Source organism: Schistocerca gregaria, unplaced genomic scaffold (genome assembly GCF_023897955.1).
Source record: "Schistocerca gregaria isolate iqSchGreg1 unplaced genomic scaffold, iqSchGreg1.2 ptg000066l, whole genome shotgun sequence".
In the NCBI taxonomy this organism is placed as follows: domain Eukaryota; kingdom Metazoa; phylum Arthropoda; class Insecta; order Orthoptera; family Acrididae; genus Schistocerca; species Schistocerca gregaria.
In genome coordinates this window covers 18,226,752-18,298,840 of record NW_026061707.1, presented here as the reverse complement: position 1 = coordinate 18,298,840, position 72,089 = coordinate 18,226,752, and positions in this window count along the sequence as shown.

Below are 72,089 nucleotides of genomic sequence, written 5' to 3'. Positions count from 1 at the left end.
CGCTTTGATAGTTCCCTGGAAGACCAGTAGTAGTTTCCGATGCACATCTGGTGGCATTCTGTAATCTGTGGACTATCAGAGTGTTGATGAAACACAGAAATTACATCGGGATTGAATACGACAGTCACCATGCTCACTTTCCTCCATGGGAGGTATGTCTCAAACAGTCCACGCTTTGATCGTTCCCTGGAAGACCAGTAGTAGTTTCCGATGCACATCTCGTGGCATTCTGTAATCTGTGGACTATCAAGAGTGTTAATGAAACACAGAAAATGCATGGATTGAATACAACAGTCACCATGCGCACTTTCCTCCATGGGAGTAATGTCTCAAGGAGTTTACGATTTGATCGTTCCCTGGAAGAACAGTAGTAGTTTCTGATGCACTTCTGGAGGCATTCTGTAATTTGTGGACTATCAGAGTGTTGATGAAACACAGAAATTGCACCGGGATTGAATACAACAGTCACCATGCGCACTTTCCTCCATGGGAGTAATATCTCAAACAGTCTACGCTTTGATCGTTCCCTCTAAGACCAGTAGTAGTTTCCGATGCACATCTGGAGGCATTCTGTAATCTGTGAAGTATCAGAGTGTTGATGAAACACAGAAATTGCATCGGGATTGAATACAACAGTCACCATGCGCACTTTCCTTCATGGGAGTAATTCTCAAACCGGGTACGCTTTGATCGTTCCCTGGAAGACCAGTAGTAGTTTCCGATGCACATCTGGAGGCATTCTGTAATTTGTGGACTATCAGAGTGTTGATGAAACACAGTAATTGCATCGGGATTGAATACAACAGTCACCATGCGCACTTTCCTCCATGGGAGTAATGTCTCAAACAGTCTACGCTTTGATCGTTCCCTGGAAGACCAGTAGTAGTTTCCGATGCACATCTGGAGGCTTTCTGTACTCTGTGGACTGTCAGAGTGTTGATGAAACACAGAAATTGCATCGGGATTGTATACAACAGTCTCCATGCGCAGTTTCCTCCATGGGAGTTATGTCTCAAAAAGTCTACGCTTTGATCTTTCCCTGGAAGACCAGTAGTAGCTTCCGATGCACATCTGGAGGCATTCTGTAGTCTGTGGACTATCAGAGTGTTGATGGAACACAGAAATTGCATCGGGATCGAATACGACAATCACGATACGCACTTTACTCCATGGGAGTAATGTCTCAGAGAGTTTACGTTTTGATCGTTCCCTGGAAGACCAGTAGTAGTTTCCCATGCACATCTGGAGGCATTAGGTAATCTGTGGACTATCAGAGTGTTGATGAAACACAGAAATTCAATCGGGATTGAATACAACAATCACCATGTGCACTTTCCTCCATGGGAGTAATGTCCCAAATAGTCTACGCTTTGATTGTACCCTGGATGACGAGTAGTAGTTTCCGATGCACATCTGGAGGCATTCTGTAATCTGAGGACTATCAGAGTGTTGATGAAACACAGAAATTGCATCGGGATTGAATACAACAGTCACCATGCGCACTTTCCTCCATCAGAGTAATGTCTCTAAAAGTCTACGCTTTGATCGTTCCCTGGAAGACCACTAGTAGTTTCCGATGCACATCTAGAGGCTTTCTGTACTCTGTGGACTGTCAGAGGGTTGATGAAACACAGAAATTGCATCGGGATTGAATACAACAGTCTCCATGCGCACTTTCCTCCATGGGACTAATATCTCAAACAGTCTACGCTTTGAACGTTTCCTCTAAGACCAGTAGTAGTTTCCGATGCACATCTGGAGGAATTCTGTAATCTGTGGAGTATCAGAGTGTTGATGAAACACAGAAATTGCATCGGGATTGAATACAACAGTCACCATTGCGTACTTTCCTTCATGGGAGTAATTCTCAAACCGGCTACGCTTTGATCGTTCCCTGGAAGACCAGTAGTAGTTTCCGATGCACATCTGGAGGCATTCTGTAATTTGTGGACTATCAGAGTGTTGATGAAACACAGTAATTGCATCGGGATTGAATACAACAGTCACCATGCGCACTTTCTTCCACGGGAGTAATGTCTGAAAGAGTCTACGCCTTGATCGTTCCCTGGAAGACCAGTAGTAGTTTCCGATGCACATCTGGAGGCATTCTGTAATCTGTGGACTATCAGAGTGTTGATGAAACACAGAAATTGCATCGGGATTGATTACAACAGTCACCATGCGCACTTTCCTCCATGGGAGTAATTCTCAAACAGTCTACGCTTTGATCGTTCCCTGGAAGACCAGTAGTAGTTTCCGATGCCCATCTGGAGGCTTTCTGTACGCTGTGGACTGTCAGAGTGTTGATGAAACACAGAAATTGCATCGGGATTGAATACAACAGTCTCCATGCGCACTTTCTTCCACGGGAGGTATGTCTCAAAAAATCTACCCTTTGATCGTTCCCTGGAAGACCAGTAGTGGTTTCCGATGCACACCTGGAGGCATTCTGTAATCTGTGGACTATCAGAGTGTTGATGAAACACAGAAATTGCCTCGGGATTGAATACAACAGTCACCATGCGCACTTTCCTCCATGGAAGTAATTCTCAAACAGTCTATTCTTTGATCGTTCCCTGTAAGACCAGTAGCAGTTTCCGATGCACATCTGGTGGCCTTCTGTAATCTGTGGACTATCAGAGTGTTAAAGAAACACAGAAATTTCTTAAGGATTGAATACAACAGTCACCATGCGCACTTTTCTCCACGGGAGGTATGTCTCGAACAGTCTACGCTTTGATCGTTCCCTGGAAGACCAGTAGTAGTTTCCGATGCACATCTGGAGGCTTTCTGTACTCTGTGGACTGTCAGAGTGTTGATGAAACACAGAAATTGCATCGGGATTGTATACAACAGTCTCCATGCGCAGTTTCCTCCATGGGAGTTATGTCTCAAAGAGTCTACGCTTTGATCTTTCCCTGGAAGACCAGTAGTAGGTTCCGATGCACATATGGAGTCATTTTGTAGTCTGTGTACTATCAGAGTGTTGATGAAACACAGAAATTGCATCGGGATTGAATACAACAGTCACCAACCGCACTTTCCTCCATTGGAGTAATGTCTGAAAGAGTCTACGCTTTGATAGTTCCCTGGAAGACCAGTAGTAGTTTCCGATGCACATCTGGTGGCATTCTGTAATCTGTGGACTATCAGAGTGTTGATGAAACACAGAAATTGCATCGGGATTGAATACGACAGTCACCATGCTCACTTTCCTCCATGGGAGGTATGTCTCAAACAGTCCACGCTTTTATCGTTCCCTGGAAGACCAGTAGTAGTTTCCGGTGCACATCTCGTGGCATTCTGTAATCTGTTTACTATCAAGAGTGTTAATGAAGCACAGAAAATGCATGGATTGAATACAACAGTCACCATGCGCACTTTCCTCCATGGGAGTAAAGTCTCAAGGAGTTTACGTTTTGATCGTTCCCTGGAAGAACAGTAGTAGTTTCCGATGCACATCTGGAGGCATTCTGTAATTTGTGGACTATCAGAGTGTTGATGAAACACAGTAATTGCATCGGGATTGAATACAACAGTCACCATGCGCACTTTCCTCCATGGGAGTAATGTCTCAAACAGTCTACGCTTTGATCGTTCCCTGGAAGACCAGTAGTAGTTTCCGATGCACATCTGGAGGCTTTCTGTACTCTGTGGACTGTCAGGGTGTTGATGAAACACAGAAATTGCATCGGGATTGTATACAACAGTCTCCATGCGCAGTTTCCTCCATGGGAGTTATGTCTCAAAAAGTCTACGCTTTGATCTTTCCCTGGAAGACCAGTAGTAGCTTCCGATGCACATCTGGAGGCATTCTGTAGTCTGTGGACTATCAGAGTGTTGATGGAACACAGAAATTGCATCGGGATCGAATACGACAGTCACGATACGCACTTTACTCCATGGGAGTAATGTCTCAGAGAGTTTACGTTTTGATCGTTCCCTGGAAGACCAGTAGTAGTTTCCCATGCACATCTGGAGGCATTAGGTAATCTGTGGACTATCAGAGTGTTGATGAAACACAGAAATTCAATCGGGATTGAATACAACAATCACCATGTGCACTTTCCTCCATGGGAGTAATGTCCCAAATAGTCTACGCTTTGATTGTTCCCTGGATGACGAGTAGTAGTTTCCGATGCACATCTGGAGGCATTCTGTAATCTGAGGACTATCAGAGTGTTGATGAAACACAGAAATTGCATCGGGATTGAATACAACAGTCACCATGCGCACTTTCCTCCATCAGAGTAATGTCTCTAAAAGTCTACGCTTTGATCGTTCCCTGGAAGACCACTAGTAGTTTCCGATGCACATCTAGAGGCTTTCTTTACTCTGTGGACTGTCAGAGGGTTGATGAAACACAGAAATTGCATCGGGATTGAATACAACAGTCTCCATGCGCAGTTTCCTCCATGGGAGTTATGTCTCAAACAGTCTACGCTTTGATCGTTCCCTGGAAGACCAGTAGTAGTTTCCGATGCACATCTGGAGGCATTCTGTAATCTGTGGAGTATCAGAGTGTTCATGAAACACAGAAATTGAATCGGGATTGAATACAACAGTCACCATTGCGCACTCTCCTCCATGGGAGTAATTCTCAAACAGTCTACGTTTTGATCGTTCCCTGGAAGACCAGTAGTAGTTTCCGATGCACATCTGGTGGCATTCTGTAATTTGTGGACTATCAGAGTGTTGATGAAACACAGAAATTGCATCGGGATTGAATACGACAGTCACCATCCGCACTTTCCTCCATGGGAGTAATGTCTGAAAGAGTCTACGCTTTGATCGTTCCCTGGAAGACCTGTAGTAGTTTCCGATGCACATCTCGTTGCATTCTGTAATCTGTGGACTATCAAGAGTGTTAATGAAACACAGAAAATGCATGGATTGAATACAACAGTCACCATGCGCACTTTCCTCCATGGGAGTAATGTCTCAAGGAGTTTACGTTTTGATCGTTCCCTGGAAGAACAGTAGTAGTTTCCGATGCACTTCTGGAGGCATTCTGTAATCTGTGGACTATCAGAGTGTTGATGAAACACAGAAATTGCACCGGTATTGAATACAACAGTCACCATGCGCACTTTCCTCCATGGGACTAATATCTCAAACAGTCTACGCTTTGAACGTTTCCTCTAAGACCAGTAGTAGTTTCCGATGCACATCTGGAGGAATTCTGTAATCTGTGGAGTATCAGAGTGTTGATGAAACACAGAAATTGCATCGGGATTGAATACAACAGTCACCATTGCGTACTTTCCTTCATGGGAGTAATTCTCAAACCGGCTACGCTTTGATCGTTCCCTGGAAGACCAGTAGTAGTTTCCGATGCACATCTGGAGGCATTCTGTAATTTGTGGACTATCAGAGTGTTGATGAAACACAGTAATTGCATCGGGATTGAATACAACAGTCACCATGCGCACTTTCTTCCACGGGAGTAATGTCTGAAAGAGTCTACGCCTTGATCGTTCCCTGGAAGACCAGTAGTAGTTTCCGATGCACATCTGGAGGCATTCTGTAATCTGTGGACTATCAGAGTGTTGATGAAACACAGAAATTGCATCGGGATTGATTACAACAGTCACCATGCGCACTTTCCTCCATGGGAGTAATTCTCAAACAGTCTACGCTTTGATCGTTCCCTGGAAGACCAGTAGTAGTTTCCGATGCCCATCTGGAGGCTTTCTGTACGCTGTGGACTGTCAGAGTGTTGATGAAACACAGAAATTGCATCGGGATTGAATACAACAGTCTCCATGCGCACTTTCTTCCACGGGAGGTATGTCTCAAAAAATCTACCCTTTGATCGTTCCCTGGAAGACCAGTAGTGGTTTCCGATGCACACCTGGAGGCATTCTGTAATCTGTGGACTATCAGAGTGTTGATGAAACACAGAAATTGCCTCGGGATTGAATACAACAGTCACCATGCGCACTTTCCTCCATGGAAGTAATTCTCAAACAGTCTATTCTTTGATCGTTCCCTGTAAGACCAGTAGCAGTTTCCGATGCACATCTGGTGGCCTTCTGTAATCTGTGGACTATCAGAGTGTTAAAGAAACACAGAAATTTCTTAAGGATTGAATACAACAGTCACCATGCGCACTTTTCTCCACGGGAGGTATGTCTCGAACAGTCTACGCTTTGATCGTTCCCTGGAAGACCAGTAGTAGTTTCCGATGCACATCTGGAGGCTTTCTGTACTCTGTGGACTGTCAGAGTGTTGATGAAACACAGAAATTGCATCGGGATTGTATACAACAGTCTCCATGCGCAGTTTCCTCCATGGGAGTTATGTCTCAAAGAGTCTACGCTTTGATCTTTCCCTGGAAGACCAGTAGTAGGTTCCGATGCACATATGGAGTCATTTTGTAGTCTGTGTACTATCAGAGTGTTGATGAAACACAGAAATTGCATCGGGATTGAATACAACAGTCACCAACCGCACTTTCCTCCATTGGAGTAATGTCTGAAAGAGTCTACGCTTTGATAGTTCCCTGGAAGACCAGTAGTAGTTTCCGATGCACATCTGGTGGCATTCTGTAATCTGTGGACTATCAGAGTGTTGATGAAACACAGAAATTGCATCGGGATTGAATACGACAGTCACCATGCTCACTTTCCTCCATGGGAGGTATGTCTCAAACAGTCCACGCTTTTATCGTTCCCTGGAAGACCAGTAGTAGTTTCCGGTGCACATCTCGTGGCATTCTGTAATCTGTTTACTATCAAGAGTGTTAATGAAGCACAGAAAATGCATGGATTGAATACAACAGTCACCATGCGCACTTTCCTCCATGGGAGTAAAGTCTCAAGGAGTTTACGTTTTGATCGTTCCCTGGAAGAACAGTAGTAGTTTCTGATGCACTTCTGGAGGCATTCTGTAATCTGTGGACTATCAGAGTGTTGATGAAACACAGAAATTGCACCGGGATTGAATACAACAGTCACCATGCGCACTTTCCTCCATGGGAGTAATATCTCAAACAGTCTACGCTTTGATCGTTCCCTCTAAGACCAGTAGTAGTTTCCGATGCACATCTGGAGGCATTCTGTAATCTGTGGAGTATCAGAGTGTTGATGAAACACAGAAATTGCATCGGGATTGAATACAACAGTCACCATGCGCACTTTCCTTCATGGGAGTAATTCTCAAACTGGGTACGCTTTGATCGTTCCCTGGAAGACCAGTAGTAGTTTCCGATGCACATCTGGAGGCATTCTGTAATTTGTGGACTATCAGAGTGTTGATGAAACACAGTAATTGCATCGGGATTGAATACAACAGTCACCATGCGCTCTTTCCTCCATGGGAGTAATGTCTCAAACAGTCTACGCTTTGATCGTTCCCTGGAAGACCAGTAGTAGTTTCCGATGCACATCTGGAGGCTTTCTGTACTCTGTGGACTGTCAGAGTGTTGATGAAACACAGAAATTGCATCGGGATTGTATACAACAGTCTCCATGCGCAGTTTCCTCCATGGGAGTTATGTCTCAAAAAGTCTACGCTTTGATCTTTCCCTGGAAGACCAGTAGTAGCTTCCGATGCACATCTGGAGGCATTCTGTAGTCTGTGGACTATCAGAGTGTTGATGGAACACAGAAATTGCATCGGTATCGAATACAACAGTCACGATGCGCACTTTCCTCCATGGGAGTAATGTCTCAAAGAGTTTACGTTTTGATCGTTCCCTGGAAGACCAGTAGTAGTTTCCCATGCACATCTGGAGGCATTAGGTAATCTGTGGACTATCAGAGTGTTGATGAAACACAGAAATTGAATCGGGATTGAATACAACAATCACCATGTGCACTTTCCTCCATGGGAGTAATGTCCCAAACAGTCTACGCTTTGATCGTTCCCTGAAAGACCAGTAGTAGTTTACGATGCACATCTGGAGGCATTCTGTAGTCTGTGGAGTATCGGAGTGTTGATGAAACACATAAATTACATCGGGATTGAATACAACATTCACCATCCGCACTTTCCTCCATGGGAGTAATGTCTGAAAGAGTCTACGCTTTGATCGTTCGCTGGAAGACCAGTAGTAGTTTCCGATGCACATATGGAGGCATTCTGTAATCTGTGGACTATCAGAGTGTTGATGAAACACAGAAATTGCATCGGGATTGAATACAACAGTCAGCATGCGCACTCTCCTACATGGGAGTAATTCTCAAACAGTCTACGCTTTGATCGTTCCCTGGAAGACCAGTAGTAGTTTCCGATGCACATCTGGAGGCTTTCTGTACGCTGTGGACTGTCAGAGTGTTGATGAAACACAGAAATTGCATCGGGATTGAATACAACAGTCTCCATGCGCAGTTTCCTCCATGGGAGTTATGTCTCAAAGAGTCTACGCTTTGACCTTTCTCTGGAAGACCATTAGTAGTTTCCAATGCACATCTGGAGGCATTCTGTAGTCTGTGGACTATCAGAGTGTTGATGAAACACAGAAATTGCATCGGGATTGAATACAACAGTCACCATCCGCACTTTCCTCCATGGGAGTAATGTCTGAAAGAGTCAACGGTTTGATCGCTCCCTGGAAGACCAGTAGTAGTTTCCGATGCACATCTGGAGGCAATCTGTAATCTGTGGACTATCAGAGTGTTGATGAAACACAGAAATTGCATCGGGATTGAATACAACAGTCACCATGCGCACTTTCCTCCATGGGAGTAATTCTCAAACAGTCTACGCTTTGATCGTTCCCTGGAAGACCAGTAGTAGTTTCCGATGCACATCTGGTGACATTCTGTAATCTGTGGACTATCAGAGTGTTGATGAAACACAGAAAATGCATCGGGAATGAATACAACAGTCACCATGCGCACTTTCCTCCATGGGAGTAATGTCTCAAGGAGTTTACGTTTTGATCGTTCCCTGTAAGAACAGTAGTAGTTTCTGATGCACTTCTGGAGGCATTCTGTAATCTGTGGACTATCAGAGTGTTGATGAAACACAGAAATTGCACCGGGATTGAATACAACAGTCACCATGCGCACTTTCATCCATGGGAGTAATATCTCAAACAGTCTACGCTTTGATCGTTCCCTCTAAGACCAGTAGTAGTTTCCCATCCACATCTGGAGGCATTAGGTAATCTGTGGACTATCAGAGTGTTGATGAAACACAGAAATTGAATCGGGATTGAATACAACAATCACCATGTGCACTTTCCTTCATGGGAGTAATGTCTCAAGGAGTATATGTTTTGATCGTTCCCTGGAAGACCAGTAGTAGTTTCCCATCCACATCTGGAGGCATTAGGTAATCTGTGGACTATCAGAGTGTTGATGAAACACAGAAATTGAATCGGGATTGAATACAACAATCACCATGTGCACTTTCCTTCATGGGAGTTATGTCTCAAATAGTCTACGCTTTGATCTTTCTCTGGAAGACCATTAGTAGTTTCCAATGCACATCTGGAGGCATTCTGTAATTTGTGGACTATCAGAGTGTTGATGAAACACAGTAATTGCATCGGGATTGAATACAACAGTCACCATACGCACATTCCTCCATGGGAGTAATGTCTCAAGGAGTATATGTTTTGATCGTTCCCTGGAAGACCAGTAGTAGTTTCCCATCCACATCTGGAGGCATTAGGTAATCTGTGGACTATCAGAGTGTTGATGAAACACAGAAATTGAATCGGGATTGAATACAACAATCACCATGTGCACTTTCCTTCATGGGAGTAATGTCCCAAACAGTCTACGCTTTGATCGTTCCCTGGAAGACCAGTAGTAGTTTACGATGCACATCTGGAGGCATTCTGTAGTCTGTGGAGTATCAGAGTGTTGATGAAACACAGAAATTACATCGGGAATGAATACTACAGTCTCCATCCGCACTTTCTCCATGGGAGTAATGTCTGAAAGAGTCTACGCTTTGATCGTTCCCTGGAAGACCAGTAGTAGTTTCCGATGCACATCTGGAGGCATTCTGTAATCTGTGGACTATCAGAGTGTTGATGAAACACAGAAATTGCATCGGGATTGAATACAACAGTCACCATGTGCACTTTCCTCCAAGGGAGTAATTCTCAAACAGTCTACGCTTTGATCGTTCCCTGGAAGACCAGTAGTAGTTTCCGATGCACATCTGGAGGCTTTCTGTACGCTGTGGACTGTCAGAGTGTTGATGAAACACAGAAATTGCATCGTGATTGAATACAACAGTCTCCATGCGCAGTTTCCTCCATGGGAGTTATGTCTCAAATAGTCTACGCTTTGATCTTTCTCTGGAAGACCATTAGTAGTTTCCAATGCACATCTGGAGGCATTCTGTAGTCTGTGGACTATCAGAGTGTTGATGAAACACAGAAATTGCATCAGGATTGAATACAACAGTCACCATCCGCACTTTCCCCCATGGGAGTAATGTCTGAAAGAGTCTACGCTTTGATCGCTCCCTGGAAGACCAGTAGTAGTTTCCGATGCACATCTGGAGGCATTCTGTAATCTGTGGACTATCAGAGTGTTGATGAAACACAGAAATTGCATCGGGATTGAATACAACAGTCACCATGCGCACTTTCTTCCACGGGAGGTATGTCTCAAACAATCTACGCTTTGATCGTTCCCTGGAAGACCAGTAGTAGTTTCCGATGCACATCTGGTGGCATTATGTAATCTGTGGACTATCAGAGTGTTGATGAAACACAGAAATTGCATCGGGATTGAATACGCCAGTCACCATGCGCACTTTCCTCCATGGGAGTAATGTCTGAAAGAGTCTACGCTTTGATCGTTCCCTGGAAGACCAGTAGTAGTTTCCAATGCACAACTGGAGGCATTCATTAATCTGTGGGGTATCAGAGTGTTGATGAAACACAGAAATTGCATCGGGATTGAATACAACAGTCACCATGCGCACTTTCCTCCATGGGAGTAATGTCCCAAACAGTCTACGCTTTGATCGTTCCCTGGAAGACCAGTAGTAGTTTCCGATGCACACCTGGAGGCATTCTGTAATCTGTGGACTATTAGAGTGTTGATGAAACACAGAAATTGCATTGGGATTGAATACAACACTCACCATGCGCACATACCTCCATGGGAGTAATGTCTCAAACAGTCTACGCTTTGATCGTTCCTTGGAAGACCAGTAGTAGTTTCCGATGAACATCTGGAGGCATTCTGTAATTTGTGGACTATCAGAGTGTTGATGAAACACAAAAATTGCATCGGGATTGAAGACAACAGTCACCATGCGCACTTTCATCCAAGGGAGTAATGTCGCTAACAGTCTACGCTTTCAATGTTCCCTGGAAGACCAGTAGTAGTTTCCGATGCACATCTGTAGGCTTTCTGTACTCTGTGGACGATCAGAGTGTTGATGAAACACAGAAATTGCATCGGGATTGAATAGAACAGTCACCATGTGCACTTTCCTCCATGGGAGTAATGTCTCAAATACTCTACGTTTTGATCGTTCCCTGGAAGACCAGTAGTAGTTTCCGATGAACATCTGGAGGCATTCTGTAATTTGTGGACTATGAGAGTGTTGATGAAACACAGTAACTGCATCGGGATTGAATACAACAATCACCATGCGCACTTTCCTCCATGGGAGTAATGTCTCAAACAGTCTACGCTTTGATCGTTTCCTGGAAGACCAGTAGTAGTTTCCGATGCACATCTGGAGGCTTTCTGTACTCTGTGGACTGTCAGAGTGTTGCTGAAACACAGAAATTGCATCGGGATTGAATACAACAGTCTCCATGCGCAGTTTCCTCCATGGGAGTTATGTCTCAAAGAGTCTACAATTTGATCTTTCCCTGGAAGACCAGTAGTAGCTTCCGATTCACATCTGGAGGCACTCTGTAGTCTGTGAACTATCAGAGTGTTGATGAAACACAGAAATTGCATCGGGATTGAATACAACATTCACGATGCGCACTTTCCTCCATGGGAGTAATGTCACAAAGAGTTTACGTTTTGATCGTTCCCTGGAAGACCAGTAGAAGTTTGCGATGCATATCTGGAGGCATTAGGTAATCTGCGGACTATCAGCGTGTTGATGAAACACAGAAATTGAATCGGGATTGAATACACAATCACCATGTGCACTTTCCTCCATGGGAGTAATGTCCCAAACAGTCTACGCTTTGATTGTTCCCTGGATGACCAGTAGTAGTTTCCGATGCACATCTGGAGGCATTCTGTAATCTGAGGACTATCAGAGTGTTGATGAAACACAGAAATTGCATCGGGATTGAATACAACAGTCACCATGCTCACTTTCCTCCACCAGAGTAATGTCTCTAACAGTCTACGCTTTGATCGTTCCCTGGAAGACAAGTAGTAGTTTCCGATGCACATCTAGAGGCTTTCTGTACTCTGTGGACTGTCAGAGTGTTGATGAAACACAGAAATTGCATCGGGATTGAATACAACAGTCTCCATGCGCAGTTTCCTCCATGGGAGTTATGTCTCAAAGAGTCTACGCTTTGATCGTTCCCTGGAAGACCAGTAGTAGTTTCAGATGCACATCTGGAGGCATTCTGTAATCTGTGGAGTATCAGAGTGCTGATGAAACACAGAAATTGCATCGGGATTGAATACATCAGTCACCATGCGCACTTTCCTCCATGGGAGTAATTCTCAAACAGTCTACGCTTTGATCGTTCCCTGGAAGACCAGTAGTAGTTTCCGATGCACATCTGGTGGCATTCTGTAATCTGTGGACTATCAGAGTGTTGATGAAACACATAAATTGCATCGGGATTGAATACGACAGTCACCATCCGCACTTTCCTCCATGGGAGTAATGTCTGAAAGAGTCTACGCTTTGATCGTTCCCTGGAAGACCAGTAGTAGTTTCCGATGCACATCTCGTTGCATTCTGTAATCTGTGGACTATCAAGAGTGTTAATGAAACACAGAAAATGCATGGATTGAATACAACAGTCATCATGCGCACTTTCCTCCATGGGAGTAATGCCTCTATGAGTTTACGTTTTGATTGTTCCCTGGAAGAACAGTAGTAGTTTCCGATGAACTTCTGGAGGCATTCTGTAATCTGTGGACTATCAGAGTGTTGATGAAACACAGAAATTGCACCGGGATTGAATACAACAGTCACCATGCGCACTTTCCTCCATGGGAGTAATATCTCAAACAGTCTACGCTTTGAACGTTCCCTGTAAGACCAGTAGTAGTTTCCGATGCACATCTGGAGGAATTCTGTAATCAGTGGAGTATCAGAGTGTTGATGAAACACAGAAATTACATCGGGATTGAATACAACAGTCACCATCCGCACTTTCCTCCATGGGAGTTATGTCTCAAAAAGTCTACGCTTTGATCTTTCTCTGGAAGACCAGTGGTAGTTTCCAATGCACATCTGGAGGCATTCTGTAGTCTGTGGACTATCTGAGTGTTGATGAAACACAGAAATTGCATCGGGATTGAATACAACAGTCACCATCCGCACTTTCCTCCATGGGAGTAATGTCTGAAAGAGTCTACGCTTTGATCGTTCCCTGGAAGACCAGTAGTAGTTTCCGATGCACATCTGGAGGCATTCTGTAATCTGTGGACTATCAGAGTGTTGATGAAACACAGAAATTGCATCGGGATTGAATACAACAGTCACCATGCGCACTTTCCTCCATGGGAGTAATGTCTCTAACAGTCTACGCTTTGATCGTTCCCTGGAAGACAAGTAGTAGTTTCCGATGCACATCTAGAGGCTTTCTGTAATCTGTGGACTGTCAGAGTGATGATGAAACACAGAAATTGCATCGGGATTGAATACAACAGTCTCCATGCGCAGTTTCCTCCATGGGAGTTATGTCTCAAAGAGTCTACGCTTTGATCGTTCCCTGGAAGACCAGTAGTAGTTTCCGATGCACATCTGGAGGCATTCTGTAATCTGTGGAGTATCAGAGTGTTGATGAAACACAGAAATTGCATCGGGATTGAATACAACAGTCACCATGCGCACTTTCCTCCATGGGAGTAATTCTCAAACAGTCTACGCTTTGATCGTTCCCTGGAAGACCAGTAGTAGTTTCCGATGCACATCTGGTGGCATTCTGTAATCTGTGGACTATCAGAGTGTTGATGAAACACAGAAATTGCATCGGGATTGAATACGACAGTCACCATCCGCACTTTCCTCCATGGGAGTAATGTCTGAAAGAGTCTACGCTTTGATCGTTCCCTGGAAGACCAGTAGTAGTTTCCGATGCACATCTCGTTGCATTCTGTAATCTGTGGACTATCAAGAGTGTTAATGAAACACAGAAAATGCATGGATTGAATACAACAGTCACCATGCGCACTTTCCTCCATGGGAGTAATGTCTCAAGGAGTTTACGTTTTGATCGTTCCCTGGAAGAACAGTAGTAGTTTCCGATGCACTTCTGGAGGCATTCTGTAATCTGTGGACTATCAGAGTGTTGATGAAACACAGAAATTGCACCGGGATTGAATACAACAGTCACCATGCGCACTTTCCTCCATGGGACTAATATCTCAAACAGTCTACGTTTTGAACGTTTCCTCTAAGACCAGTAGTAGTTTCCGATGCACATCTGGAGGAATTCTGTAATCTGTGGAGTATCAGAGTGTTGATGAAACACAGAAATTGCATCGGGATTGAATACAACAGTCACCATGCGCTCTTTCCTCCATGGGAGTAATGTCTCAAACAGTCTACGCTTTGTTCGTTCCCTGGAAGACCAGTAGTAGTTTCCGATGCACATCTGGAGGCTTTCTGTAATCTGTGGACTGTCAGAGTGTTGATGAAACACAGAAATTGCATCGGGATTGTATACAACAGTCTCCATGCGCAGTTTCCTCCATGGGAGTTATGTCTCAAAAAGTCTACGCTTTGATCTTTCCCTGGAAGACCAGTAGTAGTTTCCGATGCACATCTGGTGACATTCTGTAATCTGTGGACTATCAGAGTGTTGATGAAACACAGAAATTGCATCGGGATTGAATACAACAGTCACCATGCGCACTTTCTTCCACGGGAGTAATGTCTGAAAGAGTCTACGCCTTGATCGTTCCCTGGAAGACCAGTAGTAGTTTCCGATGCACATCTGGAGGCATTCTGTAATCTGTGGACTATCAGAGTGTTGATGAAACACAGAAATTGCATCGGGATTGAATACAACAGTCACCATGCGCACTTTCCCCCATGGGAGTAATTCTCAAACAGTCTACGCTTTGATCGTTCCCTGGAAGACCAGTAGTAGTTTCCGATGCCCATCTGGAGGCTTTCTGTACGCTGTGGACTGTCAGAGTGTTGATGAAACACAGAAATTGCATCGGGATTGAATACAACAGTCTCCATGCGCACTTTCTTCCACGGGAGGTATGTCTCAAAAAATCTACCCTTTGATCGTTCCCTGGAAGACCAGTAGTGGTTTCCGATGCACACCTGGAGGCATTCTGTAATCTGTGGACTATCAGAGGGTTGATGAAACACAGAAATTGCATCGGGATTGAATACGACAGTCACCATGCTCACTTTCCTCCATGGGAGGTATGTCTCAAACAGTCCACGCTTTTATCGTTCCCTGGAAGACCAGTAGTAGTTTCCGGTGCACATCTCGTGGCATTCTGTAATCTGTTTACTATCAAGAGTGTTAATGAAGCACAGAAAATGCATGGATTGAATACAACAGTCACCATGCGCACTTTCCTCCATGGGAGTAATGTCTCAAGGAGTTTACGTTTTGATCGTTCTCTGGAAGAACAGTAGTAGCTTCTGATGCACTTCTGGAGGCATTCTGTAATCTGTGGACTATCAGAGTGTTGATGAAACACAGAAATTGCACCGGGATTGAATACAACAGTCACCATGCGCACTTTCCTCCATGGGAGTAATATCTCAAACAGTCTACGCTTTGATCGTTCCCTCTAAGACCAGTAGTAGTTTCCGATGCACATCTGGAGGCATTCTGTAATCTGTGGAGTATCAGAGTGTTGATGAAACACAGAAATTGCATCGGGATTGAATACAACAGTCACCATGCGCACTTTCCTTCATGGGAGTAATTCTCAAACTGGGTACGCTTTGATCGTTCCCTAGAAGACCAGTAGTAGTTTCCGATGCACATCTGGAGGCATTCTGTAATTTGTGGACTATCAGAGTGTTGATGAAACACAGTAATTGCATCGGGATTGAATACAACAGTCACCATGCGCACTTTCCTCCATGGGAGTTATGTCTCAAAAAGTCTACGCTTTGATCTTTCCCTGGAAGACCAGTAGTAGCTTCCGATGCACATCTGGAGGCATTCTGTAGTCTGTGGACTATCAGAGTGTTGATGGAACACAGAAATTGCATCGGTATCGAATACAACAGTCACAATGCGCACTTTCCTCCATGGGAGTAATGTCTCAAAGAGTTTACGTTTTGATCGTTCCCTGGAAGACCAGTAGTAGTTTCCCATGCACATCTGGAGGCATTAGGTAATCTGTGGACTATCAGAGTGTTGATGAAACACAGAAATTGAATCGGGATTGAATACAACAATCACCATGTGCACTTTCCTCCAAGGGAGTAATGTCCCAAACAGTCTACGCTTTGATCGTTCCCTGAAAGACCAGTAGTAGTTTACGATGCACATCTGGAGGCATTCTGTAGTCTGTGGAGTATCAGAGTGTTGATGAAACACAGAAATTACATCGGGATTGAATACAACAGTCACCATCCGCACTTTCCTCCATGGGAGTAATGTCTGAAAGAGTCTACGCTTTGATCGTTCCCTGGAAGACCAGTAGTAGTTTCCGATGCACATATGGAGGCATTCTGTAATTTGTGGACTATCAGAGTGTTGATGAAACACAGATATTGCATCGGGATTGAATACAACAGTCAGCATGCGCACTCTCCTACATGGGAGTAATTCTCAAACAGTCTACGCTTTGATCGTTCCCTGGAAGACCAGTAGTAGTTTCCGATGCACATCTGGAGGCTTTCTGTACGCTGTGGACTGTCAGAGTGTTGATGAAACACAGAAATTGCATCGGGATTGAATACAACAGTCTCCATGCGCAGTTTCCTCCATGGGAGTTATGTCTCAAAGAGTCTACGCTTTGACCTTTCTCTGGAAGACCATTAGTAGTTTCCAATGCACATCTGGAGGCATTCTGTAGTCTGTGGACTATCAGAGTGTTGATGAAACACAGAAATTGCATCGGGATTGAATACAACAGTCTCCATGCGCAGTTTCCTCCATGGGAGTTATGTCTCAAAGAGTCTACGCTTTGATCGTTACCTGGAAGACCAGTAGTAGTTTCTGATGCACATCTGGAGGCATTCTGTAATCTGTGGAGTATCAGAGTGCTGATGAAACACAGAAATTGCATCGGGATTGAATACATCAGTCACCATGCGCACTTTCCTCCATGGGAGTAATTCTCAAACAGTCTACGCTTTGATCGTTCCCTGGAAGACCAGTAGTAGTTTCCGATGCACATCTGGTGGCATTCTGTAATCTGTGGACTATCAGAGTGTTGATGAAACACAGAAATTGCATCGGGATTGAATACGACAGTCACCATCCGCACTTTCCTCCATGGGAGTAATGTCTGAAAGAGTCTACGCTTTGATCGTTCCCTGGAAGACCAGTAGTAGTTTCCGATGCACATCTCGTTGCGTTCTGTAATCTGTGGACTATCAAGAGTGTTAATGAAACACAGAAAATGCATGGATTGAATACAACAGTCATCATGCGCACTTTCCTCCATGGGAGTAATGCCTCTATGAGTTTACGTTTTGATTGTTCCCTGGAAGAACAGTAGTAGTTTCCGATGAACTTCTGGAGGCATTCTGTAATCTGTGGACTATCAGAGTGTTGATGAAACACAGAAATTGCACCGGGATTGAATACAACAGTCACCATGCGCACTTTCCTCCATGGGAGTAATATCTCAAACAGTCTACGCTTTGAACGTTCCCTGTAAGACCAGTAGTAGTTTCCGATGCACATCTGGAGGAATTCTGTAATCAGTGGAGTATCAGAGTGTTGATGAAACACAGAAATTACATCGGGATTGAATACAACAGTCACCATCCGCACTTTCCTCCATGGGAGTTATGTCTCAAAAAGTCTACGCTTTGATCTTTCTCTGGAAGACCAGTGGTAGTTTCCAATGCACATCTGGAGGCATTCTGTAGTCTGTGGACTATCAGAGTGTTGATGAAACACAGAAATTGCATCGGGATTGAATACAACAGTCACCATCCGCACTTTCCTCCATGGGAGTAATGCATGAAAGAGTCTACGCTTTGATCGTTCCCTGGAAGACCAGTAGTAGTTTCCGATGCACATCTGGAGGCATTCTGTAATCTGTGGACTATCAGAGTGTTGATGAAACACAGAAATTGCATCGGGATTGAATACAACAGTCACCATGCGCACTTTCCTCCATGGGAGTAATGTCTTTAACAGTCTACGCTTTGATCGTTCCCTGGAAGACAAGTAGTAGTTTCCGATGCACATCTAGAGGCTTTCTGTACTCTGTGGACTGTCAGAGTGTTGATGAAACACAGAAATTGCATCGGGATTGAATACAACAGTCTCCATGCGCAGTTTCCTCCATGGGAGTTATGTCTCAAAGAGTCTACGCTTTGATCGTTCCCTGGAAGACCAGTAGTAGTTTCCGATGCACATCTGGAGGCATTCTGTAATCTGTGGAGTATCAGAGTGTTGATGAAACACAGAAATTGCATCGGGATTGAATACAACAGTCACCATGCGCACTTTCCTCCATGGGAGTAATTCTCAAACAGTCTACGCTTTGATCGTTCCCTGGAAGACCAGTAGTAGTTTCCGATGCACATCTGGTGGCATTCTGTAATCTGTGGACTATCAGAGTGTTGATGAAACACAGAAATTGCATCGGGATTGAATACGACAGTCACCATCCGCACTTTCCTCCATGGGAGTAATGTCTGAAAGAGTCTACGCTTTGATCGTTCCCTGGAAGACCAGTAGTAGTTTCCGATGCACATCTCGTTGCATTCTGTAATCTGTGGACTATCAAGAGTGTTAATGAAACACAGAAAATGCATGGATTGAATACAACAGTCACCATGCGCACTTTCCTCCATGGGAGTAATGTCTCAAGGAGTTTACGTTTTGATCGTTCCCTGGAAGAACAGTAGCAGTTTCCGATGCACTTCTGGAGGCATTCTGTAATCTGTGGACTATCAGAGTGTTGATGAAACACAGAAATTGCACCGGGATTGAATACAACAGTCACCATGCGCACTTTCCTCCATGGGACTAATATTTCAAACAGTCTACGATTTGAACGTTTCCTCTAAGACCAGTAGTAGTTTCCGATGCACATCTGGAGGAGTTCTGTAATCTGTGGAGTATCAGAGTGTTGATGAAACACAGAAATTGCATCGGGATTGAATACAACAGTCACCATGCGCACTTTCCTCCATGGGAGTAATGTCTCAAACAGTCTACGCTTTGTTCGTTCCCTGGAAGACCAGTAGTAGTTTCCGATGCACATCTGGAGGCTTTCTGTAATCTGTGGACTGTCAGAGTGTTGATGAAACACAGAAATTGCATCGGGATTGTATACAACAGTCTCCATGCGCAGTTTCCTCCATGGGAGTTATGTCTCAAAAAGTCTACGCTTTGATCTTTCCCTGGAAGACCAGTAGTAGTTTCCGATGCACATCTGGTGACATTCTGTAATCTGTGGACTATCAGAGTGTTGATGAAACACAGAAATTGCATCGGGATTGAATACAACAGTCACCATGCGCACTTTCTTCCACGGGAGTAATGTCTGAAAGAGTCTACGCCTTGATCGTTCCCTGGAAGACCAGTAGTAGTTTCCGATGCACATCTGGAGGCATTCTGTAATCTGTGGACTATCAGAGTGTTGATGAAACACAGAAATTGCATCGGGATTGAATACAACAGTCACCATGCGCACTTTCCTCCATGGGAGTAATTCTCAAACAGTCTACGCTTTGATCGTTCCCTGGAAGACCAGTAGTAGTTTCCGATGCCCATCTGGAGGCTTTCTGTACGCTGTGGACTGTCAGAGTGTTGATGAATAACAGAAATTGCATCGGGATTGAATACAACAGTCTCCATGCGCACTTTCTTCCACGGGAGGTATGTCTCAAAAAATCTACCCTTTGATCGTTCCCTGGAAGACCAGTAGTGGTTTCCGATGCACACCTGGAGGCATTCTGTAATCTGTGGACTATCAGAGTGTTGATGAAACACAGAAATTGCATCGGGATTGAATACGACAGTCACCATGCTCACTTTCCTCCATGGGAGGTATGTCTCAAACAGTCCACGCTTTTATCGTTCCCTGGAAGACCAGTAGTAGTTTCCGGTGCACATCTCGTGGCATTCTGTAATCTGTTTACTATCAAGAGTGTTAATGAAGCACAGAAAATGCATGGATTGAATACAACAGTCACCATGCGCACTTTCCTCCATGGGAGTAATGTCTCAAGGAGTTTACGTTTTGATCGTTCTCTGGAAGAACAGTAGTAGCTTCTGATGCACTTCTGGAGGCATTCTGTAATCTGTGGACTATCAGAGTGTTGATGAAACACAGAAATTGCACCGGGATTGAATACAACAGTCACCATGCGCACTTGCCTCCATGGGAGTAATATCTCAAACAGTCTACGCTTTGATCGTTCCCTCTAAGACCAGTAGTAGTTTCCGATGCACATCTGGAGGCATTCTGTAATCTGTGGAGTATCAGAGTGTTGATGAAACACAGAAATTGCATCGGGATTGAATACAACAGTCACCATGCGCACTTTCCTTCATGGGAGTAATTCTCAAACTGGGTACGCTTTGATCGTTCCCTAGAAGACCAGTAGTAGTTTCCGATGCACATCTGGAGGCATTCTGTAATTTGTGGACTATCAGAGTGTTGATGAAACACAGTAATTGCATCGGGATTGAATACAACAGTCACCATGCGCACTTTCCTCCATGGGAGTAATGTCTCAAACAGTCTACGCTTTGATCGTTCCCTGGAAGACCAGTAGTAGTTTCCGATGCACATCTGGAGGCTTTCTGTACTCTGTGGACTGTCAGAGTGTTGATGAAACACAGAAATTGCATCGGGATTGTATACAACAGTCTCCATGCGCAGTTTCCTCCATGGGAGTTATGTCTCAAAAAGTCTACGCTTTGATCTTTCCCTGGAAGACCAGTAGTAGCTTCCGATGCACATCTGGAGGCATTCTGTAGTCTGTGGACTATCAGAGTGTTGATGGAACACAGAAATTGCATCGGTATCGAATACAACAGTCACGATGCGCACTTTCCTCCATGGGAGTAATGTCTCAAAGAGTTTACGTTTTGATCGTTCCCTGGAAGACCAGTAGTAGTTTCCCATGCACATCTGGAGGCATTAGGTAATCTGTGGACTATCAGAGTGTTGATGAAACACAGAAATTGAATCGGGATTGAATACAACAATCACCATGTGCACTTTCCTCCATGGGAGTAATGTCCCAAACAGTCTACGCTTTGATCGTTCCCTGAAAGACCAGTAGTAGTTTACGATGCACATCTGGAGGCATTCTGTAGTCTGTGGAGTATCAGAGTGTTGATGAAACACAGAAATTACATCGGGATTGAATACAACAGTCACCATCCGCACTTTCCTCCATGGGAGTAATGTCTGAAAGAGTCTACGCTTTGATCGTTCCCTGGAAGACCAGTAGTAGTTTCCGATGCACATATGGAGGCATTCTGTAATCTGTGGACTGTCAGAGTGTTGATGAAACACAGATATTGCATCGGGATTGAATACAACAGTCAGCATGCGCACTCTCCTACATGGGAGTAATTCTCAAACAGTCTACGCTTTGATCGTTCCCTGGAAGACCAGTAGTAGTTTCCGATGCACATCTGGAGGCTTTCTGTACGCTGTGGACTGTCAGAGTGTTGATGAAACACAGAAATTGCATCGGGATTGAATACAACAGTCTCCATGCGCAGTTTCCTCCATGGGAGTTATGTCTCAAAGAGTCTACGCTTTGACCTTTCTCTGGAAGACCATTAGTAGTTTCCAATGCACATCTGGAGGCATTCTGTAGTCTGTGGACTATCAGAGTGTTGATGAAACACAGAAATTGCATCGGGATTGAATACAACAGTCACCATCCGCACTTTCCTCCATGGGAGTAATGTCTGAAAGAGTCTACGGTTTGATCGCTCCCTGGAAGACCAGTAGTAGTTTCCGATGCACATCTGGAGGCATTCTGTAATCTGTGGACTATCAGAGTGTTGATGAAACACAGAAATTGCATCGGGATTGAATACAACAGTCACCATGCGCACTTTCCTCCATGGGAGTAATTCTCAAACAGTCTACGCTTTGATCGTTCCCTGGAAGACCAGTAGTAGTTTCCGATGCACATCTGGTGACATTCTGTAATCTGTGGACTATCAGAGTGTTGATGAAACACAGAAATTGCATCGGGATTGAATACAACAGTCACCATGCGCACTTTCTTCCACGGGAGGTATGTCTCAAACAATCTACGCTTTGATCGTTCCCTGGAAGACCAGTAGTAGTTTCCGATGCACATCTGGTGGCATTATGTAATCTGTGGACTATCAGAGTGTTGATGAAACACAGAAATTGCATCGGGATTGAATACGCCAGTCACCATGCGCTCTTTCCTCCATGGGAGTAATGTCTGAAAGAGTCTACGCTTTGATCGTTCCGTGGAAGACCAGTAGTAGTTTCCGATGCACATCTGGAGGCATTCTGTAATCTGTGGGGTATCAGAGTGTTGATGAATCACAGAAATTGCATCGGGATTGAATACAACAGTCACCATGCGCACTTTCCTCCATGGGAGTAATGTCTCAAACAGTCTACGCTTTGATCGTTACCTGGAAGACCAGTAGTAGTTTCCGATGCACACCTGGAGGCATTCTGTAATCTGTTTACTATCAAGAGTGTTAATGAAACACAGAAAATGCATGGATTGAATACAACAGTCACCATGCGCACTTTCCTCCATGGGAGTAATGTCTCAAGGAGTTTACGTTTTGATCGTTCCCTGGAAGAACAGTAGTAGTTTCTGATGCACTTCTGGAGGCATTCTGTAATCTGTGGACTATCAGAGTGTTGATGAAACACAGAAATTGCACCGGGATTGAATACAACAGTCACCATGCGCACTTTCATCCATGGGAGTAATATCTCAAACAGTCTACGCTTTGATCGTTCCCTCTAAGACCAGTAGTAGTTTCCGATGCACATCTGAGGGCATTCTGTAATCTGTGGAGTATCAGAGTGTTGATGAAACACAGAAATTGCATCGGGATTGAATACAACAGTCACCATGCGCACTTTCCTTCATGGGAGTAATTCTCAAACCGGGTACGCTTTGATCGTTCCCTGGAAGACCAGTAGTAGTTTCCGATGCACATCTGGAGGCATTCTGTAATTTGTGGACTATCAGAGTGTTGATGAAACACAGTAATTGCATCGGGATTGAATACAACAGTCACCATACGCACTTTCCTCCATGGGAGTAATGTCTCAAGGAGTATACGTTTTGATCGTTCCCTGGAAGACCAGTAGTAGTTTCCCATCCACATCTGGAGGCATTAGGTAATCTGTGGACTATCAGAGTGTTGATGAAACACAGAAATTGAATCGGGATTGAATACAACAATCACCATGTGCAGTTTCCTTCATGGGAGTAATGTCCCAAACAGTCTACGCTTTGATCGTTCCCTGGAAGACCAGTAGTAGTTTACGATGCACATCTGGAGGCATTCTGTAGTCTGTGGAGTATCAGAGTGTTGATGAAACACAGAAATTACATCGGGATTGAATACAACAGTCTCCATCCGCACTTTCCTCCATGGGAGTAATGTCTGAAAGAGTCTACGCTTTGATCGTTCCCTGGAAGACCAGTAGTAGTTTCCGATGCACATCTGGAGGCATTCTGTAATCTGTGGACTATCAGAGTGTTGATGAAACACAGAAATTGCATCGGGATTGAATACAACAGTCACCATGTGCACTTTCCTCCAAGGGAGTAATTCTCAAACAGTCTACGCTTTGATCGTTCCCTGGAAGACCAGTAGTAGTTTCCGATGCACATCTGGAGGCTTTCTGTACGCTGTGGACTGTCAGAGTGTTGATGAAACACAGAAATTGCATCGTGATTGAATACAACAGCCTCCATGCGCAGTTTCCTCCATGGGAGTTATGTCTCAAAGAGTCTACGCTTTGATCTTTCTCTGGAAGACCATTAGTAGTTTCCAATGCACATCTGGAGGCATTCTGTAGTCTGTGGACTATCAGAGTGTTGATGAAACACAGAAATTGCATCGGGATTGAATACAACAGTCACCATCCGCACTTTCCTCCATGGGAGTAATGTCTGAAAGAGTCTACGCTTTGATCGCTCCCTGGTAGACCAGTAGTAGTTTCCGATGCACATCTGGAGGCATTCTGTAATCTGTGGACTATCAGAGTGTTGATGAAACACAGAAATTGCATCGGGATTGAATACAACAGTCACCATGCGCACTTTCTTCCACGGGAGGTATGTCTCAAACAATCTACGCTTTGATCGTTCCCTGGAAGACCAGTAGTAGTTTCCGATGCACATCTGGTGGCATTATGTAATCTGTGGACTATCAGAGTGTTGATGAAACACAGAAGTTGCATCGGGATTGAATACGCCAGTCACCATCCGCACTTTCCTCCATGGGAGTAATGTCTGAAAGAGTCTACGCTTTGATCGTTCCCTGGAAGACCAGTAGTAGTTTCCAATGCACATCTGGAGGCATTCATTAATCTGTGGGGTATCAGAGTGTTGATGAAACACAGAAATTGCATCGGGATTGAATACAACAGTCACCATGCGCACTTTCCTCCATGGGAGTAATGTCCCAAACAGTCTACGCTTTGATCGTTCCCTCTAAGACCAGTAGTAGTTTCCGATGCACATCTGGAGGCATTGTGTAATCTGTGGAGTATCAGAGTGTTGATGAAACACAGAAATTGCATCGGGATTGAATACAACAGTCACCATGCGCACTTTCCTTCATGGGAGTAATTCTCAAACTGGGTACGCTTTGATCGTTCCCTGGAAGACCAGTAGTAGTTTCCGATGCACATCTGGAGGCATTCTGTAATTTGTGGACTATCAGAGTGTTGATGAAACACAGTAATTGCATCGGGATTGAATACAACAGTCACCATGCGCACTTTCCTCCATGGGAGTAATGTCTCAAACAGTCTACGCTTTGATCGTTCCCTGGAAGACCAGTAGTAGTTTCCGATTAACATCTGAAGGCTTTCTGTACTCTGTGGACTGTCAGAGTGTTGATGAAACACAGAAATTGCATCGGGATTGTATACAACAGTCTCCATGCGCAGTTTCCTCCATGGGAGTTATGTCTCAAAAAGTCTACGCTTTGATCTTTCCCTGGAAGACCAGTAGTAGCTTCCGATGCACATCTGGAGGCATTCTGTAGTCTGTGGACTATCAGAGTGTTGATGGAACACAGAAATTGCATCGGTATCGAATACAACAGTCACGATGCGCACTTTCCTCCATGGGAGTAATGTCTCAAAGAGTTTACGTTTTGATCGTTCCCTGGAAGACCAGTAGTAGTTTCCCATGCACATCTGGAGGCATTAGGTAATCTGTGGACTATCAGAGTGTTGATGAAACACAGAAATTGAATCGGGATTGAATACAACAATCACCATGTGCACTTTCCTCCATGGGAGTAATGTCCCAAACAGTCTACGCTTTGATCGTTCCCTGAAAGACCAGTAGTAGTTTACGATGCACATCTGGAGGCATTCTGTAGTCTGTGGAGTATCAGAGTGTTGATGAAACACAGAAATTACATCGGGATTGAATACAACAGTCACCATCCGCACTTTCCTCCATGGGAGTAATGTCTGAAAGAGTCTACGCTTTGATCGTTCCCTGGAAGACCAGTAGTAGTTTCCGATGCACATATGGAGGCATTCTGTAATCTGTGGACTATCAGAGTGTTGATGAAACACAGAAATTGCATCGGGATTGAATACAACAGTCAGCATGCGCACTCTCCTACATGGGAGTAATTCTCAAACAGTCTACGCTTTGATCGTTCCCTGGAAGACCAGTAGTAGTTTCCGATGCACATCTGGAGGCTTTCTGTACGCTGTGGACTGTCAGAGTGTTGATGAAACACAGAAATTGCATCGGGATTGAATACAACAGTCTCCATGCGCAGTTTCCTCCATGGGAGTTATGTCTCAAAGAGTCTACGCTTTGACCTTTCTCTGGAAGACCATTAGTAGTTTCCAATGCACATCTGGAGGCATTCTGTAGTCTGTGGACTATCAGAGTGTTGATGAAACACAGAAATTGCATCGGGATTGAATACAACAGTCACCATCCGCACTTTCCTCCATGGGAGTAATGTCTGAAAGAGTCTACGGTTTGATCGCTCCCTGGAAGACCAGTAGTAGTTTCCGATGCACATCTGGAGGCATTCTGTAATCTGTGGACTATCAGAGTGTTGATGAAACACAGAAATTGCATCGGGATTGACTACAACAGTCACCATGCGCACTTTCCTCCATGGGAGTAATTCTCAAACAGTCTACGCTTTGATCGTTCCCTGGAAGACCAGTAGTAGTTTCCGATGCACATCTGGTGACATTCTGTAATCTGTGGACTATCAGAGTGTTGATGAAACACAGAAATTGCATCGGGATTGAATACAACAGTCACCATGCGCACTTTCTTCCACGGGAGGTATGTCTCAAACAATCTACGCTTTCATCGTTCCCTGGAACCAGTAGTAGTTTCCGATGCACATCTGGTGGCATTATGTAATCTGTGGACTATCAGAGTGTTGATGAAACACAGAAATTGCATCGGGATTGAATACGCCAGTCACCATGCGCACTTTCCTCCATGGGAGTAATGTCTGAAAGAGTCTACGCTTTGATCGTTCCGTGGAAGACCAGTAGTAGTTTCCGATGCACATCTGGAGGCATTCTGTAATCTGTGGGGTATCAGAGTGTTGATGAAACACAGATATTGCATCGGGATTGAATACAACAGTCACCATGCGCACTTTCCTCCATGGGAGTAATGTCTCAAACAGTCTACGCTTTGATCGTTACCTGGAAGACCAGTAGTAGTTTCCGATGCACACCTGGAGGCATTCTGTAATCTGTTTACTATCAAGAGTGTTAATGAAACACAGAAAATGCATGGATTGAATACAACAGTCACCATGCGCACTTTCCTCCATGGGAGTAATGTCTCAAGGAGTTTACGTTTTGATCGTTCCCTGGAAGAACAGTAGTAGTTTCTGATGCACTTCTGGAGGCATTCTGTAATCTGTGGACTATCAGAGTGTTGATGAAACACTGAAATTGCACCGGGATTGAATACAACAGTCACCATGCGCACTTTCATCCATGGGAGTAATATCTCAAACAGTCTACGCTTTGATCGTTCCCTCTAAGACCAGTAGTAGTTTCCGATGCACATCTGAGGGCATTCTGTAATCTGTGGAGTATCAGAGTGTTGATGAAACACAGAAATTGCATCGGGATTGAATACAACAGTCACCATGCGCACTTTCCTTCATGGGAGTAATTCTCAAACCGGGTACGCTTTGATCGTTCCCTGGAAGACCAGTAGTAGTTTCCGATGCACATCTGGAGGCATTCTGTAATTTGTGGACTATCAGAGTGTTGATGAAACACAGTAATTGCATCGGGATTGAATACAACAGTCACCATACGCACTTTCCTCCATAGGAGTAATGTCTCAAGGAGTATACGTTTTGATCGTTCCCTGGAAGACCAGTAGTAGTTTCCCATCCACATCTGGAGGCATTAGGTAATCTGTGGACTATCAGAGTGTTGATGAAACACAGAAATTGAATCGGGATTGAATACAACAATCACCATGTGCAGTTTCCTTCATGGGAGTAATGTCCCAAACAGTCTACGCTTTGATCGTTCCCTGGAAGACCAGTAGTAGTTTCCGATGCACATCTGGAGGCATTCTGTAGTCTGTGGAGTATCAGAGTGTTGATGAAACACAGAAATTACATCGGGATTGAATACAACAGTCTCCATCCGCACTTTCCTCCATGGGAGTAATGTCTGAAAGAGTCTACGCTTTGATCGTTCCCTGGAAGACCAGTAGTAGTTTCCGATGCACATCTGGAGGCATTCTGTAATCTGTGGACTATCAGAGTGTTGATGAAACACAGAAATTGCATCGGGATTGAATACAACAGTCACCATGTGCACTTTCCTCCAAGGGAGTAATTCTCAAACAGTCTACGCTTTGATCGTTCCCTGGAAGACCAGTAGTAGTTTCCGATGCACATCTGGAGGCTTTCTGTACGCTGTGGACTGTCAGAGTGTTGATGAAACACAGAAATTGAATCGTGATTGAATACAAAAGCCTCCATGCGCAGTTTCCTCCATGGGAGTTATGTCTCAAAGAGTCTACGCTTTGATCTTTCTCTGGAAGACCATTAGTAGTTTCCAATGCACCTCTGGAGGCATTCTGTAGTCTGTGGACTATCAGAGTGTTGATGAAACACAGAAATTGCATCGGGATTGAATACAACAGTCACCATCCGCACTTTCCTCCATGGGAGTAATGTCTGAAAGAGTCTACGCTTTGATCGTTCCCTGGAAGACCAGTAGTAGTTTCCAATGCACATCTGGAGGCATTCATTAATCTGTGGGGTATCAGAGTGTTGATGAAACACAGAAATTGCATCGGGATTGAATACAACAGTCACCATGCGCACTTTCCTCCATGGGAGTAATGTCCCAAACAGTCTACGCTTTGATCGTTCCCTGGAAGACCAGTAGTAGTTTCCGATGCACACATGGAGGCATTCTGTAATCTGTGGACTATTAGAGTGTTGATGAAACACAGAAATTGCATTGGGATTGAATACAACACTCACCATGCGCACATTCCTCCATGGGAGTAATGTCTCAAACAGTCTACGCTTTGATCGTTCCCTGGAAGACCAGTAGTAGTTTCCGATGAACATCTGGAGGCATTCTGTAATTTGTGGACTATCAGAGTGTTGATGAAACACAAAAATTGCATCGGGATAGAAGACAACAGTCACCATGCGCACTTTCATCCAAGGGAGTAATGTCGCTAACAGTCTACGCTTTCAATGTTCCCTGGAAGACCAGTAGTAGTTTCCGATGCACATCTGTAGGCTTTCTGTACTCTGTGGACGATCAGAGTGTTGATGAAACACAGAAATTGCATCGGGATTGAATAGAACAGTCACCATGTGCACTTTCCTCCATGGGAGTAATGTCTCAAATACTCTACGTTTTGATCGTTCCCTGGAAGACCAGTAGTAGTTTCCGATGAACATCTGGAGGCATTCTGTAATTTGTGGACTATGAGAGTGTTGATGAAACACAGTAACTGCATCGTTATTGAATACAACAATCACCATGCGCACTTTCCTCCATGGGAGTAATGTCTCAAACAGTCTACGCTTTGATCGTTTCCTGGAAGACCAGTAGTAGTTTCCGATGCACATCTGGAGGCTTTCTGTACTCTGTGGACTGTCAGAGTGTTGCTGAAACACAGAAATTGCATCGGGATTGAATACAACAGTCTCCATGCGCAGTTTCCTCCATGGGAGTTATGTCTCAAAGAGTCTACAATTTGATCTTTCCCTGGAAGACCAGTAGTAGCTTCTGATTCACATCTGGAGGCACTCTGTAGTCTGTGAACTATCAGAGTGTTGATGAAACACAGAAATTGCATCGGGATTGAATACAACATTCACGATGCGCACTTTCCTCCATGGGAGTAATGTCACAAAGAGTTTACGTTTTGATCGTTCCCTGGAAGACCAGTAGAAGTTTGCGATGCATATCTGGAGGCATTAGGTAATCTGCGGACTATCAGCGTGTTGATGAAACACAGAAATTGAATCGGGATTGAATACACAATCACCATGTGCACTTTCCTCCATGGGAGTTATGTCTCAAAGAGTCTACGCTTTGATCGTTCCCTGGAAGACCAGTAGTAGTTTCCGATGCACATCTGGAGGCATTCTGTAATCTGTGGAGTATCAGAGTGCTGATGAAACACAGAAATTGCATCGGGATTGAATACATCAGACACCATGCGCACTTTCCTCCATGGGAGTAATTCTCAAACAGTCTACGCTTTGATCGTTCCCTGGAAGACCAGTAGTAGTTTCCGATGCACATCTGGTGGCATTCTGTAATCTGTGGACTATCAGAGTGTTGATGAAACACAGAAATTGCATCGGGATTGAATACGACAGTCACCATCCGCACTTTCCTCCATGGGAGTAATGTCTGAAAGAGTCTACGCTTTGATCGTTCCCTGGAAGACCATTAGTAGTTTCCGATGCACATCTCGTTGCATTCTGTAATCTGTGGACTATCAAGAGTGTTAATGAAACACAGAAAATGCATGGATTGAATACAACAGTCATCATGCGCACTTTCCTCCATGGGAGTAATGTCTCTAGGAGTTTACGTTTTGATTGTTCCCTGGAAGAACAGTAGTAGTTTCCGATGAACTTCTGGAGGAATTCTGTAATCTGTGGACTATCAGAGTGTTGATGAAACACAGAAATTGCACCGGGATTGAATACAACAGTCACCATGCGCACTTTCTTCCATGGGAGTAATATCTCAAACAGTCTACGCTTTGAACGTTGCCTCTAAGACCAGTAGTAGTTTCCGATGTAGATCTGGAGGAATTCTGTAATCTGTGGAGTATCAGAGTGTTGATGAAACACAGAAATTACATCGGGATTGAATACAACAGTCACCATCCGCACTTTCCTCCATGGGAGTTATGTCTCAAAAAGTCTACGCTTTGATCTTTCTCTGGAAGACCAGTAGTAGTTTCCAATGCACATCTGGAGGCATTCTGTAGTCTGTGGACTATCAGAGTGTTGATGAAACACAGAAATTGCATCGGGATTGAATACAACAGTCACCATCCGCACTTTCCTCCATGGGAGTAATGTCTGAAAGAGTCTACGCTTTGATCGTTCCCTGGAAGACCAGTAGTAGTTTCCGATGCACATCTGGAGGCATTCTGTAATCTGTGGACTATCAGAGTGTTGATGAAACACAGAAATTGCATCGTGATTGAATACAACAGTCACCATGCGCACTTTCTTCCACGGGAGGTATGTCTCAAACAATCTACGCTTTGATCGTTCCCTGGAAGACCAGTAGTAGTTTCCGATGCACATCTGGTGGCATTATGTAATCTGTGGACTATCAGAGTGTTGATGAAACACAGAAATTGCATCGGGATTGAATACGCCAGTCACCATGCGCACTTTCCTCCATGGGAGTAATGTCTGAAAGAGTCTACGCTTTGATCGTTCCCTGGAAGACCAGTAGTAGTTTCCAATGCACATCTGGAGGCATTCATTAATCTGTGGGGTATCAGAGTGTTGATGAAACACAGAAATTGCATCGGGATTGAATACAACAGTCACCATGCGCACTTTCCTCCATGGGAGTAATGTCCCAAACAGTCTACGCTTTGATCGTTCCCTCTAAGACCAGTAGTAGTTTCCGATGCACATCTGGAGGCATTGTGTAATCTGTGGAGTATCAGAGTGTTGATGAAACACAGAAATTGCATCGGGATTGAATACAACAGTCACCATGCGCACTTTCCTTCATGGGAGTAATTCTCAAACTGGGTACGCTTTGATCGTTCCCTGGAAGACCAGTAGTAGTTTCCGATGCACATCTGGAGGCATTCTGTAATTTGTGGACTATCAGAGTGTTGATGAAACACAGTAATTGCATCGGGATTGAATACAACAGTCACCATGCGCACTTTCCTCCATGGGAGTAATGTCTCAAACAGTCTACGCTTTGATCGTTCCCTGGAAGACCAGTAGTAGTTTCCGATGCACATCTGGAGGCTTTCTGTACTCTGTGGACTGTCAGAGTGTTGATGAAACACAGAAATTGCATCGGGATTGTATACAACAGTCTCCATGCGCAGTTTCCTCCATGGGAGTTATGTCTCAAAAAGTCTACGCTTTGATCTTTCCCTGGAAGACCAGTAGTAGCTTCCGATGCACATCTGGAGGCATTCTGTAGTCTGTGGACTATCAGAGTGTTGATGGAACACAGAAATTGCATCGGTATCGAATACAACAGTCACGATGCGCACTTTCCTCCATGGGAGTAATGTCTCAAAGAGTTTACGTTTTGATCGTTCCCTGGAAGACCAGTAGTAGTTTCCCATGCACATCTGGAGGCATTAGGTAATCTGTGGACTATCAGAGTGTTGATGAAACACAGAAATTGAATCGGGATTGAATACAACAATCACCATGTGCACTTTCCTCCATGGGAGTAATGTCCCAAACAGTCTACGCTTTGATCGTTCCCTGAAAGACCAGTAGTAGTTTACGATGCACATCTGGAGGCATTCTGTAGTCTGTGGAGTATCAGAGTGTTGATGAAACACAGAAATTACATCGGGATTGAATACAACAGTCACCATCCGCACTTTCCTCCATGGGAGTAATGTCTGAAAGAGTCCACGCTTTGATCGTTCCCTGGAAGACCAGTAGTAGTTTCCGATGCACATATGGAGGCATTCTGTAATCTGTGGACTATCAGAGTGTTGATGAAACACAGAAATTGCATCGGGATTGAATACAACAGTCAGCATGCGCACTCTCCTACATGGGAGTAATTCTCAAACAGTCTACGCTTTGATCGTTCCCTGGAAGACCAGTAGTAGTTTCCGATGCACATCTGGAGGCTTTCTGTACGCTGTGGACTGTCAGAGTGTTGATGAAACACAGAAATTGCATCGGGATTGAATACAACAGTCTCCATGCGCAGTTTCCTCCATGGGAGTTATGTCTCAAAGAGTCTACGCTTTGACCTTTCTCTGGAAGACCATTAGTAGTTTCCAATGCACATCTGGAGGCATTCTGTAGTCTGTGGACTATCAGAGTGTTGATGAAACACAGAAATTGCATCGGGATTGAATACAACAGTCACCATCCGCACTTTCCTCCATGGGAGTAATGTCTGAAAGAGTCTACGGTTTGATCGCTCCCTGGAAGACCAGTAGTAGTTTCCGATGCACATCTGGAGGCATTCTGTAATCTGTGGACTATCAGAGTGTTGATGAAACACAGAAATTGCATCGGGATTGACTACAACAGTCACCATGCGCACTTTCCTCCATGGGAGTAATTCTCAAACAGTCTACGCTTTGATCGTTCCCTGGAAGACCAGTAGTAGTTTCCGATGCACATCTGGTGACATTCTGTAATCTGTGGACTATCAGAGTGTTGATGAAACACAGAAATTGCATCGGGATTGAATACAACAGTCACCATGCGCACTTTCTTCCACGGGAGGTATGTCTCAAACAATCTACGCTTTCATCGTTCCCTGGAAGACCAGTAGTAGTTTCCGATGCACATCTGGTGGCATTATGTAATCTGTGGACTATCAGAGTGTTGATGAAACACAGAAATTGCATCGGGATTGAATACGCCAGTCACCATGCGCACTTTCCTCCATGGGAGTAATGTCTGAAAGAGTCTACGCTTTGATCGTTCCGTGGAAGACCAGTAGTAGTTTCCGATGCACATCTGGAGGCATTCTGTAATCTGTGGGGTATCAGAGTGTTGATGAAACACAGATATTGCATCGGGATTGAATACAACAGTCACCATGCGCACTTTCCTCCATGGGAGTAATGTCTCAAACAGTCTACGCTTTGATCGTTACCTGGAAGACCAGTAGTAGTTTCCGATGCACACCTGGAGGCATTCTGTAATCTGTTTACTATCAAGAGTGTTAATGAAACACAGAAAATGCATGGATTGAATACAACAGTCACCATGCGCACTTTCCTCCATGGGAGTAATGTCTCAAGGAGTTTACGTTTTGATCGTTCCCTGGAAGAACAGTAGTAGTTTCTGATGCACTTCTGGAGGCATTCTGTAATCTGTGGACTATCAGAGTGTTGATGAAACACAGAAATTGCACCGGGATTGAATACAACAGTCACCATGCGCACTTTCATCCATGGGAGTAATATCTCAAACAGTCTACGCTTTGATCGTTCCCTCTAAGACCAGTAGTAGTTTCCGATGCACATCTGAGGGCATTCTGTAATCTGTGGAGTATCAGAGTGTTGATGAAACACAGAAATTGCATCGGGATTGAATACAACAGTCACCATGCGCACTTTCCTTCATGGGAGTAATTCTCAAACCGGGTACGCTTTGATCGTTCCCTGGAAGACCAGTAGTAGTTTCCGATGCACATCTGGAGGCATTCTGTAATTTGTGGACTATCAGAGTGTTGATGAAACACAGTAATTGCATCGGGATTGAATACAACAGTCACCATACGCACTTTCCTCCATGGGAGTAATGTCTCAAGGAGTATACGTTTTGATCGTTCCCTGGAAGACCAGTAGTAGTTTCCCATCCACATCTGGAGGCATTAGGTAATCTGTGGACTATCAGAGTGTTGATGAAACACAGAAATTGAATCGGGATTGAATACAACAATCACCATGTGCAGTTTCCTTCATGGGAGTAATGTCCCAAACAGTCTACGCTTTGATCGTTCCCTGGAAGACCAGTAGTAGTTTACGATGCACATCTGGAGGCATTCTGTAGTCTGTGGAGTATCAGAGTGTTGATGAAACACAGAAATTACATCGGGATTGAATACAACAGTCTCCATCCGCACTTTCCTCCATGGGAGTAATGTCTGAAAGAGTCTACGCTTTGATCGTTCCCTGGAAGACCAGTAGTAGTTTCCGATGCACATCTGGAGGCATTCTGTAATCTGTGGACTATCAGAGTGTTGATGAAACACAGAAATTGCATCGGGATTGAATACAACAGTCACCATGTGCACTTTCCTCCAAGGGAGTAATTCTCAAACAGTCTACGCTTTGATCGTTCCCTGGAAGACCAGTAGTAGTTTCCGATGCACATCTGGAGGCTTTCTGTACGCTGTGGACTGTCAGAGTGTTGATGAAACACAGAAATTGCATCGTGATTGAATACAACAGCCTCCATGCGCAGTTTCCTCCATGGGAGTTATGTCTCAAAGAGTCTACGCTTTGATCTTTCTCTGGAAGACCATTAGTAGTTTCCAATGCACATCTGGAGGCATTCTGTAGTCTGTGGACTATCAGAGTGTTGATGAAACACAGAAATTGCATCGGGATTGAATACAACAGTCACCATCCGCACTTTCCTCCATGGGAGTAATGTCTGAAAGAGTCTACGCTTTGATCGTTCCCTGGAAGACCAGTAGTAGTTTCCAATGCACATCTGGAGGCATTCATTAATCTGTGGGGTATCAGAGTGTTGATGAAACACAGAAATTGCATCGGGATTGAATACAACAGTCACCATGCGCACTTTCCTCCATGGGAGTAATGTCCCAAACAGTCTACGCTTTGATCGTTCCCTGGAAGACCAGTAGTAGTTTCCGATGCACACATGGAGGCATTCTGTAATCTGTGGACTATTAGAGTGTTGATGAAACACAGAAATTGCATTGGGATTGAATACAACACTCACCATGCGCACATTCCTCCATGGGAGTAATGTCTCAAACAGTCTACGCTTTGATCGTTCCCTGGAAGACCAGTAGTAGTTTCCGATGAACATCTGGAGGCATTCTGTAATTTGTGGACTATCAGAGTGTTGATGAAACACAAAAATTGCATCGGGATAGAAGACAACAGTCACCATGCGCACTTTCATCCAAGGGAGTAATGTCGCTAACAGTCTACGCTTTCAATGTTCCCTGGAAGACCAGTAGTAGTTTCCGATGCACATCTGTAGGCTTTCTGTACTCTGTGGACGATCAGAGTGTTGATGAAACACAGAAATTGCATCGGGATTGAATAGAACAGTCACCATGTGCACTTTCCTCCATGGGAGTAATGTCTCAAATACTCTACGTTTTGATCGTTCCCTGGAAGACCAGTAGTAGTTTCCGATGAACATCTGGAGGCATTCTGTAATTTGTGGACTATGAGAGTGTTGATGAAACACAGTAACTGCATCGTTATTGAATACAACAATCACCATGCGCACTTTCCTCCATGGGAGTAATGTCTCAAACAGTCTACGCTTTGATCGTTTCCTGGAAGACCAGTAGTAGTTTCCGATGCACATCTGGAGGCTTTCTGTACTCTGTGGACTGTCAGAGTGTTGCTGAAACACAGAAATTGCATCGGGATTGAATACAACAGTCTCCATGCGCAGTTTCCTCCATGGGAGTTATGTCTCAAAGAGTCTACAATTTGATCTTTCCCTGGAAGACCAGTAGTAGCTTCTGATTCACATCTGGAGGCACTCTGTAGTCTGTGAACTATCAGAGTGTTGATGAAACACAGAAATTGCATCGGGATTGAATACAACATTCACGATGCGCACTTTCCTCCATGGGAGTAATGTCACAAAGAGTTTACGTTTTGATCGTTCCCTGGAAGACCAGTAGAAGTTTGCGATGCATATCTGGAGGCATTAGGTAATCTGCGGACTATCAGCGTGTTGATGAAACACAGAAATTGAATCGGGATTGAATACACAATCACCATGTGCACTTTCCTCCATGGGAGTTATGTCTCAAAGAGTCTACGCTTTGATCGTTCCCTGGAAGACCAGTAGTAGTTTCCGATGCACATCTGGAGGCATTCTGTAATCTGTGGAGTATCAGAGTGCTGATGAAACACAGAAATTGCATCGGGATTGAATACATCAGACACCATGCGCACTTTCCTCCATGGGAGTAATTCTCAAACAGTCTACGCTTTGATCGTTCCCTGGAAGACCAGTAGTAGTTTCCGATGCACATCTGGTGGCATTCTGTAATCTGTGGACTATCAGAGTGTTGATGAAACACAGAAATTGCATCGGGATTGAATACGACAGTCACCATCCGCACTTTCCTCCATGGGAGTAATGTCTGAAAGAGTCTACGCTTTGATCGTTCCCTGGAAGACCATTAGTAGTTTCCGATGCACATCTCGTTGCATTCTGTAATCTGTGGACTATCAAGAGTGTTAATGAAACACAGAAAATGCATGGATTGAATACAACAGTCATCATGCGCACTTTCCTCCATGGGAGTAATGTCTCTAGGAGTTTACGTTTTGATTGTTCCCTGGAAGAACAGTAGTAGTTTCCGATGAACTTCTGGAGGAATTCTGTAATCTGTGGACTATCAGAGTGTTGATGAAACACAGAAATTGCACCGGGATTGAATACAACAGTCACCATGCGCACTTTCTTCCATGGGAGTAATATCTCAAACAGTCTGCGCTTTGAACGTTCCCTCTAAGACCAGTAGTAGTTTCCGATGCAGATCTGGAGGAATTCTGTAATCTGTGGAGTATCAGAGTGTTGATGAAACACAGAAATTACATCGGGATTGAATACAACAGTCACCATCCGCACTTACCTCCATGGGAGTTATGTCTCAAAAAGTCTACGCTTTGATCTTTCTCTGGAAGACCAGTAGTAGTTTCCAATGCACATCTGGAGGCATTCTGTAGTCTGTGGACTATCAGAGTGTTGATGAAACACAGAAATTGCATCGGGATTGAATACAACAGTCACCATCCGCACTTTCCTCCATGGGAGTAATGTCTGAAAGAGTCTACGCTTTGATCGTTCCCTGGAAGACCAGTAGTAGTTTCCGATGCACATCTGGAGGCATTCTGTAATCTGTGGAGTATCAGAGTGTTGATGTAACACAGAAATTGCATCGGGATTGAATACAACAGTCACCATGCGCACTTTCCTTCATGGGAGTAATTCTCAAACTGGGTACGCTTTGATCGTTCCCTGGAAGACCAGTAGTAGTTTCCGATGCACATCTGGAGGCATTCTGTAATTTGTGGACTATCAGAGTGTTGATGAAACACAGTAATTGCATCGGGATTGAATACAACAGTCACCATGCGCACTTTCCTCCATGGGAGTAATGTCTCAAACAGTCTACGCTTTGATCGTTCCCTGGAAGACCAGTAGTAGTTTCCGATGCACATCTGGAGGCTTTCTGTACTCTGTGGACTGTCAGAGTGTTGATGAAACACAGAAATTGCATCGGGATTGTATACAACAGTCTCCATGCGCAGTTTCCTCCATGGAAGTTATGTCTCAAAAAGTCTACGCTTTGATCTTTCCCTGGAAGACCAGTAGTAGCTTCCGATGCACATCTGGAGGCATTCTGTTGTCTGTTTACTATCAGAGTGTTGATGGAACACAGAAATTGCATCGGTATCGAATACAACAGTCACGATGCGCACTTTCCTCCATGGGAGTAATGTCTCAAAGAGTTTACGTTTTGATCGTTCCCTGGAAGACCAGTAGTAGTTTCCCATGCACATCTGGAGGCATTAGGTAATCTGTGGACTATCAGAGTGTTGATGAAACACAGAAATTGAATCGGGATTGAATACAACAATCACCATGTGCACTTTCCTCCATGGGAGTAATGTCCCAAACAGTCTACGCTTTGATCGTTCCCTGAAAGACCAGTAGTAGTTTACGATGCACATCTGGAGGCATTCTGTAGTCTGTGGAGTATCAGAGTGTTGATGAAACACAGAAATTACATCGGGATTGAATACAACAGTCACCATCCGCACTTTCCTCAATGGGAGTAATGTCTGAAAGAGTCTACGCTTTGATCGTTCCCTGGAAGACCAGTAGTAGTTTCCGATGCACATATGGAGGCATTCTGTAATCTGTGGACTATCAGAGTGTTGATGAAACACAGAAATTGCATCGGGATTGAATACAACAGTCAGCATGCGCACTCTCCTACATGGGAGTAATTCTCAAACAGTCTACGCTTTGATCGTTCCCTGGAAGACCAGTAGTAGTTTCCGATGCACATCTGGAGGCTTTCTGTACGCTGTGGACTGTCAGAGTGTTGATGAAACACAGAAATTGCATCGGGATTGAATACAACAGTCTCCATGCGCAGTTTCCTCCATGGGAGTTATGTCTCAAAGAGTCTACGCTTTGACCTTTCTCTGGAAGACCATTAGTAGTTTCCAATGCACATCTGGAGGCATTCTGTAGTCTGTGGACTATCAGAGTGTTGATGAAACACAGAAATTGCATCGGGATTGAATACAACAGTCACCATCCGCACTTTCCTCCATGGGAGTAATGTCTGAAAGAGTCTACGGTTTGATCGCTCCCTGGAAGACCAGTAGTAGTTTCCGATGCACATCTGGAGGCATTCTGTAATCTGTGGACTATCAGAGTGTTGATGAAACACAGAAATTGCATCGGGATTGAATACAACAGTCACCATGCGCACTTTCCTCCATGGGAGTAATTCTCAAACAGTCTACGCTTTGATCGTTCCCTGGAAGACCAGTAGTAGTTTCCGATGCACATCTGGTGACATTCTGTAATCTGTGGACTATCAGAGTGTTGATGAAACACAGAAATTGCATCGGGATTGAATACAACAGTCACCATGCGCACTTTCTTCCACGGGAGGTATGTCTCAAACAATCTACGCTTTCATCGTTCCCTGGAAGACCAGTAGTAGTTTCCGATGCACATCTGGTGGCATTATGTAATCTGTGGACTATCAGAGTGTTGATGAAACACAGAAATTGCATCGGGATTGAATACGCCAGTCACCATGCGCACTTTCCTCCATGGGAGTAATGTCTGAAAGAGTCTACGCTTTGATCGTTCCGTGGAAGACCAGTAGTAGTTTCCGATGCACATCTGGAGGCATTCTGTAATCTGTGGGGTATCAGAGTGTTGATGAAACACAGAAATTGCATCGGGATTGAATACAACAGTCACCATGCGCACTTTCCTCCATGGGAGTAATGTCTCAAACAGTCTACGCTTTGATCGTTACCTGGAAGACCAGTAGTAGTTTCCGATGCACACCTGGAGGCATTCTGTAATCTGTTTACTATCAAGAGTGTTAATGAAACACAGAAAATGCATGGATTGAATACAACAGTCACCATGAGCACTTTCCTCCATGGGAGTAATGTCTCAAGGAGTTTACGTTTTGATCGTTCCCTGGAAAAACAGTAGTAGTTTCTGATGCACTTCTGGAGGCATTCTGTAATCTGTGGACTATCAGAGTGTTGATGAAACACAGAAATTGCACCGGGATTGAATACAACAGTCACCATGCGCACTTTCATCCATGGGAGTAATATCTCAAACAGTCTACGCTTTGATCGTTCCCTCTAAGACCAGTAGTAGTTTCCGATGCACATCTGGAGGCATTCTGTAATTTGTGGACTATCAGAGTGCTGATGAAACACAGTAATTGCATCGGGATTGAATACAACAGTCACCATACGCACTTTCCTCCATGGGAGTAATGTCTCAAGGAGTATACGTTATGATCGTTCCCTGGAAAACCAGTAGTAGTTTCCCATCCACATCTGGAGGCATTAGGTAATCTGTGGACTATCAGAGTGTTGATGAAACACAGAAATTGAATCGGGATTGAATACATCAATCACCATGTGCACTTTCCTTCATGGGAGTAATGTCCCAAACAGTCTACGCTTTGATCGTTCCCTGGAAGACCAGTAGTAGTTTACGATGCACATCTGGAGGCATTCTGTAGTCTGTGGACTATCAGAGTGTTGATGAAACACAGAAATTGCATCGGGATTGAATACAACAGTCACCATCCGCACTTTCCTCCATGGGAGTAATGTCTGAAAGAGTCTACGCTTTGATCGCTCCCTGGTAGACCAGTAGTAGTTTCCGATGCACATCTGGAGGCATTCTGTAATCTGTGGACTATCAGAGTGTTGATGAAACACAGAAATTGCATCGGGATTGAATACAACAGTCACCATGCGCACTTTCTTCCACGGGAGGTATGTCTCAAACAATCTACGCTTTGATCGTTCCCTGGAAGACCAGTAGTAGTTTCCGATGCACATCTGGTGGCATTATGTAATCTGTGGACTATCAGAGTGTTGATGAAACACAGAAATTGCATCGGGATTGAATACGCCAGTCACCATGCGCACTTTCCTCCATGGGAGTAATGTCTGAAAGAGTCTACGCTTTGATCGTTCCCTGGAAGACCAGTAGTAGTTTCCAATGCACATCTGGAGGCATTCATTAATCTGTGGGGTATCAGAGTGTTGATGAAACACAGAAATTGCATCGGGATTGAATACAACAGTCACCATGCGCACTTTCCTCCATGGGAGTAATGTCCCAAACAGTCTACGCTTTGATCGTTCCCTGGAAGACCAGTAGTAGTTTCCGATGCACACCTGGAGGCATTCTGTAATCTGTGGACTATTAGAGTGTTGATGAAACACAGAAATTGCATTGGGATTGAATACAACACTCACCATGCGCACATTCCTCCATGGGAGTAATGTCTCAAACAGTCTACGCTTTGATCGTTCCCTGGAAGACCAGTAGTAGTTTCCAATGAACATCTGGAGGCATTCTGTAATTTGTGGACTATCAGCGTGTTGATGAAACACAAAAATTGCATCGGGATTGAAGACAACAGTCACCATGCGCACTTTCATCCAAGGGAGTAATGTCGCTAACAGTCTACGCTTTCAATGTTCCCTGGAAGATCAGTAGTAGTTTCCGATGCACATCTGTAGGCTTTCTGTACTCTGTGGACGATCAGGGTGTTGATGAAACACAGAAATTGCATCGGGATTGAATACAACAATCACCATGCGCACTTTCCTCCATGGGAGTAATGTCTCAAACAGTCTACGCTTTGATCGTTTCCTGGGAGACCAGTAGTAGTTTCCGATGCACATCTGGAGGCTTTCTGTACTCTGTGGACTGTCAGAGTGTTGCTGAAACACAGAAATTGCATCGGGATTGAATACAACAGTCTCCATGCGCAGTTTCCTCCATGGGAGTTATGTCTCAAAGAGTCTACAATTTGATCTTTCCCTGGAAGACCAGTAGTAGCTTCTGATTCACATCTGGAGGCACTCTGTAGTCTGTGAACTATCAGAGTGTTGATGAAACACAGAAATTGCATCGGGATTGAATACAACATTCACGATGCGCACTTTCCTCCATGGGAGTAATGTCACAAAGAGTTTACGTTTTGATCGTTCCCTGGAAGACCAGTAGAAGTTTGCGATGCATATCTGGAGGCATTAGGTAATCTGCGGACTATTAGCGTGTTAATGAAACACAGAAATTGAATCGGGATTGAATACACAATCACCATGTGCACTTTCCTCCATGGGAGTAATGTCCCAAACAGTCTACGCTTTGATTGTTCCCTGGATGACCAGTAGTAGTTTCCGATGCACATCTGGAGGCATTCTGTAATCTGAGGACTATCAGAGTGTTGATGAAACACAGAAATTGCATCGGGATTGAATACATCAGTCACCATGCTCACTTTCCTCCACCAGAGTAATGTCTCTAACAGTCTACGCTTTGATCGTTCCCTGGAAGACAAGTAGTAGTTTCCGATGCACATCTAGAGGCTTTCTGTACTCTGTGGACTGTCAGAGTGTTGATGAAACACAGAAATTGCATCGGGATTGAATACAACAGTCTCCATGCGCAGTTTCCTCCATGGGAGTTATGTCTCAAAGAGTCTACGCTTTGATCGTTCCCTGGAAGACCAGTAGTAGTTTCCGATGCACATCTGGAGGCATTCTGTAATCTGTGGAGTATCAGAGAGCTGATGAAACACAGAAATTGCATTGGGATTGAATACATCAGTCACCATGCGCACTTTCCTCCATGGGAGTAATTCTCAAACAGTCTACGCTTTGATCGTTCCCTGGAAGACCAGTAGTAGTTTCCGATGCACATCTGGTGGCATTCTGTAATCTGTGGACTATCAGAGTGTTGATGAAACACAGAAATTGCATCGGGATTGAATACGACAGTCACCATCCGCACTTTCCTCCATGGGAGTAATGTCTGAAAGAGTCTACGCTTTGATCGTTCCCTGGAAGACCAGTAGTAGTTTCCGATGCACATCTCGTTGCATTCTGTAATCTGTGGACTATCAAGAGTGTTAATGAAACACAGAAAATGCATGGATTGAATACAACAGTCATCATGCGCACTTTCCTCCATGGGAGTAATGTCTCTAGGAGTTTACGTTTTGATTGTTCCCTGGAAGAACAGTAGTAGTTTCCGATGAACTTCTGGAGGCATTCTGTAATCTGTGGAGTATCAGAGTGTTGATGAAACACAGAAATTACATCGGGATTGAATACAACAGTCACCATCCGCACTTTCCTCCATGGGAGTAATGTCTGAAAGAGTCTACGCTTTGATCGTTCCCTGGAAGACCAGTAGTAGTTTCCGATGCACATATGGAGGCATTCTGTAATCTGTGGACTATCAGAGTGTTGATGAAACACAGAAATTGCATCGGGATTGAATACAACAGTCAGCATGCGCACTCTCCTACATGGGAGTAATTCTCAAACAGTCTACGCTTTGATCGTTCCCTGGAAGACCAGTAGTAGTTTCCGATGCACATCTGGAGGCTTTCTGTACGCTGTGGACTGTCAGAGTGTTGATGAAACACAGAAAGTGCATCGGGATTGAATACAACAGTCTCCATGCGCAGTTTCCTCCATGGGAGTTATGTCTCAAAGAGTCTACGCTTTGACCTTTCTCTGAAAGACCATTAGTAGTTTCCAATGCACATCTGGAGGCATTCTGTAGTCTGTGGACTATCAGAGTGTTGATGAAACACAGAAATTGCATCGGGATTGAATACAACAGTCACCATCCGCACTTTCCTCCATGCGAGTAATGTCTGAAAGAGTCTACGGTTTGATCGCTCCCTGGAAGACCAGTAGTAGTTTCCGATGCACATCTGGAGGCATTCTGTAATCTGTGGACTATCAGAGTGTTGATGAAACACAGAAATTGCATCGGGATTGAATACAACAGTCACCATGCGCACTTTCCTCCATGGGAGTAATTCTCAAACAGTCTACGCTTTGATCGTTCCCTGGAAGACCAGTAGTAGTTTCCGATGCACATCTGGTGACATTCTGTAATCTGTGGACTATCAGAGTGTTGATGAAACACAGAAATTGCATCGGGATTGAATACAACAGTCACCATGCGCACTTTCTTCCACGGGAGGTATGTCTCAAACAATCTACGCTTTCATCGTTCCCTGGAAGACCAGTAGTAGTTTCCGATGCACATCTGGTGGCATTATGTAATCTGTGGACTATCAGAGTGTTGATGAAACACAGAAATTGCATCGGGATTGAATACGCCAGTCACCATGCGCACTTTCCTCCATGGGAGTAATGTCTGAAAGAGTCTACGCTTTGATCGTTCCGTGGAAGACCAGTAGTAGTTTCCGATGCACATCTGGAGGCATTCTGTAATCTGTGGGGTATCAGCGTGTTGATGAAACACAGAAATTGCATCGGGATTGAATACAACAGTCACCATGCGCACTTTCCTCCATGGGAGTAATGTCTCAAACAGTCTACGCTTTGATCGTTACCTGGAAGACCAGTAGTAGTTTCCGATGCACACCTGGAGGCATTCTGTAATCTGTTTACTATCAAGAGTGTTAATGAAACACAGAAAATGCATGGATTGAATACAACAGTCACCATGCGCACTTTCCTCCATGGGACTAATGTCTCAAGGAGTTTACGTTTTGATCGTTCCCTGGAAGAACAGTAGTAGTTTCTGATGCACTTCTGGAGGCATTCTGTAATCTGTGGACTATCAGAGTGTTGATGAAACACAGAAATTGCACCGGGATTGAATACAACAGTCACCATGCGCACTTTCATCCATGGGAGTAATATCTCAAACAGTCTACGCTTTGATCGTTCCCTCTAAGACCAGTAGTAGTTTCCGATGCACATCTGGAGGCATTCTGTAATCTGTGGAGTATCAGAGTGTTGATGAAACACAGAAATTGCATCGGGATTGAATACAACAGTCACCATGTGCACTTTCCTTCATGGGAGTAATTCTCAAACCGGGTACGCTTTGATCGTCCCTGGAAGACCAGTAGTAGTTTCCGATGCACATCTGGAGGCATTCTGTAATTTGTGGACTATCAGAGTGTTGATGAAACACAGTAATTGCATCGGGATTGAATACAACAGTCACCATACGCACTTTCCTCCATGGGAGTAATGTCTCAAGGAGTATACGTTATGATCGTTCCCTGGAAAACCAGTAGTAGTTTCCCATCCACATCTAGAGGCATTAGGTAATCTGTGGACTATCAGAGTGTTGATGAAACACAGAAATTGAATCGGGATTGAATACAACAATCACCATGTGCACTTTCCTTCATGGGAGTAATGTCCCAAACAGTCTACGCTTTGATCGTTCCCTGGAAGACCAGTAGTAGTTTACGATGCACATCTGGAGGCATTCTGTAGTCTGTGGACTATCAGAGTGTTGATGAAACACAGAAATTGCATCGGGATTGAATACAACAGTCACCATCCGCACTTTCCTCCATGGGAGTAATGTCTGAAAGAGTCTACGCTTTGATCGCTCCCTGGTAGACCAGTAGTAGTTTCCGATGCACATCTGGAGGCATTCTGTAATCTGTGGACTATCAGAGTGTTGATGAAACACAGAAATTGCATCGGGATTGAATACAACAGTCACCATGCGCACTTTCTTCCATGGGAGGTATGTCTCAAACAATCTACGCTTTGATCGTTCCCTGGAAGACCAGTAGTAGTTTCCGATGCACATCTGGTGGCATTATGTAATCTGTGGACTATCAGAGTGTTGATGAAACACAGAAATTGCATCGGGATTGAATACGCCAGTCACCATGCGGACTTTCCTCCATGGGAGTAATGTCTGAAAGAGTCTACGCTTTGATCGTTCCCTGGAAGACCAGTAGTAGTTTCCAATGCACATCTGGAGGCATTCATTAATCTGTGGGGTATCAGAGTGTTGATGAAACACAGAAATTGCATCGGGATTGAATACAACAGTCACCATGCGCACTTTCCTCCATGGGAGTAATGTCCCAAACAGTCTACGCTTTGATCGTTCCCTGGAAGACCAGTAGTAGTTTCCGATGCACACCTGGAGGCATTCTGTAATCTGTGGACTATTAGAGTGTTGATGAAACACAGAAATTGCATTGGGATTGAATACAACACTCACCATGCGCACATTCCTCCATGGGAGTAATGTCTCAAACAGTCTACGCTTTGATCGTTCCCTGGAAGACCAGTAGTAGTTTCCAATGAACATCTGGAGGCATTCTGTAATTTGTGGACTATCAGCGTGTTGATGAAACACAAAAATTGCATCGGGATTGAAGACAACAGTCACCATGCGCACTTTCATCCAAGGGAGTAATGTCGCTAACAGTCTACGCTTTCAATGTTCCCTGGAAGATCAGTAGTAGTTTCCGATGCACATCGGTAGGCTTTCTGTACTCTGTGGACGATCAGGGTGTTGATGAAACACAGAAATTGCATCGGGATTGAATACAACAATCACCATGCGCACTTTCCTCCATGGGAGTAATGTCTCAAACAGTCTACGCTTTGATCGTTTCCTGGAAGACCAGTAGTAGTTTCCGATGCACATCTGGAGGCTTTCTGTACTCTTTGGACTGTCAGAGTGTTGCTGAAACACAGAAATTGCATCGGGATTGAATACAACAGTCTCCATGCGCAGTTTCCTCCATGGGAGTTATGTCTCAAAGAGTCTACAATTTGATCTTTCCCTGGAAGACCAGTAGTAGCTTCTGATTCACATCTGGAGGCACTCTGTAGTCTGTGAACTATCAGAGTGTTGATGAAACACAGAAATTGCATCGGGATTGAATACAACATTCACGATGCGCACTTTCCTCCATGGGAGTAATGTCACAAAGAGTTTACGTTTTGATCGTTCCCTGGAAGACCAGTAGAAGTTTGCGATGCATATCTGGAGGCATTAGGTAATCTGCGGACTATTAGCGTGTTGATGAAACACAGAAATTGAATCGGGATTGAATACACAATCACCATGTGCACTTTCCTCCATGGGAGTAATGTCCCAAACAGTCTACGCTTTGATTGTTCCCTGGATGACCAGTAGTAGTTTCCGATGCACATCTGGAGGCATTCTGTAATCTGAGGACTATCAGAGTGTTGATGAAACACAGAAATTGCATCGGGATTGAATACATCAGTCACCATGCTCACTTTCCTCCACCAGAGTAATGTCTCTAACAGTCTACGCTTTGATCGTTCCCTGGAAGACAAGTAGTAGTTTCCGATGCACATCTAGAGGCTTTCTGTACTCTGTGGACTGTCAGAGTGTTGATGAAACACAATAATTGCATCGGGATTGAATACAACAGTCTCCATGCGCAGTTTCCTCCATGGGAGTTATGTCTCAAAGAGTCTACGCTTTGATCGTTCCCTGGAAGACCAGTAGTAGTTTCCGATGCACATCTGGAGGCATTCTGTAATCTGTGGAGTATCAGAGAGCTGATGAAACACAGAAATTGCATCGGGATTGAATACATCAGTCACCATGCGCACTTTCCTCCATGGGAGTAATTCTCAAACAGTCTACGCTTTGATCGTTCCCTGGAAGACCAGTAGTAGTTTCCGATGCACATCTGGTGGCATTCTGTAATCTGTGGACTATCAGAGTGTTGATGAAACACAGAAATTGCATCGGGATTGAATACGACAGTCACCATCCGCACTTTCCTCCATGGGAGTAATGTCTGAAAGAGTCTACGCTTTGATCGTTCCCTGGAAGACCAGTAGTAGTTTCCGATGCACATCTCGTTGCATTCTGTAATCTGTGGACTATCAAGAGTGTTAATGAAACACAGAAAATGCATGGATTGAATACAACAGTCATCATGCGCACTTTCCTCCATGGGAGTAATGTCTCTAGGAGTTTACGTTTTGATTGTTCCCTGGAAGAACAGTAGTAGTTTCCGATGAACTTCTGGAGGCATTCTGTAATCTGTGGACTATCAGAGTGTTGATGAAACACAGAAATTGCACCGGGATTGAATACAACAGTCACCATGCGCACTTTCTTCCATGGGAGTAATATCTCAAACAGTCTACGCTTTGAACGTTCCCTCTAAGACCAGTAGTAGTTTCCGATGCACATCTGGAGGAATTCTGTAATCTGTGGAGTATCAGAGTGTTGATGAAACACAGAAATTACATCGGGATTGAATACAACAGTCACCATCCGCACTTTCCTCCATGGGAGTTATGTCTCAAAAAGTCTACGCTTTGATCTTTCTCTGGAAGACCAGTAGTAGTTTCCAATGCACATCTGGAGGCATTCTGTAGTCTGTGGACTATCAGAGTGTTGATGAAACACAGAAATTGCATCGGGATTGAATACAACAGTCACCATCCGCACTTTCCTCCATGGGAGTAATGTCTGAAAGAGTCTACGCTTTGATCGTTCCCTGGAAGACCAGTAGTAGTTTCCGATGCACATCTCGTTGCATTCTGTAATCTGTGGACTATCAAGAGTGTTAATGAAACACAGAAAATGCATGGATTGAATACAACAGTCACCATGCGCACTTTCCTCCATGGGAGTAATGTCTCTAGGAGTTTACGTTTTGATTGTTCCCTGGAAGACCAGTAGTAGCTTCCGATGCACATCTGGAGGCATTCTGTAGTCTGTGGACTATCAGAGTGTTGATGGAACACAGAAATTGCATCGGTATCGAATACAACAGTCACGATGCGCACTTTCCTCCATGGGAGTAATGTCTCAAAGAGTTTACGTTTTGACCGTTCCCTGGAAGACCAGTAGTAGTTTCCCATGCACATCTGGAGGCATTAGGTAATCTGTGGACTATCAGAGTGTTGATGAAACACAGAAATTGAATCGGGATTGAATACAACAATCACCATGTGCACTTTCCTCCATGGGAGTAATGTCCCAAACAGTCTACGCTTTGATCGTTCCCTGAAAGACCAGTAGTAGTTTACGATGCACATCTGGAGGCATTCTGTAGTCTGTGGAGTATCAGAGTGTTGATGAAACACAGAAATTACATCGGGATTGAATACAACAGTCACCATCCGCACTTTCCTCCATGGGAGTAATGTCTGAAAGAGTCTACGCTTTGATCGTTCCCTGGAAGACCAGTAGTAGTTTCCGATGCACATATGGAGGCATTCTGTAATCTGTGGACTATCAGAGTGTTGATGAAACACAGAAATTGCATCGGGATTGAATACAACAGTCAGCATGCGCACTCTCCTACATGGGAGTAATTCTCAAACAGTCTACGCTTTGATCGTTCCCTGGAAGACCAGTAGTAGTTTCCGATGCACATCTGGAGGCTTTCTGTACGCTGTGGACTGTCAGAGTGTTGATGAAACACAGAAATTGCATCGGGATTGAATACAACAGTCTCCATGCGCAGTTTCCTCCATGGGAGTTATGTCTCAAAGAGTCTACGCTTTGACCTCTCTCTGGAAGACCATTAGTAGTTTCCAATGCACATCTGGAGGCATTCTGTAGTCTGTGGACTATCAGAGTGTTGATGAAACACAGAAATTGCATCGGGATTGAATACAACAGTCACCATCCGCACTTTCCTCCATGGGAGTAATGTCTGAAAGAGTCTACGGTTTGATCGCTCCCTGGAAGACCAGTAGTAGTTTCCGATGCACATCTGGAGGCATTCTGTAATCTGTGGACTATCAGAGTGTTGATAAAACACAGAAATTGCATCGGGATTGAATACAACAGTCACCATGCGCACTTTCCTCCATGGGAGTAATTCTCAAACAGTCTACGCTTTGATCGTTCCCTGGAAGACCAGTAGTAGTTTCCGATGCACATCTGGTGACATTCTGTAATCTGTGGACTATCAGAGTGTTGATGAAACACAGAAATTGCATCGGGATTGAATACAACAGTCACCATGCGCACTTTCTTCCACGGGAGGTATGTCTCAAACAATCTACGCTTTCATCGTTCCCTGGAAGACCAGTAGTAGTTTCCGATGCACATCTGGTGGCATTATGTAATCTGTGGACTATCAGAGTGTTGATGAAACACAGAAATTGCATCGGGATTGAATACGCCAGTCACCATGCGCACTTTCCTCCATGGGAGTAATGTCTGAAAGAGTCTACGCTTTGATCGTTCCGTGGAAGACCAGTAGTAGTTTCCGATGCACATCTGGAGGCATTCTGTAATCTGTGGGGTATCAGAGTGTTGATGAAACACAGAAATTGCATCGGGATTGAATACAACAGTACCATGCGCACTTTCCTCCATGGGAGTAATGTCTCAAACAGTCTACGCTTTGATCGTTACCTGGAAGACCAGTAGTAGTTTCCGATGCACACCTGGAGGCATTCTGTAATCTGTTTACTATCAAGAGTGTTAATGAAACACAGAAAATGCATGGATTGAATACAACAGTCACCATGCGCACTTTCCTCCATGGGAGTAATGTCTCAAGGAGTTTACGTTTTGATCGTTCCCTGGAAGAACAGTAGTAGTTTCTGATGCACTTCTGGAGGCATTCTGTAATCTGTGGACTATCAGAGTGTTGATGAAACACAGAAATTGCACCGGGATTGAATACAACAGTCACCATGCGCACTTTCATCCATGGGAGTAATATCTCAAACAGTCTACGCTTTGATCGTTCCCTCTAAGACCAGTAGTAGTTTCCGATGCACATCTGGAGGCATTCTGTAATCTGTGGAGTATCAGAGTGTTGATGAAACACAGAAATTGCATCGGGATTGAATACAACAGTCACCATGCGCACTTTCCTTCATGGGAGTAATTCTCAAACCGGGTACGCTTTGATCGTTCCCTGGAAGACCAGTAGTAGTTTCCGATGCACATCTGGAGGCATTCTGTAATTTGTGGACTATCAGAGTGTTGATGAAACACAGTAATTGCATCGGGATTGAATACAACAGTCACCATACGCACTTTCCTCCATGGGAGTAATGTCTCAAGGAGTATACGTTATGATCGTTCCCTGGAAAACCAGTAGTAGTTTCCCATCCACATCTGGAGGCATTAGGTAATCTGTGGACTATCAGAGTGTTGATGAAACACAGAAATTGAATCGGGATTGAATACAACAATCACCATGTGCACTTTCCTTCATGGGAGTAATGTCCCAAACAGTCTACGCTTTGATCGTTCCCTGGAAGACCAGTAGTAGTTTACGATGCACATCTGGAGGCATTCTGTAGTCTGTGGACTATCAGAGTGTTGATGAAACACAGAAATTGCATCGGGATTGAATACAACAGTCACCATCCGCACTTTCCTCCATGGGAGTAATGTCTGAAAGAGTCTACGCTTTGATTGCTCCCTGGTAGACCAGTAGTAGTTTCCGATGCACATCTGGAGGCATTCTGTAATCTGTGGACTATCAGAGTGTTGATGAAACACAGAAATTGCATCGGGATTGAATACAACAGTCACCATGCGCACTTTCTTCCACGGGAGGTATGTCTCAAACAATCTACGCTTTGATCGTTCCCTGGAAGACAAGTAGTAGTTTCCGATGCACATCTGGTGGCATTATGTAATCTGTGGACTATCAGAGTGTTGATGAAACACAGAAATTGCATCGGGATTGAATACGCCAGTCACCATGCGCACTTTCCTCCATGGGAGTAATGTCTGAAAGAGTCTACGCTTTGATCGTTCCCTGGAAGACCAGTAGTAGTTTCCAATGCACATCTGGAGGCATTCATTAATCTGTGGGGTATCAGAGTGTTGATGAAACACAGAAATTGCATCGGGATTGAATACAACAGTCACCATGCGCACTTTCCTCCATGGGAGTAATGTCCCAAACAGTCTACGCTTTGATCGTTCCCTGGAAGACCAGTAGTAGTTTCCGATGCACACCTGGAGGCATTCTGTAATCTGTGGACTATTAGAGTGTTGATGAAACACAGAAATTGCATTGGGATTGAATACAACACTCACCATGCGCACATTCCTCCATGGGAGTAATGTCTCAAACAGTCTACGCTTTGATCGTTCCCTGGAAGACCAGTAGTAGTTTCCAATGAACATCTGGAGGCATTCTGTAATTTGTGGACTATCAGCGTGTTGATGAAACACAAAAATTGCATCGGGATTGAAGACAACAGTCACCATGCGCACTTTCATCCAAGGGAGTAATGTCGCTAACAGTCTACGCTTTCAATGTTCCCTGGAAGATCAGTAGTAGTTTCCGATGCACATCTGTAGGCTTTCTGTAGTCTGTGGACGATCAGAGTGTTGATGAAACACAGAAATTGCATCGGGATTGAATACCACAATCACCATGCGCACTTTCCTCCATGGGAGTAATGTCTCAAACAGTCTACGCTTTGATCGTTTCCTGGAAGACCAGTAGTAGTTTCCGATGCACATCTGGAGGCTTTCTGTACTCTGTGGACTGTCAGAGTGTTGCTGAAACACAGAAATTGCATCGGGATTGAATACAACAGTCTCCATGCGCAGTTTCCTCCATGGGAGTTATGTCTCAAAGAGTCTACGCTTTGATCGTTCCCTGGAAGACCAGTAGTAGTTTCCGATGCACATCTGGAGGCATTCTGTAATCTGTGGAGTATCAGAGAGCTGATGAAACACAGAAATTGCATCGGGATTGAATACATCAGTCACCATGCGCACTTTCCTCCATGGGAGTAATTCTCAAACAGTCTACGCTTTGATCGTTCCCTGGAAGACCAGTAGTAGTTTCCGATGCACATCTGGTGGCATTCTGTAATCTGTGGACTATCAGAGTGTTGATGAAACACAGAAATTGCATCGGGATTGAATACGACAGTCACCATCCGCACTTTCCTCCATGGGAGTAATGTCTGAAAGAGTCTACGCTTTGATCGTTCCCTGGAAGACCAGTAGTAGTTTCCGATGCACATCTCGTTGCATTCTGTAATCTGTGGACTATCAAGAGTGTTAATGAAACACAGAAAATGCATGGATTGAATACAACAGTCATCATGCGCACTTTCCTCCATGGGAGTAATGTCTCTAGGAGTTTACGTTTTGATTGTTCCCTGGAAGAACAGTAGTAGTTTCCGATGAACTTCTGGAGGCATTCTGTAATCTGTGGACTATCAGAGTGTTGATAAAACACAGAAATTGCACCGGGATTGAATACAACAGTCACCATGCGCACTTTCTTCCATGGGAGTAATATCTCAAACAATCTACGCTTTGAACGTTCCCTCTAAGACCAGTAGTAGTTTCCGATGCACATCTGGAGGAATTCTGTAATCTGTGGAGTATCAGAGTGTTGATGAAACACAGAAATTACATCGGGATTGAATACAACAGTCACCATCCGCACTTTCCTCCATGGGAGTTATGTCTCAAAAAGTCTACGCTTTGATCTTTCTCTGGAAGACCAGTAGTAGTTTCCAATGCACATCTGGAGGCATTCTGTAGTCTGTGGACTATCAGAGTGTTGATGAAACACAGAAATTGCATCGGGATTGAATACAACAGTCACCATCCGCACTTTCCTCCATGGGAGTAATGACTGAAAGAGTCTACGCTTTGATCGTTCCCTGGAAGACCAGTAGTAGTTTCCGATGCACATCTGGAGGCATTCTGTAATCTGTGGACTATCAGAGTGTTGATGAAACACAGAAATTGCATCGGGATTGAATACAACAGTCACCATGCGCACTTTCCTACATGGGAGTAATGTCTCTAACAGTCTACGCTTTGATCGTTCCCTGGAAGACAAGTAGTAGTTTCCGATGCACATCTAGAGGCTTTCTGTACTCTGTGGACTGACAGAGTGTTGATGAAACACAGAAATTGCATCGGGATTGAATACAACAGTCTCCATGCGCAGTTTCCTCCATGGGAGTTATGTCTCAAAGAGTCTACGCTTTGATCGTTCCCTGGAAGACCAGTAGTAGTTTCCGATGCACATCTGGAGGCATTCTGTAATCTGTGGAGTATCAGAGTGTTGATGAAACACAGAAATTGCATCGGGATTGAATACAACAGTCCGCATGCGCACTTTCCTCCATGGGAGTAATTCTCAAACAGTCTACGCTTTGATCGTTCCCTGGAAGACCAGTAGTAGTTTCCGATGCACATCTGGTGGCATTCTGTAATCTGTGGACTATCAGAGTGTTGATGAAACACAGAAATTGCATCGGGATTGAATACGACAGTCACCATCCGCACTTTCCTCCATGGGAGTAATGTCTGAAAGAGTCTACGCTTTGATCGGTCCCTGGAAGACCAGTAGTAGTTTCCGATGCACATCTCGTTGCATTCTGTTATCTGTGGACTATCAAGAGTGTTAATGAAACACAGAAAATGCATGGATTGAATACAACAGTCACCATGCGCACTTTCCTCCATGGGAGTAATGTCTCTAGGAGTTTACGTTTTGATTGTTCCCTGGAAGAACAGTAGTAGATTCCGATGCACTTCTGGAGGTATTCTGTAATCTGTGGACTATCAGAGTGTTGATGAAACACAGAAATTTCACCGGGATTGAATACAACAGTCACCATCCGCACTTTCCTCCATGGGAGTTATGTCTCAAAAAGTCTACGCTTTGATCTTTCTCTGGAAGACCAGTAGTAGTTTCCAATGCACATCTGGAGGAATTCTGTAATCTGTGGAGTATCAGAGTGTTGATGAAACACAGAAATTACATCGGGATTGAATACAACAGTCACCATCCGCACTTTCCTCCATGGGAGTTATGTCTCAAAAAGTCTACGCTTTGATCTTTCTCTGGAAGACCAGTAGTAGTTTCCAATGCACATCTGGAGGCATTCTGTAGTCTGTGGACTATCAGAGTGTTGATGAAACACAGATATTGCTTCGGGATTGAATACAACAGTCACCATCCGCACATTCCTCCATGGGAGTAATGTCCGAAAGAGTCTACGCTTTGATCGTTCCCTGGAAGACCAGTAGTAGTTTCCGATGCACATCTGGAGGCATTCTGTAATCTGTGGACTATCGGAGTGTTGATGAAACACAGAAATTGCATCGGGATTGAATACAACAGTCACCATGCGCACTTTCCTCCATGGGAGTAATTCTCAAACAGTCTACGCTTTGATCGTTCCCTGGAAGACCAGTAGTAGTTTCCGATGCACATCTGGAGGCATTCTGTAATCTGTGGGGTATCAGAGTGTTGATGAAACACAGAAATTGCATCGGGAATGAATACAACAGTCACCATGCGCACTTTCCTCCATGGGAGTAATGTCTCAAACAGTCTACGCTTTGATCGTTCCCTGGAAGACCAGTAGTAGTTTCCCATGCACACCTGGAGGCATTCTGTAATCTGTGGACTATCAGAGTGTTGATGAAACACAGAAATTGCCTCGGGATTGAATACAACAGTCACCATGCGCACTTTCCTCCATGGAAGTAATTCTCAAACAGTCTATTCTTTGATCGTTCCCTGTAAGACCAGTAGCAGTTTCCGATGCACATCTGGTGGCATTCTGTAATCTGTGGACTTTCAGAGTGTTAAAGAAACACAGAAATTTCATAAGGATTGAATACAACAGTCACCATGCGCACTTTTCTCCACGGGAGGTATGTCTCGAACAGTCTAATCTTTGATCGTTCCCTGGAAGACCAGTAGTAGTTTCCGATGCACATCTGGAGGCCTTCTGTACTCTGTGGACTGTCAGAGTGTTGATGAAACAAAGAAATTGCATCGGGATTTAATACAACAGTCTCCATGCGCAGTTTCCTCCATGGGAGTTATGTCTCAAAGAGTCTACGCTTTGATCTTTCCCTGGAAGACCAGTAGTAGGTTCCGATGCACATATGGAGTCATTTCGTAGTCTGTGTACTATCAGAGTGTTGATGAAACACAGAAATTGCTTCGGGATTGAATACAACAGTCACCAACCACACTTTCCTCCATGGGAGTAATGTCTGAAAGAGTCTACGCTTTGATAGTTCCCTGGAAGACCAGTAGTAGTTTCCGATGCACTTCTGGAGGCATTCTGTAATCTGTGGACTATCAGAGTGTTGATGAAACACAGAAATTGCATCGGGATTGAATACAACAGTCACGTTGCGCACTTTCCTTCATGGGAGTAATTCTCAAACAGTCTACGCTTTGATCGTTCCCTGGAAGACCAGTAGTAGTTTCCGATGCACATCTGGAAGCATTCGGTAATCTGAGGACTATCAGAGTGTTTGCGAAACACAGAAATTGCATCGGGATTGAATACAACAGTCACCATGCGCACATTCCTGAATAAAAGTAATGTCTCAAACAGTCTACGCTTTGATCGTTCCCTGGAAGACCAGTAGTAGTTTCCGATGCACACCTGGAGGCATTCTGTAATCTGTGGACTGTCAGAGTGTTGATGAAACACAGAAATTGCCTCGGGATTGAATACAACAGTCACCATGCGCACTTTCCTCCATGGAAGAAATTCTCAAACAGTCTATTCTTTGATCGTTCCCTGTAAGACCAGTAGCAGTTTCCGATGCACATCTGGTGGCCTTCTGTAATCTGTGGACTATCAGAGTGTTGATGAAACACAGTAATTGCATCGGGATTGAATACAACAGCCACCATGCGCACTTCCATCCATGGGAGTAATGTCCTAACAGTCTACGCTTTGATCGTTCCCTAGAAGACCAATAGTAGTTTCCGATGCACATCTGGAGGCATTCTGTAATCTGAGTACTATCAGAGTGTTGATGAAACACAGAAATTGCATCTGGATTGAATACAACAGTCACCATGCGCACTTTCCTCCATGAGATTATGTCTCTAACAGTCTACGGTTTGATCGTTCCCTGGAAGACCAGTAGTAGTTTCCGATGCACATCTGGAGGCTTCCTGTACTCTGTGGACTGTCAGAGTGTTGATGAAACACAGAAATTGCATCGGGATTGAGTACAACAGTCTCCATGCGCAGTTCCCTCCATGGGAGTTATGTCTCAAAGAATCTACGCTTTGATCTTTCTCTGGAAGACCAGTAGTAGTTTCCAATGCACATCTGGAGGCATTCTGTAGTCTGTGGACTATCAGAGTGTTGATGAAACACAGAAATTGCATCGGGATTGAATACAACAGTCACCATCCGGACTTTCCTCCATGGGAGTAATGTCTGAAAGAGTCTACCGTTTGATCGCTCCCTGGAAGACCAGTAGTAGTTTCCGATGCACATCTGGAGGCATTCTGTAATCTGTGGACTATTAGAGTGATGATGAAACACAGAAATTGCATCGGGATTGAATACAACAGTCACCATGCGCACTTTCCACCATGGGAGTAATTCTCAAACAGTCTACGCTTTGATCGTTCCCTGGAAGACCAGTAGTAGTTTAAGATGCACATCTGGTGACATTCTGTAATGTGTAGACTATCAGAGTGTTGATGATACACAGTAATTGCATCGAAATTGAATACAACAGTCACCATGCGCACTTCCATCCATGGGAGTAATGTCCTAACTGTCTACGCTTTGATCGTTCCCTAGAAGACCAGTAGATGTTTCCGATGCACATCTGGAGTCTTTCTGTACGCTGTGGACTATCAGGGTGTTGATGAAACACAGAAAATGCATGGATTGAATGCAACAGTCACCGTGCGCACTTTCCTCCATGGCAGTAATGTCTCAAGGAGTTTACGCTTTGATCGTTCCCTGGAAGAACAGTAGTAGTTTCCGTTGCACATCTGGAGGCATTCTGTAATCTGTGGACTATTAGAGTGATGATGAAACACAGAAATTGCATCGGGATTGAATACAACAGTCACCATGCGCACTTTCCACCATGGGAGTAATTCTCAAACAGTCTACGCTTTGATCGTTCCCTGGAAGACCAGTAGTAGTTTCCGATGCACATCTGGTGACATTCTGTAATGTGTAGACTATCAGTGTGTTGATGATACACAGTAATTGCATCGAAATTGAATACAACAGTCACCATGCGCACTTCCATCCATGGGAGTAATGTCCTAACTGTCTACACTTTGATCGTTCCCTGGAAGACCAGTAGTAGTTTCCGATGCACATCTGGGGGCTTTCTGTACTCTGTGGACTGTCAGAGTGTTGATGAAACACAGAAATTGCATCGGGATTGAATACAACAGTCTCCATGCGCAGTTCCCTCCATGGGAGCTATGTCTCAAAGAATCTACGCTTTGATCTTTCTCTGGAAGACCAGTAGTAGTTTCCAATGCACATCTGGAGGCATTCTGTAGTCTGTGGACTATCAGAGTGTTGATGAAACACAGATATTGCATCGGGATTGACTACAACAGTCACCATCCGCACTTTCCTCCATGGGAGTAATGTCTGAAAGAGTCTACGCTTTGATCGTTCTCTGGAAGACCAGTAGCAGTTTCCGATGCACATCTGGAGGCATTCTGCAATTTGTGGACTATCAGAGTGTTGATGAAACACAGAAATTGCATCGGGATTGAATACAACAGTCACTATGCGCACTTTCCTCTACGGGAGGTATGTCTCAAACACTCTACGATTTGATCGTTCCCTGGAAGACCAGTAGTAGTTTCCGATGCACATCTGGAGGCTTTCTGTACTCTGTGGACTATCAGAGTGTTGATGAAACACAGAAATTGCATCGGGATTGAATACAATAGTCACCATGCGCACTCTCCTCCATGGGAGTATTGTCCCAAATACTCAACTCTTTGATCGTTCCCTGGAAGACCAGTAGTAGTTTCCGATGTACATCTGGAGGCATTCTGTAATTTGTGGACTATCAGAGTGTTGATGAAACACAGAAATTGCATCGGGATTGAATACAAAAGTCACGATGTGCACTTGCCTTCATGGGAGTAATTCTCAAACAGTCTACGCTTTGATCGTTCCCTGGAAGAGCAGTAGTAGTTTCCGATGCACATCTGGAGGCATTCTGTAATCTGAGGACTATCAGAGTGTTTGCGAAACACAGAAATTGCATCGGGATTGAATACAACAGTCACCATGCGCACATTCCTCCATAAAAGTAATGTCTCAAACAGTCTACGTTTTGATCGTTCCCTGGAAGACCAGTAGTAGTTTCCGATGAACATCTGGAGCATTAGGTAATTTGTGGACTATCAGAGTGTTGATGAAACACAGAAATTGCATCGGGATTGAATACAACAGTCACCATGCGCACTTTCCTCCACGGGAGGTATGTCTCAAACAGTCTACGATTTGATCGTTCCCTGGAAGACCAGTAGTAGTTTCCGATGCACATCTGGAGGCTTTCTGTACTCTGTGGACTATCAGAGTGTTGATGAAACACAGAAATTGCATTGGGATTGTATACAACAGTCTCCATGCGCAGTTTCCTCCATGGGAGTTATATCTCAAAGAGTCTACGCTTTGATCTTTCTCTGGAAGACCAGTAGTAGTTTCCAATGCACATCTGGAGGCATTCTGTAGTCTGTGGACTATCAGAGTGTTGATGAAACACAGAAATTGCATCGGGATTGACTACAACAGTCACCACCCGCACTTTCCTCCATGGGAGAAATGTCTGAAAGAGTCTACGCTTTGATCGTTCTCTGGAAGACCAGTAGTAGTTTCCAATGCACATCTGGAGGCATTCTGTAGTCTGTGGACTATCAGAGTGTTGATGATACACAGAAATTGCATCGGGATTGAATACAACAGTCACCATGCGCACTTTCCTCCATGGGAGTAATTCTCAAACAGTATACGGTTTGATCGTTCCCTGGAAGGCCAGTAGTAGTTTCCGACGCACATCTGGTGACATTCTGTAATGTGTAGACTATCAGAGTGTTGATGAAACACAGTAATTGCATCGGGATTGAATACAACAGTCACCATGCGCCCTTCCATCCATGGGAGTAATGTCCTAACAGTCTACGCTTTGACGTTCCCTAGAAGACCAGTAGAAGTTTCCGATGCACATCTGGAGGCATTCTGTAATCTGAGGACTATCAGAGTGTTTGCGACACAGAAATTGCATCGGGATTGAATACAACAGTCACCATGCGCACATTCCTCCATAAAAGTAATGTCTCAAACAGTCTACGCTTTGATCGTTCCCTGGAAGACCAGTAGTAGTTTCCGATGCACATCTGGAGGCATTATGTAATTTGTGGACTATCAGAGTGTTGATGAAACACAGAAATTGCATCGGGATTGAATACAACAGTCACTATGCGCACTTTTCTCTACGGGAGGTATGTCTCAAACACTCTACGATTTGATCGTTCCCTGGAAGACCAGTAGTAGTTTCCGATGCACATCTGGAGGCTTTCTGTACTCTGTGGACTATCAGAGTGTTGATGAAACACAGAAATTGCATCGGGATTGAATACAATAGTCACCATGCGCACTCTCCTCCATGGGAGTATTGTCTCAAATACTCAACTCTTTGATCGTTCCCTGGAAGACCAGTAGTAGTTTCCGATGAACATCTGGAGGCATTCTGTATTTTGTGGACTATCAGAGTGTTGATGAAACACAGAAATTGCATTGGGATTGAATACAACAGTCTCCATGCGCAGTTTCCTCCATGGGAGTTATATCTCAAAGAGTCTACGCTTTGATCTTTCTCTGGAAGACCAGTAGTAGTTTCCAATGCACATCTGGAGGCATTCTGTAGTCTGTGGACTATCAGAGTGTTGATGAAACACAGAAATTGCATCGGGATTGAATACAACAGTCACCATCCGCACTTTCCTCCATGGGAGTAATGTCTGAAAGAGTCTACGCTTTGATCGTTCCCTGGAAGACCAGTAGTAGTTTCCGATGCACATCTGGAGGCATTTTGTAATCTGAGGACTATCTGAGTGTTGATGAAACACAGAAATTGCATCGGGATTGAATACAACAGTCAAAATGCGCACTTTCCTCCATGGGAGTAATTCTCAAACAGTCTACGCTTTGATCGTTCCCTGGAAGACCAGTAGTAGTTTCCGATGCACATCTGGTGGCATTCTGTAATCTGTGGACTATCAGAGTGTTGAAGAAACACAGAAATTGCATCGGGATTGAATACAACAGACACCATGCGCACTTTCTTCCACGGGAGGTATGTCTCAAACAATCTACGCTTTGATCGTTCCCTGGAAGACCAGTAGTAGTTTCCGATGCACATCTCGTTTCATTCTGTACTCTGTAGACCATCAGAGTGTTGATGAAACACAGAAATTGCATCGGGATTGACTACAACAGTCACCACCCGCACTTTCCTCCATGGGAGTAATGTCTGAAAGAGTCTACGCTTTGATCGTTCTCTGGAAGACCAGTAGTAGCTTCCAATGCACATCTGGAGGCATTCTGTAGTCTGTGGACTATCAGAGTGTTGATGAAACACAGAAATTGCATCGGGATTGAATACAACAGTCACCATGCGCACTTTCCTCCATGGGGGTAATTCTCAAACAGTATACGGTTTGATCGTTCCCTGGAAGAACAGTAGTAGTTTCCGACGCACATCTGGTGACATTCTGTAATGTGTAGACTATCAGAGTGTTGATGAAACACAGTAATTGCATCGGGATTGAATACAACAGTCACCATGCGCCCTTCCATCCATGGGAGTAATGTCCTAACAGTCTACGCTTTGATCGTTCCCTAGAAGACCAGTAGAAGTTTCCGATGCACATCTGGAGGCATTCTGTAATCTGAGGACTATCAGAGTGTTTGCGACACAGAAATTGCATCGGGATTGAATACAACAGTCACCATGCGCACATTCCTCCATAAAAGTAATGTCTCAAACAGTCTACGCTTTGATCGTTCCCTGGAAGACCAGTAGTAGTTTCCGATGCACATCTGGAGGCACTATGTAATTTGTGGACTATCAGAGTGTTGATGAAACACAGAAATTGCATCGGGATTGAATACAACAGTCACTATGCGCACTTTTCTCTACGGGAGGTATGTCTCAAACACTCTACGATTTGATCGTTCCCTGGAAGACCAGTAGTAGTTTCCGATGCACATCTGGAGGCTTTCTGTACTCTGTGGACTATCAGAGTGTTGATGAAACACAGAAATTGCATCGGGATTGAATACAATAGTCACCATGCGCACTCTCCTCCATGGGAGTATTGTCTCAAATACTCAACTCTTCGATCGTTCCCTGGAAGACCAGTAGTAGTTTCCGATGAACATCTGGAGGCATTCTGTATTTTGTGGACTATCAGAGTGTTGATGAAACACAGAAATTGCATCGGGATTGAATACAAAAGTCACGATGTGCACTTGCCTTCATGGGAGTAATTCTCAAACAGTCTACGCTTTGATTGTTCCCCGGAAGACCAGTAGTAGTTTCCGATGCACATCTGGAGGCATTCTGTAATCTGAGGACTATCAGAGTGTTTGCGAAACACAGAAATTGCATCGGGATTGAATACAACAGTCACCATGCGCACATTACTCCATAAAAGTAATGTCTCAAACAGTCTACGTTTTGATCGTTCCCTGGAAGACCAGTAGTAGTTTCCGATGAACATCTGGAGGCATTAGGTAATTTTTGGACTATCAGAGTGTTGATGAAACACAGAAATTGCATCGGGATTGAATACAACAGTCACCATCCGCACTTTCCTCCATGGGAGTAATGTCTGAAAGAGTCTACGCTTTGATCGTTCCCTGGAAGACCAGTAGTAGTTTCCGATGCACATCTGGAGGCATTTTGTAATCTGAGGACTATCTGAGTGTTGATGAAACACAGAAATTGCATCGGGATTGAATACAACAGTCAAAATGCGCACTTTCCTCCATGGGAGTAATTCTCAAACAGTCTACGCTTTGATCGTTCCCTGGAAGACCAGTAGTAGTTTCCGATGCACATCTGGTGGCATTCTGTAATCTGTGGACTATCAGAGTGTTGAAGAAACACAGAAATTGCATCGGTATTGAATACAACAGACACCATGCGCACTTTCCTCCATGGGAGTAATGTCTCAAGGTGTTTACGCTTTGATCGTTCTCTGGAAGAACAGTAGTAGTTTCCGATGCACTTCTGGAGGCATTCTGTAATCTGTGGACTATCAGAGTGTTGATGAAACACAGAAATTGCATCGGGATTGAATACAACAGTCACCATGCGCACTTTCCTCAATGGGAGTAATATCTCAAACAGTCTACGTTTTGATCGTTCCCTGGAAGACCAGTAGTAGTATCCGATGCACATCTGGAGGCATTCTGTAATCTGTGGAGTATCAGAGAGTTGATGAAACACAGAAATTGCATCGGGATTGAATACAACAGTCACGTTGCGCACTTTCTTTCATGGGAGTAATTCTCAAACAGTCTACGCTTTGATCGTTCCCTGGAAAACCAGTAGTAGTTTCCGATGCACATCTGGAAGCATTCTGTAATCTGAGGACTATCAGAGTGTTTGCGAAACACAGAAATTGCATCGGGATTGAATACAACAGTCACCATGCGCACATTCCTCCATAAAAGTAATGTCTCAAACAGTCTACGCGTTGATCGTTCCCTGGAAGACCTGTAGTAGTTTCCGATGCACATCTGGAGGCATTCTGTAATTTGTGGCCTATCAGAGTGTTGATAAAACACAGAAATTGCATCGGGATTGAATACAACAGTCACCATCCGCACTTTCCTCCATGGGAGTAATGTCTGAAAGAGTCTACGCTTTGATCGTTCCCTGGAAGACCAGTAGTAGTTTCCGATGCACATCTGGTGGCATTCTGTAATCTGTGGACTATCAGAGTGTTGAAGAAACACAGAAATTGCATCGGGATTGAATACAACAGACACCATGCGCACTTTCTTCCACGGGAGGTATGTCTCAAACAATCTACGCTTTGATCGTTCCCTGGAAGACCAGTAGTAGTCTCCGATGCACATCTGGTGGCATTCTGTAATCTGTGGACTATCAGAGTGTTGATGAAACACAGAAAATGCATCGGGATTGAATACGCCAGTCACCATGCGCACTTTCCTCCATGGGAGTATTGTCTGAAAGAGTCTACGCTTTGATCGTTCCCTGGAAGACCAGTAGTAGTTTCCGATGCACATCTCGTGGCATTCTGTACTCTGTGGACCATCAGAGTGTTGATGAAACACAGAAAATGCATGGATTGAATACAACAGTCACCATGCGCACTTCCCTCCATGGGAGTAATGTCTCAAGGTGTTTACGCTTTGATCGTTCCCTGGAAGAACAGTAGTAGTTTCCGATGCACTTCTGGAGGCATTCTGTAATCTGTGGACTATCAGAGTGTTGATGAAACACAGAAATTGCATCGGGATTGAATACAACAGTCACCATGCGCACTTTCCTCCATGGGAGTAATATCTCAAACAGTCTACGTTTTGATCGTTCCCTGGAAGACCAGTAGTAGTATCCGATGCACATCTGGAGGCATTCTGTAATCTGTGGAGTATCACAGAGTTGATGAAACACAGAAATTTCATCGGGATTGAATACAACAGTCACGTTGCGCACTTTCTTTCATGGGAGTAATTCTCAAACAGTCTACGCTTTGATCGTTCCCTGGAAGACCAGTAGTAGTTTCCGATGCACATCTGGAAGCATTCTGTAACATGAGGACTATCAGAGTGTTTGCGAAACACAGTAATTGCATCGGGATTGAATACAACAGTCACCATGCGCACATTCCTCCATAAAAGTAATGTCTCAAACAGTCTACGCGTTGATCGTTCCCTGGAAGACCAGTAGTAGTTTCCGATGCACATCTGGAGGCATTCTGTAATTTGTGGACTATCAGAGTGTTGATAAAACACAGAAATTGCATCGGGATTGAATACAACAGTCACCATGCGCACTTTCCTCCACGGGAGGTATTTCTCAAACAGTCTACGATTTGATCGTTCCCGGGAAGACCAGTAGTAGTTTCCGATGCACATCTGGAGGCTTTCTGTACTGTGTGGACTATCAGAGTGTTGATGAAACACAGAAATTGCATCGGGATTGAATACAATAGTCACCATGCGCACTTTCCTCCATCGGAGTATTGTCTCAAATACTCAACGCTTTGATCGTTCCCTGGAAGACCAGTAGTAGTTTCCGATGAACATCTGGTGGCATTCTGTAATTTGTGGACTATCAGAGTGTTGATGAAACACAGAAATTGCATCGGGATTGAATACAACAGTCACCATGCGGACATTCCTCCATGGGAGTAATGTCTCAAACAGTCTACGCTTTGATCGTTCCCTGGAAGACCAGTAGTAGTTTCCGATGCACATCTGGAGGCTTTCTGTACGCTGTGGACTGTGAGAGTGTTGATGAAACACAGAAATTGCATCGGGATTGAATACAACAGTCTTTATGCGCAATTTCCTCCATGGGAGTTATGTCTCAAAGAGTCTACGCTTTGATCTTTCCGTGGAAGACCAGTAGTAGGTTCCGATGCACATCTGGAGGCATTCTGTAATCTGTGGAGTATCAGAGTGTTGATGAAACACAGAAATTGCATCGGGATTGAATACAACAGTCACGTTGCGCACTTTCCTTCATGGGAGTAATTCTCAAACAGTCTACGCTTTGATCGTTCCCTGGAAGACCAGTAGTAGTTTCCGATGCACATCTGGAAGCATTCTGTAATCTGAAGACTATCAGAGTATTTGCGAAACACAGAAATTGCATCGGGATTGAATACAACAGTCACCATGCGCACATTCCTCCATAAAAGTAATGTCTCAAACAGTCTACGCGTTGATCGTTCCCTGGAAGACCAGTAGTAGTTACCGATGCACATCTGGAGGCATTCTGTAATTTGTGGACTATCAGAGTCTTGATGAAACACAGAAATTGCATCGGGATTAAATACAACAATCACCATGCGCACTTTCCTCCACGGGAGGTATGTCTCAAACAGTCTACGATTTGATCGTTCCCTGGAAGACCAGTAGTAGTTTCCGATGCAAATCTGGAGGCTTTCTGTACCCTGTGGACTATCAGAGTGTTGATGAAACACAGAAATTGCATCGGGATTGAATACAATAGTCACCATGCGCACTTTCCTCCATGGGAGTATTGTCTCAAATACTCAACGCTTTGATCGTTCCCTGGGAGACCAGTAGTAGTTTCCGATGAACATCTGGAGGCATTCTGTAATTTGTGGACTATCAGAGTGTTGATGAAACACAGAAATTGCATCGAGATTGAATACAACAGTCACCATGCGCACATTCCACCATGGGAGTAATGTCTCAAACAGTCAACGCTTTGATCGTTCCCTGGAAGACCAGTAGTAGTTTCCGATGCACCTCTGGAGGCTTTCTGTACTCTGTGGACTGTCAGAGTGTTGATGAAACACAGAAATTGCATCGGGATTGAATACAACAGTCTTTATGCGCAATTTCCTCCATGGGAGTTATGTCTCAAAGAGTCTACGCTTTGATCTTTCCCTGGAAGACCAGTAGTAGTTCCCGATGCACATCTGTAGGCATTCTGTAATCTGTGGACTATCAGAGTGTTGATGAAACACAGAAATTGCATCGGGATTGTATACAACAGTCACCATGCGCACTTTCCTCCATGGGAGTAATAAGCGCACTTTCTTCCACGGGAGGTATGTCTCAAACAGTCTACGCTTTGATCGCTCCCTGGAAGACCAGTAGTAGTTTCCGATGCACATCTGGAGGCATTCTGTAATCTGTGGACTATCAGAGTGTTAATGAAACACAGAAATTGCATCGGGATTGAATACAACAGTCACCACCCGCACTTTCCTCCATGGGAGTAATGTCTGAAAGAGTCTACGCTTTGATCGTTCCCTGGAAGACCAGTAGTAGTTTCCGATGCACATCTGGAGGCATTTTGTAATCTGTGGACTATCAGAGTGTTGATGAAACACAGAAATTGCATCGGGATTGAATACAACAGTCACCATGCGCACTTTCCTCCATGGGAGTAATTCTCAAACAGTATACGGTTTGATCGTTCCCTGGAAGACCAGTAGTAGTTTCCGATGCACTTCTGGTGACATTCTGTAATGTGTAGACTATCAGAGTGTTGATGAAACACAGTAATTGCATCGGGATTGAATACAACAATCACCATGCGCCCTTCCATCCATGGGAGTAATGTCCTAACAGTCTACGCTTTGATCGTTCCCTAGAAGACCAGTAGAAGTTTCCGATGCACATCTGGAGGCATTCTGTAATCTGAGGACTATCAGAGTGTTTGCGACACAGAAATTGCATCGGGATTGAATACAACAGTCACCATGCGCACATTCCTCCATAAAAGTAATGTCGCAAACATTCTACGCTTTGATCGTTCCCTGGAAGACCAGTAGTAGTTTCCGATGCACATCTGGAGGCATTATGTAATTTGTTGACTATCAGAGTGTTGATGAAACACAGAAATTGCATCGGGATTGAATACAACAGTCACTATGCGCACTTTCCTCTACGGGAGGTATGTCTCAAACACTCTACGATTTGATCGTTCCCTGGAAGACCAGTAGTAGTTTCCGATGCACATCTGGAGGCTTTCTGTACTCTGTGGACTATCAGAGTGTTGATGAAACACAGAAATTGCATCGGGATTGAATACAATAGTCACCATGCGCACTCTCCTCCATGGGAGTATTGTCTCAAATACTCAACTCTTTGTTCGTTCCCTGGAAGACCAGTAGTAGTTTCCGATGAACATCTGGATGCATTCTGTATTTTGTGGACTATCAGAGTGTTGATGAAACACAGAAATTGCATCGGGATTGAATACAACAGTCACCATGCGCACATTCCTCCATAAAAGTAATGTCTCAAACAGTCTACGTTTTGATCGTTCCCTGGAAGACCAGTAGTAGTTTCTGATGAACATCTGGAGGCATTAGGTAATTTGTGGACTATTAGAGTGTTGATGAAACACAGAAATTGCATCGGGATTGAATACAACAGTCACCATGCGCACTTTCCTCCACGGGAGGTATGTCTCAAACAGTCTACGATTTGATCGTTCCCTGGAAGACCAGTAGTAGTTTCCAATGCACATCTGGATGCTTTCTGTACTCTGTGGACTATCAGAGTGTTGATGAAACACAGAAATTGCATTGGGATTGAATACAACAGTCTCCATGCGCAGTTTCCTCCATGGGAGTTATATCTCAAAGAGTCTACGCTTTGATCTTTCTCTGGAAGACCAGTAGTAGTTTCCAATGCACATCTGGAGGCATTCTGTAGTCTGTGGACTATCAGAGTGTTGATGAAACACAGAAATTGCATCGGGATTGAATACAACAGTCACCATCCGCACTTCCCTCCACGGAGGTATGTCTCAAACAGTCTACGATTTGATCGTTCCCTGGAAGACCAGTAGTAGTTTCCGATGCACATCCGGTATCATTCTGTAATCTGTGGACTATCAGAGTGTTGATTAAACACAGAAATTGCATCGGGATTGTATACGACAGTCACCATCCGCACTTTCCTCCATGGGAGTAATGTCTGAAAGAGTCTACGCTTTGATCGTTCCTTGGAAGGCCAGTAGTAGTTTCCGATGCACATCTCGTGGCATTCTGTAATCTGTGGACTATCAGAGTGTTGATGAAACACAGAAAATGCGTGGATTGATTACACAGTCACCATGCACACTTTCCTCCATGGGAGTAATGTCTCAAGGAGTTTACGCTTTGATCGTTCCCTGGAAGAACAGTAGTAGTTTCCGATGCACTTCTGGAGGCATTCTGTAATCTGTGGAGTATCAGAGTGTTGATGAAACACAGAAATTGCATCGGGATTGAATACAACAGTCACCATGCGCACTTCCTCCACGGGAGGTATGTCTCAAACAGTCTACGCTTTGATCGATCCCTGGAAGACCAGTAGTAGTTTCCGATGCACATCTGGAGGCATTCTATAATCTGAGGACTATCAGAGTGTTGATAAAACACAGAAATTGCATCGGGATTGAATACAACAGTAACCATGCGCACATTCCTCCATAAAAGTAATGTCTCAAACAGTCTACGCTTTGATCGTTCCCTGGCAGACCAGTAGTAGTTTCCGATGAACATCTGGAGGCCTTCTGTAAATTGTAGACTATCAGAGTGTTGATGAAACACAGAAATTGCATTGGGAATGAATGCAACAGTCACCATGCGCACATTCCTCCATAAAAGTAATGTTTCAAATCGTCTACGCTTTGAACGTTCCCTGGAAGACCAGTAGTAGTTTCCGATGAACATCTGGAGGCATTGTGTAATCTGAGGACTATCAGAGTGTTCATGAAACACAGAAATTGCATTGGGATTGAATACAACAGTCACCATGCGCACATTCCTCCATAAAAGTAATATCTCAAACAGTCTACGATTTGATCGTTCCCTGGAAGACCAGTAGTAGTTTCCGATGAACATCTGGTGGCATTCTGTAATCTGTGGCCTATCAGAGTGTTAATGAAACACAGAAATTGCATCGGGATTGAATACAACAGTCACCATGCGCACTTTCCTCCATAAAAGTAAGGTCTCAAACAGTCTACGCTTTGATCGTTCCCTGGAAGACCAGTAGTAGTTTCCGATGAACATCTGGAGGCATTCTGTAATTTGTGGACTATCAGAGTGTTGATGAAACACAGAAATTGCATCGGGATTGAATACAATAGTCACCATGCGCACTTTCCTCCATCGGAGTATTGTCTCAAATACTCAACGCTTTGATCGTTCCCTGGAAGACCAGTAGTAGTTTCCGATGAACATCTGGAGGCATTCTGTAATTTGTGGACTATCAGAGTGTTGATGAAACACAGAAATTGCATCGGGATTGAATACAACAGTCACCATGCGCACATTCCTCCATGGGAGTAATGTCTCAAACAGTCTACGCTTTGATCGTTCCCTGGAAGACCAGTAGTAGTTTCCGATGCACATCTGGAGGCTTTCTGTACTCTGTGGACTGTGAGAGTGTTGATGAAACACAGAAATTGCATCGGGATTGAATACAACAGTCTTTATGCGCAATTTCCTCCATGGGAGTTATGTCTAAAGAGTCTACGCTTTGATCTCTCCGTGGAAGACCAGTAGTAGCTTCCGATGCACATCTGGAGGCATTCTGTAATCTGTGGACTATCAGAGTTTTGATGAAACACAGAAATTGCATCGGGATAGAATACAACAGTCACCATGCGCACATTCCTCCATAAAAGTAATGTCTCAAACAGTCTACGCTTTGATCGTTCCCTGGAAGACCAGTAGTAGTTTCCGATGAACATCTGGAGGCATTCTGTAATTTGTGGACTATCAGAGTGTTGATGAAACACAGAAATTGCATCGGGATTGAATACAACAGTCTTTATGCGCAATTTCCTCCATGGGAGTTATGTCTTAAGAGTCTACGCTTTGATCTCTCCGTGGAAGACCAGTAGTAGCTTCCGATGCACATCTGGAGGCATTCTGTAATCTGTGGACTATCAGAGTGTTGATGAAACACAGAAATTGCATCGGGATTGAATACAACAGTCACGTTGCGCACTTTCCTTCATGGGAGTAATTCTCAAACAGTCTACGCTTTGATCGTTCCCTGGAAGACCAGTAGTAGTTACCGATGCACATCTGGAAGCATTCTGTAATCTGAAGACAATCAGAGTATTTGCGAAACACAGAAATTGCATCGGGATTGAATACAACAGTCACCATGCGCACATTCCTCCATAAAAGTAATGTCTCAAACAGTCTACGCGTTGATCGTTCCCTGGAAGACCAGTAGTAGTTTCCGATGCACATCTGGAGGCATTCTGTAATTTGTGGACTATCAGAGTGTTGATGGAACACAGAAATTGCCTCGGGATTAAATACAACAATCACCATGCGCACTTTCCTCCACGGGAGGTATGTCTCAAACAGTCTACGATTTGATCGTACCCTGGAAGACCAGTAGTAGTTTCCGATGCACATCTGGAGGCTTTCTGTACTCTGTGGACTATCAGAGTGTTGATGAAACACAGAAATTGCATCGGGATTGAATACAATAGTCACCATGCTCACTTTCCTCCATGGGAGTATTGTCTCAAATACTCAACGCTTTGATCGTTCCCTGGAAGACCAGTAGTAGTTTCCGATGAACATCTGGAGGCATTCTGTAATTTGTGGACTATCAGAGTGTTGATGAAACACAGAAATTGCATCGAGATTGAATACAACAGTCACCATGCGCACATTCCACCATGGGAGTAATGTCTCAAACAGTCTACGCTTTGATCGTTCCCTGGTAGACCAGTAGTAGTTTCCGATGAACATCTGGAGGCATTCTGTAATTTGTGGACTATCAGAGTGTTGATGAAACACAGAAATTGCATCGGGATTGAATACAACAGTCACCATGCGCACTTTCCTCCATGGGAGTAATAAGCGCACTTTCTTCCACGGGAGGTATGTCTCAAACAGTCTACGCTTTGATCGCTCCCTGGAAGACCAGTAGTAGTTTCCGATGCACATCCGGTATCATTCTGAAATCTGTGGACTATCAGAGTGTTGATGAAACACAGAAATTGCATCGGGATTGAATACGACAGTCACCATCCGCACTTTCCTCCATGGGAGTAATGTCTGAAAGAGTCTACGCTTTGATCGTTCCTTGGAAGGCCAGTAGTAGTTTCCGATGCACATCTCGTGGCATTCTGTAATCTGTGGACTATCAGAGTGTTGATGAAACACAGAAAATGCATGGATTGAATACAACAGTCACCATGCGCACTTTCCTCCATGGGAGTAATGTCTCAAGGAGTTTACGCTTTGATCGTTCCCTGGAAGACCAGTAGTAGTTTCCGATGCACATCTGGAGGCATTCTGTAATCTGAGGACTATCAGAGTGTTGATGAAACACAGAAATTGCATCGGGATTGAATACAACAGTAACCATGCGCACATTCCTCCATAAAAGTAATGTCTCAAACAGTCTACGCTTTGATCGTTCCCTGGAAGACCAGTAGTAGTTTCCGATGAACATCTGGAGGCCTTCTGTAAATTGTAGACTATCAGAGTGTTGATGAAACACAGAAATTGCATTGGGATTGAATACAACAGTCACCATGCGCACATTCCTCCATAAAAGTAATGTTTCAAATAGTC